This window comes from Nerophis lumbriciformis, linkage group LG04, assembly GCF_033978685.3.
Source record: "Nerophis lumbriciformis linkage group LG04, RoL_Nlum_v2.1, whole genome shotgun sequence".
In the NCBI taxonomy this organism is placed as follows: domain Eukaryota; kingdom Metazoa; phylum Chordata; class Actinopteri; order Syngnathiformes; family Syngnathidae; genus Nerophis; species Nerophis lumbriciformis.
The window spans coordinates 50,096,700-50,168,788 of NC_084551.2; the positions used below are offsets into that span (position 1 = coordinate 50,096,700).

Below are 72,089 nucleotides of genomic sequence, written 5' to 3' on the forward strand. Positions count from 1 at the left end.
TTTGAAGTGTTCTGTAACCAAAGGCGATGGCTGTTTACGACCCAGGTCTCTTAGAAACAGCTGTCGCCATGTAATCAGGGAAAGTCCAAATAAAAGAGGTGGCGTACAATCTTTCGCCAGAGCGTGCTGGAGACTGTACAAGAGTACAGCCCAGACGTTTTCTCCTCAATTGAGCCAAATTTAATTCTGTCTATGTTTAATTCTTTGCTTCTTGTTTTGTTTAATAGATGTCACCAGTGTTTGAACCTGACATTGGGAACCATTGTTCGATCATAACAACAACATGACTGCACATTTGATTTACTCTGGGACTGCTTTTGTGCATGCACTTCCTGCGAGTACGTGTGTGAGACAACTGTGAGGGATAAGCATGAAGGCCAAACTAATTCCTTAGGCTGACGAGCAATTTTTATTTGATATATTTAGTAATTGCGAAAAATATATACATTTAAACATGTACGTTAGGTCAGGAAAAAAACATAGAGGCTATTTCATCCCTACAAGCCTGTTTCGCAGGTTTTCCTGCTCTTCGGGGTATATTTGACACCCCTAAAAAAAAAATCCCCTGAAGAGCAGGGAATCCTGTGAAACAGGCTATCAATGCAACTAATGAGAGTACTCTATTTAGTCCAAAAAGCCCTCTAAAAAAACATTCAAAAGTCGCCAACAATACTTCATTTATAGCTCGTGACCTGAATATTATTAGTATTAGGGATATTGTTATTATAATTGTTAACGCAGAAAATGTATTTTTAGTGGTGTTGTGATCACTAGCTTATCCTGCTATATTGACATATTGAGTTAGTGAGCTGCTGCATCGCCTCTGAGTTGGTGAAAGTCAATTCTAGATTATAAATCATGCCTTTCACATGGATAGTAGAAGGTTGTGGAAATAAACTGATAAACTTAGACCCAGAGTCGGTGAGAAAGACACGAAAAACTTTTTTGTTTTACCTGTTGGTAGATTAAGATGAATTCTTCATCTAGACGGGAAGATATAAACAGCCCATCAGTCGGCATCCCAGTGAGAGCAGACGTTGTACAGTAAGTGATTGTTTTATTATGTTCGTAGACTGTTTATCTTGTTTAGCACTAAGGCTGCATATGTTTATAACTCGGCTTCTAAAACTTGTAGATCATCCTCCTTATATTCAGGCTCAAAAAAAAATTCTGGATCATCATTTGTCCTCAAGTAGTCTTTGTTGACTGCCACAGTGCAAAAAGTCAGTGTTCAAAAACAAGAAAAAATTATACAAAAATTAGAGGTATTTTATTTGAACTAAGCAAAATTAACTGCCAAAAGAACTAGAAAATTTGGCTCGTCAAGACTTCCCAAAACAAGTAAAATTAGCTAACCTCAATGAACCCAAAAATACCTTAAAATAAGTATATTCCCACTAATAACAAGTGCACATTTCTTGGTAGAAAAAAAAATTGCTCAATATGTTGAAAAATATTCTAAAATTATGTAAATGCTAGTGCCATTATCTTGACATAATGGTATGCGTTCGGCATTACATTTCTTTAAACCAGCAAACTTATACTAAAAACTGATTTATTGTTCTTAATGGAAAGGCAACAAGGCAACCACTTGTTACTCTCGGGGTCTCCTAGCTGCTCAGGCAAATCATACTGTCTAAAAATGCATTTTTACGTCGATAACATGACATCATCGCGCCAAGTGCGTGCTCTTTCAGTCAATTAGTGCGCATATATACAGCCCTGCCAAAAAAAAATTTATTGTAATTTTGAGGAATTTATCTGAATGTGCATGAACTATTTCTGTTCAAAATTCTTTGAAATGTCACATGTTAAATGTTTAAATATTAACTGTCAGTTTACTGTATGTACTGTGCCAACTGTACTACTATATGAGTACGTATTTTCTATTGTTTCATTGAAAATAAAACAGCAAAGTCCATTTGGCTGTCATCTGTTTTAATTATGAGACACAATTGTGTCAAAAATCATGATTTTTTTTTTCATGCTTGAAATAAGAAATTATTACTTTAAAAAAGTAGTTTTATACTTGTGAGTGTTGATGACACAGCTTTGCAACACTTGATATTCTCGTTTCAAGCATGTTTTACTCAATATAGGTCATCAAATCTCAGCAACAAGCTGTAATATCTGACTGAGATCATTTAGGACCAAAACCCGTAAAACAAGTAAAAGACTAAGATAAAATCTGCTTAGTGAGAAGAATTATCTTATTAGACAAAAAATAAGCAAATATCACCCTTATTTGAGATATTTAATCTTACTTAGATTTCAGTTTTTGTAGTGCATGATTAGTGATGTTGTTGTTATCGAGGGGAAAAGCGAACGTTGTGACGCATCTGTGAAATTAATACGCTGTTGTATAGGGATGTCCGATAATGGCTTTTTGCCGATATTCACATATTGTCCAACTCTTTAATTACCGATACCGATATCAACCGATACTGATATATACAGTCGTGGAATTAACAAATTATTATGCCTAATTTGGACAACCAGGTATGGTGAAGATAAGGTCCTTTAAAAAAAAATAATAATAATAATAAGATAAATAAATTAAAAACATTTTCTTGAATAAAAAATAAAGTAAAACAATATATAAAGAGTTACATAGAAACTAGTAATTAATGAAAATGAGTAAAATTAACTGTTAAAGGTTAGTACTATTAGTGGACCAGCAGCACGCACAATCATGTGTGCTTACGGACTGTATCCCTGTATTGATATATATTGATATATAATGTAGGAACCAGAATATTAATAACAGAAAGAAACAACAATTTTGTGTGAATGAGTGTGAATGGGGGAGGGAGTTTTTTTGGGTTGGTGCACTAATTGTAATTGTATCTTGTGTTTTTTATGTTGATTTAATTATTTTTTTTAAATAAATAAATATACCGATAATAAAAAAAAACTATACCAATAATTTCCGATATTACATTTTAAAGCATTTATCAGTCGATAATATCGGACATCTATATTTAAAATGGCTAAAATACATAAATATTACATGTTATTATGAATGTGCCTGTTACTACATTACATATATACTTAGTGTGTAAATAAAACTCTGACGGCTGTCTTGGGATGTTTTTTTAGAGCACCTTATAGGCGGAATAGAGCAACTCCCATTCGGTGTATTGTTAGCTGACTTTTGCTAAGGTTCATTTGTGATTTAGAATGCATAAAAAAGAAAAACATATGCGTGCTTGTTCCACAGAAGGGTTGTGAATGATAGACAAAATAACAAAAGAAGTGCAGTTCCCTTTTGTCATGGATAACTAGCACTACTAATGGCAAAATAATTTCACCCATGTTTGTTTTGTAATGTTTTGACGTAGTTCTCCATATTAAACGAACAGTAGTTACTTGCATGTTAGCATTTTAGACAGAAATGCTAAATTGTTTAGGCTTAAGTGGATGACTCACTACAGTTAGCATTGTTACAAAGCCAACAACTTTTACATGCCACGTTCATTCTAAATGGTGAAGAAGATAATATTGAGCATGAAAATCTTTGAAGAATATGGAATTATTAAATTGTAAGGGCTTACCTCCTCAAATACTGGCAAAAGTTTCACTGTGGATTCCCTGGCCTAAACATTTCATTACTTCCGGTTAGGCACAGCATGTTGATTATAGGGGTGTTGGAGAAGTTAGATTAACTGTAAACACGTTTGTTTGTTTTTGTCATATTTGTACCCTTCTCTTTATGTGATGGTGAATGTGTTACGATTTGTAAACAAGTTGGGGTTTTAGTGATATTAATTGATGTGTATGTTACCTAGATTTCATGTTCCTATTTAAATGTCCCCCTGTAATAATGGTACAGTCCAGTAGCGTCATGAGCATGCAGTGTTTAAAGAAACAATCACTAGTATCAGTTATATGATAAAATGTACATCAGAATATTACACAATATTACTTTATTGCTGGGAATTATTCAGAAACATTGGCTATATATATATTTTATATATTTTTTTATTTTTTTATTTTTTTTTATTAATAATGGCTAGTGATTGGCTAGTTAAAATTTTCCCTCACCTACAAATGTGTAGCATTTTAACAATATAGAAAATGAAATCACAAATAATGAGTAAGAATAAAGTGCATTTATGGATATAAAAAAGTATAAATATCACTACAACAAAAATATTGGCTATATGTATATATATATATTATTTAATTTTAATTTTTTTTTAATAGTGGCTAGTGAGTGACAAGTTGAACTTTTCCCTCACTTAAAAATGTGTAGCATTTTAACAATATAGAAAATAAAATCACAAATAATGAGTAAGAATAAAGTGCATTTATGGATATAAAAAAGTATAAATATCACTACAACAAAAATATTGGCTACATATATATATATATATATATATATATATATATATATATATATATATACATATATATATTTGTTGTTGTTTTTTTCTATTATTTATTTATTTATTTTTATTTTTTTTTTAATTGTGGTCAATGAGTGACTAGTTTAAATGTTCCCTCAAAATATTGGCTATATAAACATAAATATATATATATATATATATTTTTTTTTTTTTTTTTGATAGTGGCTAGTGAGTAACTAGTTAAAATGTTCCCTCACCTAAACATGTGTAGCATTTTAACAATATAGAAAATAAAATCACAAATAATGAGTAAGAATAAAGTGCATTTATGGATTTAAAAAAGTATAAATATCACTACAACAAAAATATTGTCTATATATATATATATATATATATATATATATATATATATATATATATATATATATATATATATATATATATATATATATATAAATATATATATTTGTGTATATATATATATATATATTTTTGTTTTCTATTTTCTTTTTTTTCTTCTTTTTTTCTTTTTTAATAGTGGCTAGTGAGTGACTAGTTCAAATTTTCCCTCACCTAAAAATGTGTAGCATTTTAAAAATATAGAAAACAAAATCACAAGCAAATAATGAGTAAGAATAAAGTGCATTAATGGATATAAAAAGTATAAATATTACTACAACAAAAAGATTGGCTACATAAACATAAATATATATCTACAGTATATATTTTTATTTTTATTTTTATTTTTATTTTTATTTTTATTTTTTATTTTTTTTAATAATGGTTAGTGAGTAACTAGTTAAAATTTTCCCTTACCTAAAAATGTGTAGCATTTTAACGGTATAGAAAATAAAATCACAAATAATGAGTAAGAATAAAGTGCATTTATGGATATAAAAAATATAAATATCACTACAACAAAATATTGGCTTTATGTATATATATATTATTTTATTTTTATTTTATTTTTTCTATTTTATTATTTATTTTTTGATAGTGGCTAGTGAGTGACTAGTTGAAACTTTCCCTCGCCTAAAAATGTGTAGCATTTTAACAATATAATATATATTGATATATAATGTAGGAACCATGCAGAATATTAATAACAGAAAGAAACAACCCTTTTGTGTGAATGAGTGTAAATGGGGGAGGGAGGTTTTTGGGGTTGGTGCACTAATTGTAAGTGTATCTTGTTAGGGATGTCCGATAATAGCTTTTTGCCGATATCCGATATTCCGATATTGACCAAACCCTTAATTACCTATACCGATATCAACCGGTACCGATATCAACCGATACCAGTATATACAGTTGTGGAATTATAAATTAAATGATACCGTAAATGGGTTGTACTTGTATAGCGCTTTTCTACCTTCAAGGTACTCAAAGCGCTTTGACACTACTTCCACATTTACCCATTCACACACACATTCACACACTGATGGAGGGAGCTGCCATGGAAGGCGCTACCAGCACCCATCAGGAGCAAGGGTGAAGTGTCTTGCTCAGGACACAACGGACATGACGAGGTTGGTACTAGGTGGGGATTGAACCAGGGACCCTCGGGTCGCGCACGGCCATTCTTCCACTGCGCCACGCCGTGGAAGTGTAAATGGGTTAGTGCACTAATTGTAAGTGTACCTTGTGTTTTTTAAGTTGATTTAATTAAAAACAAAAACAAAAAAAAAACAACAACAACAAAAACAACAAAAACACGATACCGTTAATAAAAAACCGATACCGATATTATCGGACATCTCTATATCTTGTGTTTTTTTATGTTGATTTAATAAAAATAATATATATATATATATATATAAATAAACGATACCGATCATTTCCGATATTACATTTTAAAGCATTTATCGGACATCCCTATTTTTTAATGAATACTTAGGCCTACTATGTTATGCTCCTGATGGCTGCTGGTTAGCGCCTTGCATGGCAGCTCCCTCCATCAGTGTGTGAATGTGTGTGTGAATGGGTAAATGTGGAAGTAGTGTCAAAGCGCTTTGAGTACCTTGAAGGTAGAAAAGCGCTATACAAGTACAACCCATTTATCATTTATCATTTATTTATATCAATGTTTGTCATCACGGTTTTCTGTGGTGGTACTTGGTATAAAAAAAACAAAAAAATACAAGTTTCAGAACGACTGTTTCAGTCTGATTTGGAAAGGTTTGTTTGTTGTTCTTTTGCTGATTTTTTTAAACAGGCGGTAAAAAAAATAGATGGATGGAATTTATGTGGATTTTTGCGTGAAAAAATTTGTATTTTAAGAGTCAACCCCAGCTCCTTAACGGACAATACCAAGAGCTTCTTGACCATGACGTCATTTTTCTTACCCCCACGTGCCCACCTCCACATGTCCGAGCAAGGCGGCTTTTGATTGGCTGCTGAGGCGGGACGGCGTCACGTGGAAGCCAAGTCCGCTGATTGGCGGACGGAGTGGAGTCAAAAGCAGGAGAAGTTGGAGCCAAGCTGGCTAAAGACGCGCCACCTCAGACACGCAGCGTGGAAAAGTCACCCCGGGACTTTTTCTTCTTCTTCTTCTTGCTCCGTGGAAGAGTTCCCCCCGCCATGCACGCGCTGTGGACTTGCTGAAGTTCCACGTCAAGCAGGAGCGCGCCTCTCCACGGGGGGCGTGGGGGGGGTGATCGGCATCGTTTCTGCCAAAGTAGGAGAATATTTTGTCTTTTTTTTTTTTTTAGAACTTTTTTTTTTTTTTTTTTTTTTTTCTGGTTCTTCAGCGACATGGAGTACACTTCCTCCCCGAAGCCGCAGCTGTCCTCCCGGGCCAACGCCTTCTCCATCGCCGCGCTCATGTCCAGCGGGAAGCCGAGCCGGGAGAAGGAGGCCGAGGAGAGCACCATCAAGCCCCTCGGTACTAATACTTCCTTCCGCACATTAAACATGGAACATTTATATAATATAGTTATTTTGAAGAGGGAAAATCTAACTGCCGAATAAATTAAATGTTTTTTTTAATTGACTTTTTAAAATTACTTTGTAGTAATAATTTCACAAAATTATACAATATGACATTGCCCCATTTATTTAATTATTTTTATTTATTTCAGAAATAAACACTAATTATAGTGAATGTCATATAAGGAAAAACAATAATAAAAGGAAATTAAAAATAAATAAATACTGGAAGGACTAAAAAATATATAGATAATAAATATATGTATAATCTTATGTAAATATACAGATTGATAATTTATTGTTTAATTCGTGTGCTTTATTGTTGATGGATATAATGTAAATATGCAATGATATTATAATATTACATTTTTAGTGAGTAAATAAGAGTGTGATAAAGTTAGTTGATGATATAAACTTATTTCTAAGTCCAAAAACTCTTAATTTTTTATTATCATTAATTTGTTTTTATTGTAAAAAAAAAAAAGTAAAAAATTGCTATCAATCTGTAGTATGGTTAGTGAAGTGAAGTGTGAAGTGAATTATATTTATATAGCGCTTTTCTCTAGTGACTCAAAGCGCTTTTACATAGTGAAACCCAATATCTAAGTTGCATTCAAACCAGTGTGGGTGACACTGGGAGAAAGGTGGGTAAAGCGTCTTGCCCAAGGACACAACGGACTAGGATGGCGGAAGCGGAGATCGAACCTGGAACCCTCAAGTTGCTGGCACGGCCACTCTACCAAACGAGCTATACCGCCCCAAACATATACCTAACATATACCCACCCATATACCCACCTACTCCCACAGAGACAAATAATTAGTAAATCCAGAATTAAAATGAACAACACGGACATGAATGTAACAATAAAATCATGCGATATTCGATCTTTTTAGGGAATGTATTAAATGAGTGAATACGAGTGTGATAAATAAAATTAGTAGATACAATCAACTTATTTTTAAGTCCAAAAACTCTTGATTCTTTATTTAGTTAAATCAGTAATTTGTTTTATTGTAAAAAAAAAAACAATTAAAAAAAAACTTGCTATCAATCTGTAGCACAGTTCCTAACATATACCCACCTACTCCCACAGAGACAAATAATTAGTAAATCCAGAATTAAAATGAACAACACGAACATGAATGTAACAATAAAATCATGCTGTATTCGATCTTTTTAGGGAATGTATTTAGTGAGTAAATAAGAGTGTGATAAATAAAATTACTAGATACAATCAACTTATTTTTAAGTCCAAAAACTCTTGATTCTTTATTTACTTAAATTATTCATTTGATTTTATTGTAAAAAACAAACAAACATGCTATCGATCTGTAACGTATTTCCTAACATGTACCCACCTACTCCCACAGAGACAAATAATAAGTAAATCCAGGATTTAAATGAAAAACACGAACCTAATTAACACAAATGTAACAGTATGATCATGCTGTATGTGATCTTTTTAGGGAATATATTTAGTGAGTAAATAAGAGTGTGATAAATAAAATTAGCAGATAAAATCAACTTATTTGTAAGTCCAAAAACTCTTGACTTTTTTATTAATTTAAATTATTCTTTTTTTTTTTGTGGGGGGGAAAAAGACCAATGTTGTCAATCTGTAACATATTCCCAAATTTATAATGTATAATTACCCCCCTACTCCCACAGAGACACATAAAACACAAACAAAATTAACATGAATGTAACAATATGATCATATACAGTATATTACATCTTTTTAGGGAATATATTTAGTGAGTAAATAGGACTGTGAGAAATATAATTAGCCAAAAACATCTACTTATTTCCAAGTTGGAAAAACTCCTGATTTTTGATTTATTAAATGTATTAATGTTTTTTTATAGCAGGAAAAAAAAAAAAAGTTATAAATCGGTAACAAATTTCCTAACATATAATATATAATTACCCGCCTATATACTACCACGGAGAAAAAATAATAACAGAAATATCATAATTCCAGGATCAAAATGAACAACAAGAACAAAATTAACATGAGTGAAAAATACAACGATCACATATATTACATCTTTTAGGGAATATATTTATTGAGTAAATAAGAGTGTGATAAATATAATTAGTCAACATCATCAATTTACTTCTAGGGCGAAAAACTCTGGAATTTTTTATTTATTTGAATTATTAATTTATTTTCATTGTGGGGAAAAAAAAGACAGACGTTATAATATATATATTATGTAGAATGTCTACCCACCTCCACCCACAGAGACAAATAACAGCAGAATCACGGAATTAACATGAGAGAATAATACAATTATTATATATTACATCTTTTCCGGGAATATATTAATTGAGTAAATCAGAGTGTGATGAATGTAATTAGTCGATGTAACAATTGTACAAGATTTATTAAAATTACGGAATTAATTAATTAAATTTATTAATTCACTTTCATTGTGGGGAAAAAAGACCGAAGTTATAATATATGTATTATATATAATATATAATTACCCACCTCCACCCACAGAGACAAAGAGCAACAGAATCATGGAATTAACATGAGAGAAAAATAAAATTATTATATATTCCATCTTTTAAGGGAATATATTAATTGAGTAAACCAGAGTGTGATATGTGTAAAAGTAGTCGATGTAAGAATTTTACATAATTTATTACAATTACATAATTTTATTTATTTCATTTATTAGTTCACTTTCATTGTGGGGAAAAAAAGACCAAAGTTATAATATATATATATATATATATATATATATATATATATATATATATATATATATATATATATATATATATATTATACATAATATATAATTACCCACCTCCACCCACAGAGACAAATAACAACAGAATCATGGAATTAACATGAGAGAAAAATACAATTATAATATATTTCATCTTTTTAAGGAACATATTAATTGAGTAAATCAGAGTGTGATGAATGTAATTAGTCGATGTAACAATTTTACATAATTTATTACAATTACGTAATTTTATTTATTTCATTTATTAATTCACTTTCATTGTGGGGGAAAAAAGACCTACGTTTTCATATATATATATATATATATATATATATATAAATATATATATATATATATATATATATATATATATATATATATATATATATATATATATATATATATATAAATAATTACCCACCTCCACCCACACAGACAAATAACAACAGAATCATGGAATTAACACGAGAGAATAATACAATTATTACATGTTACATCTTTTTAGGGAATATATTTATTGAGTATATCAGAGTGTGATGATTAGTCATCTAACAATTTTACATAATTTATTAAAAATACGTAATTGTATTTATTTCATTTATTAATTCACTTTCATTATGGGGAAAACATATTCCCTAACTTATAATGTATAATTACCCACCTCTACCCACAGAGACAAATAATAACATATTTATTTTAATTCTAGGATTAAAATGAACAACACAAACGCAATTACCATCAATTAATTATAATCAATTAATCAAGTATTTCTTAGCAAAGTAAGAGTGTGTAAAAAAAAAAATAATAATAATAATACCTGTTGCGCATGGGTCCATCAGAACAGTTCGTGGAGAAGTCGTCCTGCAACCAACCGCCACTCGCCGACCTCCCGTCGTCGCTGGACGTGCACGGAGAGTTCGCGGGGAGCGTGCCCGCGGCGTGCACGGAGCCCCTCATCCCCACCAGCCCGGGCGTCCCCAGCGAGGAGATGGCCAAGATCTCCTGCAGCCTGGAGACCAAAGACCTGTGGGACAAGTTCCACGAGCTGGGCACCGAGATGATCATCACCAAGTCCGGAAGGTAGAGAACACGCAGATAAATAACGCTGTAAAAAAAAAAAAAAGACAAAAAAAGATTTTTAATTTCAAAAAAGGGCAGCTCGGTTGCCACAATTTTACTGTTTTCTTTTTCGTTTTACATTAATTTAATGTGAAAACCTTCAAGTAATTTAACGTGCTGCCGTTTTTTTAAGGAGTAAAAGGGGCGTCAAACTTGTTTTCATCGAGGGCCTCATGACAATATTACACAATGTCCCAAGCATTTCATTATTATATTTTTTAACGTACAAATTGATGGATAACTTGCTTGGAAAAATTAAGTGACATGCATTTATTTTTAGTATTTTTCTTAAAAAGAATATTAATCACATTTATTTTTTTTTCATAATCAGATAAAATTGAAATATTACATTTATGTCATTGAATAGAAACATGCAATTTTCTGTCAGAATATATATATATACATATATATATAAAATAATTATTTTTTATGAACTTATTTTTAAGTGATTTGTTGTGTATTTATTTAGTATACCAATGTACAACATTTAGAAATGTACTGTATTCGCAAAAATAGCATTTTTTGAAGGGACAGAAAAACAAAAATTAATTTTAACGATATCAGTTCATCATATTAGCAAATGAATTTCCTAACATATTGATTATTTTTGCACAATTTGTAAACAGTTGCTTTATTCTCCTTATTTCCCCAGTTAGTTATTGGTTCTCTTACAATTTATATTTTGTTATAAGTTTGAATTCCTTGACATATTTTATTGATAGACATTTATGGTGCTCATTTTATGAAGTAGTGTCAACTTTTTCTCTTCATAATAATAATAATAATAAACATGTATGTTGCTCATATTATGAGGTAGTGTCAACTTTTTTCGTCATAATAGTAATAATAATAATAATAACAATAATAATAATAATTATTATTATATTATATAATAATATTATTATTATTATTATAAAATGAACTTTTTTCTTCATAATAGTAATAATAATAGTAAGTATTATTATTATTGTTATAATATTATTATACAATAATATTCTAATAATATAATTATTATTATAAAGTGAGCATCATTTTATGAAGTAGTGTCAACTTTTTTTCTTCATAATAATAATAATGATTATGTATGTTGCTCATATTATAAGCTAGTGTCAACTTTTTTCGTCATAATAGTAATAATAATAACAATAATAATAATAATTATTATTATATAATATAATATTATTATTATTATTATAAAATGAACTTTTTTCTTCATAATAGTAATAATAATAATAAGTATTATTATTATTGTTATAATATTATTATAAAATAATATTCTAATAATATAATTATTATTATAAAGTGAGCATCATTTTATGAAGTAGTGTCAACTTTTTTTCTTCATAATAATAATAATGATTATGTATGTTGCTCATATTATAAGGTAGTGTCAACTTTTTTTGTCATAATAGTAATAATAATAATAATAACAATAATAATAATAATTATTATTATATAATATAATAATATTATTATTATTATTATAAAATGAACTTTTTTCTTCATAATAGTAATAATAATAAGTATTATTATTATTGTTATAATATTATTATAAAATAATATTCTAATAATATAATTATTATTATAAAGTGAGCATCATTTTATGAAGTAGTGTCAACTTTTTTTCTTCATAATAATAATAATAATGATTATGTATGTTGCTCATATTATAAGGTAGTGTCAACTTTTTTCGTCATAATAGTAATAATAATAATAATAACAATAATAATAATAATTATTATTATATAATATAATAATATTATTATTATTATTATAAAATGAACTTTTTTCTTCATAATAGTAATAATAATAATAAGTATTATTATTGTTGTTATAATATTATTATAAAATAATATTCTAATAATATAATTATTATTATAAAGTGAGCATCATTTTATGAAGTAGTGTCAACTTTTTTTCTTCATAATAATAATAATAAACATGTATGTTGCTCATATTATGAGGTAGTGTCAACTTTTTTCGTCATAATAGTAATAATAATAATAATAACAACAATAATAATAATTATTATTATTATTATTATATATAATATTATTATTATTATTATAAAATGAACTTTTTTCTTCATAATAGTAATAATTATTATTATTATTGTTATATTATTATAAAGTAATATTCTAATAATATAATTATTATTATAAAGTGAGTATCATTTTATGAAGTAGTGTCAACTTTTTTCTTCATAATAATAATAATAATAATAATAATATAGGCTAATATTCATAATTCAAATTGTAATTGTATTTATTTATTTAGGCGGATGTTCCCGACCATCCGTGTGTCGTTCTCCGGGGTGGACCAGGACTCCAAGTACATAGTCCTGATGGACATAGTCCCGGTGGACAACAAGCGCTATCGCTATGCTTATCACCGCTCATCGTGGCTGGTGGCCGGCAAGGCGGACCCCCCTCTGCCTGCCAGGTCAGTATTTATGTTGTTTCCATATGCACTCTGTATTAATTATAATTACTGGAAGTTTGCTGGGACATGTGACGTTCAATGACCATAAAAAATATAGGAAATCACAGTACTAAACTTAGAATAATAAAATTTGCTAAATAAAGAGTCACATTACATAATGTGTAAATGTAATAAATTAGATAAGATGACATTAAAATAAAATTACATTGAAATAAGAACAGCAGTAATTTACCTCTGTTACACACTTAAAAAATGCTGGGTTATTTTGATAACCCAAATGTGGGTTATATTTTGGAGTTATTTTTCTGAATAGCAATCCATTTTTGGGGGGTTATAAAGGTATTATTTTAACAAAATTTCTGGGTTTTCAAAACGATGAACCATTTTTGGGTTGTTTTTCAACGAGTAACGCATTTTTGGGCATAGACTTTTTTTATTATTATTAAAAAGTTACTTTTTTCTTAAAGGGAATTTTATTATGGATTAATCTCATTAACATTATTTACAATCACACATCTTATGTGCAGTAAAAATTTTAACTATTTTGCGCAACCCAATAGTCGGGTTGTGAATAACCCAACATTGTAGTGAGCATAACTCAGCTTTTGTGTTAAATAAATTCAACCCAATAGTTGGGTTATGAATCAACCAACATTGAGTTAGCATAACGCAACTTTTGGGTTAAATAATTCAACGCAAAAGCTGGGTTGGAAAAAAATGTACCCAAAAATGTTGAGTTAAAATAACTCAAATAAGGGGCTCGTCCTTTTTTGAACCAGCAGTTGGGTTAAAATTGGGTTATTTTTTCAACCCAACATTTTTTAGTGCGCGGTAATAATAAAATGTATGTTAATGTTTTAAGGGACATTTCATTAAACGAAAGAAACGTGAAATTTAAATAGTTAAATATTTTGCTCATCAATTTATATAATTAATATACGAATTATTATCAACTTGATAACAAATGAAAATATAATAAGCTTATACACAGTATGATGTAATAATTCGTTTAAAAATAAAAACTTGATTGACCCAAAAGCTGTCAAACATCAAATTATTATTAACATTTTTAATAAACAAGAAGTTAAAATCGTAAAAATCTGAATTATTTGACCGCTTTAAATATATTTTGTATTCCTAAAGTAGCGAAGAGACATAAGAAAACGAGAAGTTGTAACATCTGCGCGCTGATTGGCCACAGAGTCGGGAGGCCCGTCAGCCAATCAGAGGCGAGCGCCTGACGCCGCGCTTCCGGGTTGTGTTTCCCTGCAGGTTGTACGTTGAAATAGTTAAATATTTTGCTTATCAATTAATATTTTATTATCAACTTGATAACAAATTAAAATATAATAAGTACATACACAGTATACTGTATTATGTAATAATTAGTTAAAAAATACAAATTAAAATAAAAAAAATACCTAATTGAATCAAAAGCTGTCAAACATTAAATTATTGGTAACATTTTTAATGAACAAGACGTTAAAATCGTAAAAGTCTGAATTATTTGACCGCTTTAAATATATTTTGTATTCCTAAAGTAGCGAAGAGACGAGAAGTTGTGACATGTGCGCGCTGATTGGTCACAGAGTCGGGAGGCCCGTCAGCCAATCAGAGGCAAGCGCCTGACGCCGCGCTTTCGGGTTGTGTGTGCCTGCAGGTTGTACGTTCATCCAGACTCGCCTTTCAGCGGAGAGCAGCTGATGAAGCAAATGGTTTCCTTCGAGAAAGTCAAGCTGACCAACAACGAACTGGACCAGCATGGTCACGTGAGTCATGATTTATTTTGACAAAATAAAATGACTATACATTTTTTTTTTTATGAATCATTTGAATTAAAAGCAAAACGTTTGGATCCAAAATTTCCAGCTGTCATATGCAGAGTGGAATAAAAGTGTTTTTTTTTTTAAACCAGGATTGAACACCTAGATCCTAAAATATATATTTTTTCATTTATTTAAAAAGCATTGGGGGGAAAGGCCCCAGAAGCGTAAAGATGTGTGAAAATAATGAGTTTCAAAATAAAATATTGACTAAATAAATGTGTTCAAAATAAGATAAATACAATTTTCTGTTCAGGAAAAAATATATATAAAATGATGTTTTCAAAAATAATATCAAATGATGCGTTCAGGAATGAAATATTTAAAAAGATGTGTTCAAAATAAAATGGATAAAATGATGCATTCAGAAACACAATGTGTTTAGAAATGTGTGCAGGAATAAAACATATGCAATTATGTTTTCGAAAAAGTACAATAAACACAATTACAGTATGTATTAATGAATAAAGTACACAAAATGTGTTTAAAAATGTAAAAAAAAAAAACATTTATTCGGAACTAAAATAAAAAATAATGCATTCAGAAATACAATTAACAAAATGTGTTTAAAATAAATAAATAAATGTGTTTGAAAATAAAAGACAATTATGTGTTCAGAAATAAAATGTATAGAAAAATGTGTTTTAAAAACAATACATAAAATGTTGTGTGCAGGAATAAAATATATGAAATTATGTTTCCGAAAAGTAAAATAAATACAATTACAGAACGCATTAATGAATAAAGTACATAAAATGTGTTTAAAAAAAAAAAAAAACATTTATTCAGAACTAAAATAAAAAATGATGCATTCAGAAATACAATTACAAAATGTGTTTCAAATAAATGAATAAATGTGTTTGAAAATAAAAGACAATTGTGTTCAGAAATAAAATGTATGGAAAAATATGTTTTTTTAAAAATTACATAAAATGTTGTGTGCAGGAATAAAATATATAAAATGATGTTTTCCAACATGTCTTGTGTTTCAAAATAAAATAAAAGTATGCATTCAGAAATATAATTAACAAAATGTGTTTGAAAATAAAATAAAATAAAGTGTTCGAAAATAAAATGTATAGAAAAATATGCTTTAAAAAAATACATACAATGTTGTGTGCAGGAATAAAATATATAAAAGTATGTTTTCCAACAGTAAAATAAATACAATTACAGTATGCATGAATGAATAAAGTACATAAAATGTGTTTAAAAATTAAATAACATTTATTCAAAACTAAAATTAAAAAAAATAATGCATTCAGAAATACAATTAACAAAATATGTTTAAAATAATGTGTTTTAAAATAAAATAAAATAATGCGTTCAGAAATACAAATAACAAAATGTGTTTGAAAATAAAATAAAATCAAGTGTTCAAAAAAAAAGATGTATAGAAAAATATGTTTAAAAGAAATACATTAAATGTTGTGTGCAGGAATAAAATATATAAAAGTATGTTTTCCAAAAGTAAAATAAATACAATTAAAGTATGCCTTAATGAATAAAGTACATAAAATGGGTTCAAAAATTAATACAAATGTATTCAAAACTAAAATAAAAAAATAATGCATTGAAAAATACAATTAACAAAATGTGTTTAAAATAAACAAATGTTATAAAACAACAAAATAAAGTTATGTCTTAAGAAATAAAATGTATAAAAAAAGCATGCTTAAGAAAATACATAAAATGTTGTGTGCAGGAATAAAATATACAAAATTATGTTTTCAAAAAGTAAACCTGAATAAAATGACAGTAAACATGAATTAATAAAGTAAATAAAATGTGTTTAAAAAAAAAAATGTATTCAAAAGTAAAATAAATAAAATTAAATGTTGAGGAATAAAATGTATTAAATGATGTGTTTAAAACAAAATGATGTGTTCAGGAATAATATGAATAAAATGTGTTTAAAAATTAAACAAAAAGTTCAAAAATAAAATAAGTAATAATTTGTTTGTTTTTTAAAATAACTCAAAAAATGTGTTTGAAAATAAAATCAAATGTGTTCAAAATAGTTAAAATAAAATGATGAATAAAAAAAATGCGTCCAAAAAAAAAAGGAAATGTGCTTAAAAATAAAACCAGTAAAAGGATGTATTGCAAATAAAACTAAGAAAATGTGTTCAAAAACCAAATAAAAGGAGGTGTTTAAAGTCAGTGAAATAAAAATGATGCGTTCAAGTGTCACTGAAAGGTTGTACTCGTGCAGATCATCTTGAACTCCATGCACAAATACCAACCTCGTGTTCACATCATCAAGAAGAAGGAGCACACGGCCTCGCTGCTCAACTTCAAGTCCGAGGAATTCCGCACCTTCGTCTTCGTGGAGACCGTCTTCACCGCCGTCACCGCCTACCAGAACCAGCTGGTGAGTCGCGCACACATGAGAATGTCGGTAATAACCAGGTTATATAACAACTCGCTACTTTTACTAGTAACAAGTCGTCAAATTCATTACTTTTATCTACATGACAATGCCGTTTCCGATATTTGTTTTACTCATGAACGCGACAAATAAACTTGCCATCAAATAGGAGGAGGCAACATCACACAGCAAACAACATGTAAACACGCACTTATACACACCACATCAATGATTGCAATCCAAACAATACCCCGAGAAGATAACACAGCCATCAAAACACACTCTTTATTAACGAGCGCTAAAAGAGTCCGATAAAAGGGTTCAACAGAGCCGCCGTCACTGCCGCTGCTAAGCCAACAAACACAGCTGAGCTAACGCGCCACACATCACTGCTTTTTAAATGCCCCCCCACACACACCATAAATTGATTAACGTGGATTAACTTAAACAAGTTGAAAAACTTATCCGGGTGTTACCATTTAGTGGTCAATTGTACGGAATGTGTACTGTACTGTGCAATCTACTAATACAAGTCTCAATCAATCAATCCAAACACCCCGCTCTCATGAAACGTCTCTCAACTACACATGCCAGATATTTCAAGTTTTTTTATTCAAGTGACACATTGACTTTACCTAGTAATTAATAACATTGATTAAATAGTCATTCCATTAGCAATTTAATTATATTTCTTGGTAAAGTAACGAGTAACGTTTACTTTTTTTTTTTTAAGTCATTTTCTGTACACTGTATGACCCGAAACCAATGGCCTGTTAGCTCTGTATTATATACAAACGCTTCTCAACGCGGAGTCTGGAGTTTTTAGTCACATGTGTCCAAAACATTACAAAAAATATTTTGTTTGTGTTTCAAAACACACAAACATCAGCACAAAGTAGTCCTAAAAATAGGCGTGTGTGTTCCCCAAAATGAACCGCTTCATGCATTTTCCGTTGTGTTGATTTGTGTGTTTGTGTGCGTTTGTGTTAGATCACCAAGCTGAAGATTGACAGCAATCCTTTCGCCAAAGGGTTCCGGGATTCGTCGCGGCTGACCGACATGGAGAGGTACAAAGAATTCTGGGACCTGCAGTGTGTGTGTTTACTTTTTAGTGTGTGTGTGTTTGCATTTTAATGTGTGTGTTTGTGTGCTTTTAACAGATTTTGTGTTTACTCATTTCTTTCTATGCCTTGTTTTCCTCCCTTGCGAATAACGAAATAGTGTGTTGGGATATAGCGTGTGTGTGTGTGTGTGTGTGTGTGTGTGTGTGTGTGTGTGTTCATGTATTTCTACCCTTCTTGAGACATCAACAAGGAAAAGTAGCTTCCATATGAGGAGGTGTGAACAAGTTAGGACATAAATCATGGTCCCAATACAGAAAAGCATTGCATCTAATAGAGAGCCAAATACTAGAGTCCGTGAACATTGCTCCAAAGTCAGGATTTTTTTGTTGATTTAATGTGCATACAAAAGTAAACATTGACGGGTGCAAAGGCAGCAATATATGATAAAACAAGACAGCAGCTAAAGAAGGACTTCCCTATTCATCCCCGAAAAACCCCGCCAGGTGAACAGCTGATTTTACGACTTCCGGTGCTGACGTAAGACAACCCACGTCCCATATGTGACCATAGGATGAACAAATACACTACGCTACTAAGACTATAGTGGCCATTAACAGTTAGCTTCTACAGCTGGGTTGCCCAAAGTGTGGCACAGGGGCCATCTGTGGTCCGTGACTCCTTTGCCATCGGCCTTAAGCACATTACAAAACACAAAAAATAGAGATCTCATTTGCACCCCTGGTGGTGAAATCTATCAAAATGAGGGTGGTCCCAAAAAGGAGGGATTTTTCAAATTGACTGTGTGTCGGTTTTAAAAGTTCTCCCCCTCTGGCCAACATATAAAATAAGTGTGTGTAAGAAATATAAATGCGCCCCCTTTGGCCAAAGTTAATAAAAAAAAAAAATAAAAAAAAATGTTTATAGAGACATACTGTAATAACTAGAAGTAAATAAAAAAACACAATGTGTCAACTTTTTTTAAAATAAAATTGGGAACAATTTCTCATATTCTCTCTGTTCCTGTAATGTTGCAATATTTTCTCCTAAAATTATTACTTAATGTAAAATTATGAATTTTTAATGCAAAATGGTGACATGTCATGTAAAATGCCGATTTGTATCACAATACTGTATAATGCATATGTTCCTTGACTGCACTTAAATGTAGAATATATGTAGAATATATTTATATTATTTATATATTATATATCTAATATATTATATAGAGATGTTATTATCGGCCGATAAATGCGTTAAAATGTAATATCGGAAATGATCGGTATCGTTTATTTTTTTATCGGTATCGTTTTTTTTAAATGTTTTTTTTAAATTATTAAATCAACATAAAAAACACAAGATACACTTAAAATTAGTGCACCAACCCAACAAAACTTCCTCCCCCATTTACACTCATTCACACAAAAGGGTTGTTTCTTTCTGTTATTAATATTCTGGTTCCTACATTATATATCAATATATATCAATACAGTCTGCAAGGGATACAGTCCGTAAGCACACATGATTGTGCGTGCTGCTGGTCCACTAATAGTACTAACCTTTAACAGTTAATTTTACTCATTTTCATTAATTACTAGTTTCTATGTAACTGTTTTTATATTGTTTTTTATTCAATAATTTTTTTTTAAATTTAATTATCTTATTTTATTGTATTATTTGTTTTTAAAAGTACCTTATCTTCACCATACCTGGTTGTCCAAATTAGGCATAATAATGTGTTAATTCCACGTCTGCATATATCGGTTGATATCGGTATCGGTTGATATCGGTATCGGTAATTAAAGAGTTGGACAATATCGGAATATCGGATATCGGTAAAAAGCCATTGTCGGACATCCCTAATATTATATATATTATATTATTTATTATTATTATTGTCTATTGTGAGCGAACTGTGGTGCTGAATTTCCCCCAGGGATCAATAAAGTACTTTCTATTCTATTCTATTCTAATATTGCCAATTTTTTTGTTGTTCTTGTAAAATAGTGACAAGTAAAATTCAGATTATTATTATACAATTTTACAGTTTTCTTATAAAATTGTGACTTTTGTTGAGTAAAATTCCAACTTTTATCATAATATTGCACAAATGTTCAGTTTTTCATGTAACATTTTGACTTGCGTTGAGTAAAATGACGACTTTTATTATAATACTGCCAACATTCTAAGTTTTTCTTGTGAAATTCCAACTCATTTTTCACAACAAGCTTTTTTATATTTGCATAGTATGTATATATTATTAATGTTGTAAATACACATCTTTATATATCTAGAAAGGCTGGTCCTAAAGAGGTAGGCATTTTTGGGAGGTCTCAAGAAGGTAACAAATACAAGAATCTGTGTGTGTGTGTTCTTGTATTTCTACCATTCTTGAGACATCAACAAGGAAAAGTAGCTTCCATATGAGGAGGTGTGAACAAGTTAGGACATAAATCATGGTCCCAATACAGAAAACCGTTGCATCTAATAGAGAACGTCTCATTTGCACCCCTGGTGGTGAAATCTATCAAAATGAGGGTGGTCCCAAAAAGGAGGGATTTTTCAAATTGACTGTGTGTCGATTTTAAAAGTGCTCCCCCTCTGGTCAACATATGAAATAACAAGTGTGTGTATGAAATTGAAATGTGCCCTCTTTGGCTAAAATTAATAAAAAACATTTTTTTTAAAATAAATATGTATATAGAGACATACTGTAATAACCTGAAGTAAAATTCACATTATTATTACAATATTGCCAACATTTTACAGTTTCTTATAAATTTGTGACTTTTGTCGAGTAAAATTACGACTCTTCATAAAATTGCCAAGATTTTAAGCTTTTCTTGTAAAATTGCGACTGTTATTGAGTAAAATTCCCACTTTTATCATAATATTGCACAAATGTTCAGTTTTTCTTGTAACATTTTGACTTGCGTTGAGTAAAATGACGACTTTTATTATAATACTGCCAACATTCTAAGTTTTTCTTGTGAAATTCCAACTCATTTTTCACAACAAGCTTTTTTCTATTTGCATAGTATGTATATATTATTAATGTTGTAAATACACATCTTTATATATCTAGAAAGGCTGGCCTAAAGAGGGAGGCATTTTTGGGAGGTCTCAAGAAGGTAACAAATACAAGAATGTGTATGTGTGTTCTTGTATTTTTACCCTTCTTGAGACATCAACAAGGAAAAGTAGCTTCCATATGAGGAGGTGTGAACAAGTTAGGACATAAATCATGGTCCCAATACAGAAAAGCATTGCATCTAATAGAGAATGTCTCATTTGTGAAATCTATCAACATGAGGGTGGTCCCAAAAAGGAGGGATTTTTCAAATTGACTGTGTGTCGATTTTAAAAGTGCTCCCCCTCTGGTCAACATATGAAATAACAAGTGTGTGTATGAAATTGAAATGTGCCCCCTTTGGCTAAAATTAATAAAAACATTTTTTTTTAAATAAATATGTATATAGAGACATACTGTAATAACCTGAAGTAAAATTCACATTATTATTATAATATTGCCAACATTTTACAGTTTCTTATAAATTTGTGACTTTTGTCGAGTAAAATTACGACTCTTCATAAAATTGCCAAGATTTTAAGCTTTTCTTGTAAAATTGCGACTGTTATTGAGTAAAATTCCCACTTTTATCATAATATTGCACAAATGTTCAGTTTTTCTTGTAACATTTTGACTTGCGTTGAGTAAAATGACGACTTTTATTATAATACTGCCAACATTCTAAGTTTTTCTTGTGAAATTCCAACTCATTTTTCACAACAAGCTTTTTTCTATTTGCATAGTATGTATATATTATTAATGTTGTAAATACACATCTTTATATATCTAGAAAGGCTGGCCTAAAGAGGGAGGCATTTTTGGGAGGTCTCAAGAAGGTAACAAATACAAGAATGTGTATGTGTGTTCTTGTATTTTTACCCTTCTTGAGACATCAACAAGGAAAAGTAGCTTCCATATGAGGAGGTGTGAACAAGTTAGGACATAAATCATGGTCCCAATACAGAAAAGCATTGCATCTAATAGAGAATGTCTCATTTGTGAAATCTATCAACATGAGGGTGGTCCCAAAAAGGAGGGATTTTTCAAATTGACTGTGTGTCGGTTTTAAAAGTGCTCCCCCTCTGGTCAACATATGAAATAACAAGTGTGTGTAAGAAATTGAAATGCGCACCCTTTGGCCAAAAATAATAAAACAAATAAAATACATATGTGTATATAGAGACATACTGTAATAACTTGAAGTAAAATTCACATTATTATTATAATATTGCCAAAATTTTACAGTTTTCTTATAAAATTGTGACTTTTGTCGAGTAAAATTACGACTCTTCTCATAAAATTGCCAAGATTTTAAGCTTTTCTTGTAAAATTGCGACTGTTATTGAGTAAAATTCCAACTTTTATCATAATATTGCACAAATGTTCCGTTTTTCTTGTAACATTTTGACTTGCGTTGAGTAAAAGTACGACTTTTATTATAATACTGCCAAAATTCTAAGTTTTTCTTGTGAAATTCCAACAAATTTTTCACAACAAGCTTTTTTATATTTGCATAGTATGTATATATTATTAATGTTGTAAATACACATCTTTATATATCTAGAAAGGCTGGTCCTAAAGAGGTAGGCATTTTTCGGAGGTCTCAAGAAGGTAACAAATACAAGAATGTGTGTGTGTGCGTGTGTGTGTGTGTGTGTGTGTGTGTGTGTGTTGTATTTCTACCCTTCTTGAGACATCAACAAGGAAAAGTAGCTTCCATACGAGGAGGTGTGAACAAGTTAGGACATAAATCATGGTCCCAATACAGAAAACCATTGTATCTAATAGAGAATGTCTCATTTGCACCCCTGGTGGTGGAAATCTATCAAAATGAGGGTGGTCTTAAAAAGGAGGGATATTTCAAATTGACTGTGTGTCGCTTTTAAAAGTGCTCCCCCTCTGGTCAACATATGAAATAACAAGTGTGTGTAAAAATTTGAAGTGAAATAAATATGTATGTAGGGACATACTGTAATAACTTGAAGTAAATAAAAAAACTAAACATTTATTTGAAAAAATTAACTAAAAGCAGTCTTTTTCTCACAATGTGTCAACTTTTTTTTAAATAAAATTGGGAACAGTTTCTCATATTTTTTCTGTTCCTGTAATTGACTGTGTGTCGGTTTTAAAAATGCTCCCCCTCTGGTCAACATATGAAATAACAAGTGTGTGTAAGAAATGCACCCCCTTTGGCCAAAATGAATTACAATAAATAAATAAATAAATAAATATATATAGAGAGACATACTGTAATAACAAAGTAAAATTCACATTATTATTATAATATTGCCAAAATGTTAAAGTTTTCTTATAAAATTGTGACTTTTGTCGAGTAAAATTATGACTCTTTTCATAAAATTGCGACTGTTATTGAGTAAAATTCCAACTTTTTTCATAATACTGCACAAATGTTCAGTTTTTCTTGTAACATTTTGACTTGCGTTGAGTAAAATTACGACTTTTATTATAATACTGCCTAACATTCTAAGTTTTTCTTGTGAAATTGTGACCTTTTTCTTGTGAAATCCCAACTCATTTTTCACAACAAGCTTTTTCATATTTGCATAGCATGTATATATTATTAATGTTGTAAATACAATTTGTTATATACCGTATTTTTCGGACTATAAATCGCAGTTTTTTTTCATGCGACTTATACTCAGGCGCGACTTATGTGTGAAATGATTAACACATTAGCGTAAAATATCAAATAATATTATTTATCTCATTCACGTAAGAGACTAGACGTATAAGATTTCATGGGATTTAGCGATTAGGAGTGACAGATTGTTTGGTAAACGTATAGCATGTTCTATATGTTATAGTTATTTGAATGACTCTTACCATAATATGTTACGTTAACATACCAGGCACGTTCTCAGTTGGTTATTTATGCCTCATATAACGTACACTTATTCAGCCTGTTGTTCACTATTCTTTATTTATTTTAAATTGCCTTTCAAATGTCTATTCTTAGTGTTGGCTTTTATCAAATAAATTCCCCCAAAAAATGCGACTTATACTCCAGTGTGACTTATATATGTTTTTTTTCCTTCTTTATTATGCATTTTCGGCCGGTGCGATTTATACTCCGGTGCGACTTATACTCCGAAAAATACGGTATCTAGAAAGGCTGGTCCTAAAGAGGGAGGCATTTTTCTCAGGCCTCAAGAAGGTAAAGTGGCCTAGTGGTTCAAACCCCCAGCCGAGTCATACCAAAGACTATAAAAAATGGGAGCCATTACCTCCCTGCTTGGCACTCAGCATCAAGGGTTGGAATTGGGGGTTAAATCACCAAAAATGATTCCTGGGCGCAGCCACCGCTGCTGCTCACTGCTCCCCTCACCTCCTAGGGGGGTGAAAACGGGGATGGGTCAAATGCAGAAGACACATTTCACCACACCTAGTGTGTGTGTGACAATCATTGGTACTTTAACTTAACTTAACAAATACAAGGGGCCGTGCACACACACACACAACACACACACACACACACACACACACACACACACACACACACACACACACACACACACACACACACACACACACACACACACACACACACACACACAGAAAGAGAGACAGATTCTCATCATTTCTGATTACGGCACTAAAGCCAAAATCAAACCAACTGCTCGTTTCCTTCAATCCTGCATCGTGAAGCGCGCACACACACACACACACACACACACACACACACACACACACACACACACACACACACACACACACACACACACACACACACACACAGAAAGAGAGACAGATTCTCATCATTCCTGATTACCGCACTAAAGCCAAAATCAAACCAACTGCTCGTTTCCTTCAACCCTGCATCGTGAAGCACACACACACACACACACACACACACACACACACACACACACACACACACACACACACACACACACACACACACACACACGCACACACACTGTTTGAAGGCTGTGAATTAGACCCGATCAATCGATCTTTGGGGAGCAGCACAAATCGCATTAGTCTGGAGTCGCCTGCTGCACTCAAACACACTTTAATCCAATTGGCTGCACTGAGTGATTGAAGCCAACAGGCCCCGCCCACCCGCTCCCACGCCTGCAGTGCATTGTGGGACTTAGTGTACCAAAGGGGTGGGACAGTGACACACACACACACATTTGGTCTGCTGACAGATATTGCACTTTCCTAACCTGATTGGGGGGCTAATGTGGACCATGGCTGTCATGATGCTGAACACACACACACACACACACACACACACACACACACACACACACACACACACACACACAATTTGTGTCACTGTGTTTTGACAAGACTTGACAAGGGTTGTACGGTATAGCGGTATACTCAAGAATCATATTCGGTGCTGCACCGCCTCTAAAAAGTACCGGTCATTGCTGGTTTACGAGCTGAGGAGCATGTTCGGCAGCGCACAATCACCGAGTACTTACAAGCAGACACAGTGTGGAGACAGAAAAGGGAAAATGGACGCATTTTGGCTTAAAAACTAACGATAAAGGTGAAGTTATAACACTGAAACGCCCTCAGGAAGAAGTGCTTTAAGTCCATACGCAGTCTGCAGTGTTGTAGCTACTTCTAAATCACTAATCCTGGTCTCCATGGCGACAAATAAAGTAAGTTTCTTACAAGTATCATTATCACTGCAGGACCAGGAATAGCTGAACATGCTTCACTACACACCGTAGCTCACCGCCGTCAAAATGTAAACAAACGCCATTGGTGGATCTACACCTGACATCCACTGTAATGATACCAAGTACAGGAGCGTATCTAGTCCATACTACTATGATTATATCGATATTTTTTACCGACACAAAATCTTTTTTCCTTTTTAAAATGTATATTATGTTTATAAACTCAGGAAATACGTCCCTGGACACATGAGGACTTTGAATATGACCAATGTATGATCCTGTAACGACTTGGTATCGGATTGATACCCAAATGTGTGGTATCATCCAAAACTAATGTAAAATATCAAACAACAGAAGAATAAGTGATTATTACATTTGAACAGAAGTGTAGATAGAACATGTTAAAACAGAAAGTAAACAAATTTCATACTTGCCAACCTTGAGACCTCCGATTTCGGGGGGTGGGTGTGGGGGGCGTGGTTAAGAGGGGAGGAGTATATTTACAGCTAGAATTCACCAAGTCAAGTATTTCATATATATATATATATATATATATATATATATATATATATATATATATATATATATATATATATATATATATATATATATAAGAAATACTTGACTTTCAGTGAATTCTAGCTATAAATATATATATATATATATATATATATATATATATATATATATAAGAAATACTTGACTTTCAGTGAATTCTAGCTATAAATATATATATATATATATATATATATATATATATATATATATATATATATATATATACACACAGGTAAAAGCCAGTAAATTAGAATATTTTGAAAAACTTGATTTATTTCAGTAATTGCATTCAAAAGGTGTAACTTGTACATTATATTTATTCATTGCACACAGACTGATGCATTCAAATGTTTATTTCATTTAATTTTGATGATTTGAAGTGGCAACAAATGAAAATCCAAAATTCCGTGTGTCACAAAATTAGAATATTACTTAAGGCTAATACAAAAAAGGGATTTTTAGAAATGTTGGCCAACTGAAAAGTATGAAAATGAAAAATATGAGCATGTACAATACTCAATACTTGGTTGGAGCTCCTTTTGCCTCAATTACTGCGTTAATGCGGCGTGGCATGGAGTCGATGAGTTTCTGGCACTGCTCAGGTGTTATGAGAGCCCAGGTTGCTCTGATAGTGGCCTTCAACTCTTCTGCGTTTTTGGGTCTGGCATTCTGCATCTTCCTTTTCACAATACCCCACAGATTTTCTATGGGGCTAAGGTCAGGGGAGTTGGCGGGCCAATTTAGAACAGAAATACCATGGTCCGTAAACCAGGCACGGGTAGATTTTGCGCTGTGTGCAGGCGCCAAGTCCTGTTGGAACTTGAAATCTCCATCTCCATAGAGCAGGTCAGCAGCAGGAAGCATGAAGTGCTCTAAAACTTGCTGGTAGACGGCTGCGTTGACCCTGGATCTCAGGAAACAGAGTGGACCGACACCAGCAGATGACATGGCACCCCAAACCATCACCCAACCATGCAAATTTTGCATTTCCTTTGGAAATCGAGGTCCCAGAGTCTGGAGGAAGACAGGAGAGGCACAGGATCCACGTTGCCTGAAGTCTAGTGTAAAGTTTCCACCATCAGTGATGGTTTGGGGTGCCATGTCATCTGCTGGTGTCGGTCCACCCTGTTTCCTGAGATCCAGGGTCAACTTTTCAGTTGGCCAACATTTCTAAAAATCCCTTTTTTGTATTAGCCTTAATATTCTAATTTTGTGACACACGGAATTTTGGATTTTCATTTGTTGCCACTTCAAATCATCAAAATTAAATGAAATAAACATTTGAATGCATCAGTCTGTGTGCAATGAATAAATATAATGTACAAGTTACACCTTTTGAATGCAATTACTGAAATAAATCAAGTTTTTCAAAATATTCTAATTTACTGGCTTTTAACTGTATATATATATATATATATAAGAGAAATACTTGAATTTCAGTGTTCATTTATTTACACATATACACACACATAACACTCATCTACTCATTGTTGAGTTAAGGGTTGAATTGTCCATCCTTGTTCTATTCTCTGTCACTATTTTTCGAACCATGCTGAACACCCTCTCTGATGATGCATTGCTGTGTGGCCCGCACAAAAGTGCATTCATCAAATGCACTAGATGGCAGTATTGTCCTGTTTAAGAGTGTCACAACATTGCTGTTTACGGCAGACGGACTGCTTTACGGTAGACGAAAACGTGACTGCTGTTGTTGTGTGTTGTTGCCGCGCTGGGAGGACGTTAATGAAACTGCCTAACAATAAACCCACATAAGAAAGCCAAGAACTCGCCCTCCATCATTCTACAGTTATAATGATTGGGAAGGCACGTTGTTTATATTGTGGGGAGGGTGCGTGGCCTCCAGCTCCGCCTGAATTTTGGGAGATTTTCGGGAGAAAATTTGTCCCGGGAGGTTTTCGGGAGAGGCGCTGAATTTAGGGAGTCTCCCAGAAAATCCGGGAGGGTTGGCATTTATGAAATGTTAACAACGCGGAACGCTCTCCCTGACCACCTGAGGGCACCACAGACTGTGGATGCTTTTAAAAAAAGGCTTTAAAGCCCTTCTTTTCAAAAAAGCCTTTTTTTAGATATATGCATACTAATTATAGCTATTTGGCGATTCTAGTTTTTATTTTTATTTATTATCTTTTTATTTTTTTAAATTATTTTTTTAATACACTGTAAATAAATAAATGATAAATGGGTTGTACTTGTATAGCGCTTTTCTACCTTCAAGGTACTCAAAGCGCTTTGACACTACTTCCACATTTACCCATTCACACACACATTCACACACTGATGGCGGGAGCTGCCATGCAAGGCGCTAACCAGCAGCCATCAGGAGCAAGGGTGAAGTGTCTTGCTCAGGACACAACGGACATGACGAGGTTGGTTCTAGGTGGGGATTGAACCAGGGACCCTCGGGTCGCGCACGGCCACTCTCCCACTGCGCCACGCCGTCCCTTGAGATTGTTTACTCAATATATAATGCTTTTTACAAATAAAATCTATTATTATTATTAACAATAAATGAACAAGTACATTATTAATACATTTGTACAGCTTGTCCTTTCTAATATTGACAAAATAATAGGTGTATAAATGACACAATATGTTACTGCATATGTCAGCAGACTAAATTAGGAGCCTTTCTTTGTTTACTTACTACTAAAAGACAAGTTGTCTTGTATGTTCACTATTTTATTTAAGTACAAACTTGCAATAAGAAACATGTTTAATGTACCCTAAGATTTTTAGTTAAAATAAAGCCAATAATGCAATTTTTTGTGGTCCCCTTTATTTAGAAAAGTAGCGAAAAGTATCCAAATATATTTTGGTACCGGTACCTTTCATAAATAATCCATTTTTAAAAGACGTTTTAGCGAACAAGCTTTTCTAACCTGTTTTGAAAATGTTTCATTGTGTGAATGTGCTCTACCTTCCACATTTTTCACCCGATTCAAACCGTTCCAACTTCAAACTGTTCAGCCTATTCGGGAATCGCGGGCTTTTCCTTGACAAATTCCCAAAAATTACCAGATTTCCCAGAATTCCAGGTTTTCCGGGACATTTTTCCCATTCAAAATGAATTGGCCATTTTTCAAACTTTCACCGTTTCCACATTTTTCAAGCCATTCAAACCATTCCACCTTCAACACATTACACTCATCCTGGAAATTTAAACTATAATTTTTCCAAATTAAATTTTTTTCCAGGAATTCCCAGAATTCCCGTTTTTTAAAACCCTTTTTTCCGTCCACATTTTTCAACCCACTTCAACCGTTCCAGCATCCAAACATTCCTCTTAATCAAAACAAAAAATGAAGTTGTTTTTCGAGCTGGAAAAATTATTAGTTTTCCCGAAATTCCAGGAATTCCGTAATACCATTTCTCAATTAAAATTAGTTACTACTTCAACATTTCTCAACCGATTTAAAAAATCTAACACCAACCATTTCAACTCATTCAGACCATTCAAGTTTTTTTTCACCATTTTCAAAAAAATTCCTGCTTTTCCCGAAATTCCAAAATTTTTGGGACATTCAATGGGACATTCTTCAAAGTTCCACAACTCCCACATTTTTCACCCGATTCAAACCGTTCCAACTTCAAACTGTTCGACCTATTCGGGAATCGCAAGCTTTTCCTTGACAAATTCTAAAAATTACCAGATTTCCCAGAATTTCAGGTTTTCCGGGACATTTTTCCCATTCAAAATGAATTGGCCATTTTTCAAACTTCCACCGTTTCCACATTTTTCAACCCATTCCACCTTCAACGCATTGGAAATTCAAACTATCATTTTTCCAAGTTCAAAAGAATTCCAGAAATTCCCGTTTTTTCAAACCTTTTTTTGACCCTCTTGTCCTTCTACATTTTTCAACCCACTTCAACTGTTCCACCGTCCAACATTCCTCTTAATCAGGACAAAAACGAAGTTGTTTTCCACCTTCAACATATTCCACTCATCTTGGACATTCATTTTTCTAAGTCCCAAAAAATTCCAGGAATTTTCAGGATTCTCGTTTTTTCGAACCTTTTTTTCTGGCGACTACTCCTTCCACATTCTTCAACCCACTTCAACAGTTCCAGTGTCCAATCATTCTTCTTAATTAGGACAAATAACAAAGTTGTTTTTCGAACTGTAAAAAAAATCCCGGTTTTCCAGGAATTCCCTAATACCATTTCTCAATTAAAAATAGTTACTACTTCAACATTTCTCAACCGATTTAAAAATTCCAACACCAACCATTTCAACTCATTCAGACCATTCAAGTTTTTTTCACCATTTTCAAAAAAATTCCTGCTTTTCCCGAAATTCCCCAATTTTTGGGAAATTCCCATTGAAATCAATGGAACATTCTTCAAAGTTCCACAACTCCCACATTTTTCACCCGATACAAACCGTTCCAACTTCAAACTGTTCAGCCTATTTGGGAATCGCGGGCTTTCCCTTGACAAATTCTAAAAATTACCAGATTTCCCAGAATTACAGGTTTTCCGGGACATTTTTCCCATTCAAAATGAATCGTCCATTTTTCAAACTTCCACCGTTTCCACATTTTTCAACCCATTCCACTATCAACGCATTCAACTCATCTTGAACATTCAAACTATAATTTTTCCAAGTTCAAAAAAATTCCAGAAATTACCGTTTTTTTCAAACCCTTTTTTGACCCTTTTTTCTGGCGACTACTCCTTCCACATTTTTCAACCCACTTCAGCCGTTCCACCGTCAAAACATTCCTCTTAATCAGGACAAAAAACAAAGTTGTTGTTCGAACTAGAAAAATTCCAGATTTTCCCGAAATTCCAGGAAATCCTTAATACTTAATCCTTAATAATTAAAAATGTTATTACTTCAAAATGTATCCAAAATTCCAACACCAACCATTTCAACTCATTCAGACCATTAAACTTTCTTTTTTTTTTACCTTCCATCCATTTCCTACCGCTTGCCCCTTTAAAAAAAAATCAAGAAAACAAAATCCCACTTTTCCCAGATTTTGGGGAAATTCCCATTGAAATCAATGGGACATTCTTCAAAGTTCCACAACTCCCACATTTTTCACCCGATTCAAATCGTTCCAACTTCAAACTGTTCAGCCTATTCAGGAATCACAGGTTTTCCCTTGACAAATTCCAAAAATTCCCAGATTTCCCGGAATTCCAGGTTTTTCACATTCCAAAATGGATTGGCCATTTTTCAAACTTTTCACCATTTCCACATTTTTCAACCCATTCAAACCATTCCACCTTCAACATATTCCACTCATCTTGGACATTCATTTTTCTAAGTTCAAAAAAATTCCAGGAATTCTCAGGATTCCCGTTTTTTCGAACCTTTTTTTCTGGCGACTACTCCTTCCACATTTTTCAACCCACTTCAACCGTTCCAGCGTCCAATCATTCCTCTTAATTAGGACAAATAACAAAGTTGTTTTTCGAACTGTAAAAAAATCCCGGTTTTCCCGAAATTCCAGGAATTCCCTGATACCATTTCTCAATTAAAAATGTTACTACTTCAACATTTCTCGGCCGATTAGAAAAATTGCAACACCAATCATTTCAACTCATTTAGACCATTCACGTTTTTTGTTTTTTTTACCATTTTCAAAAAAATTCCCGCTTTTCCCGAAATTCCCAATTTTTTGGGAAATTCCCATTGAAATCAATGGGACATTCTTCAAAGTTCCACAACTCCCACATTTTTCACCTGATTCAAACCGTTCCAACTTCAAACTGTTCAGTCTAATCAGGAATCGCAGGTTTTCCCTTGCCAAATTCAAAGAATTCCCAGATTTCCCAGATTTCCAGGTTTTTCCTATTCAAAATTGATTGGCCATTTCTCAAACTTTTCACCATTTCCACATTTTTCAACCCATTCAAACCATTCCACCTTCAACATATTCCACTCATCTTGGACATTCATTTTTCTAAGTTCAAAAAAATTCCAGGAATTCCCACAATTCCCATTTTTTCAAACCCTTTTTTCTGGCGACTACTCCTTCCACACACACACACAAAATTGCGCTTTTCCCGAAATTCCCCAATTTTTGGGAAAATTTCAATGGGACATTCTTCAAAGTTCCACAACTCCCACATTTTTCACCCGATTCAAATCGTTCCAACTTCAAACTGTTCAGCCTATTCAGGAATCCAGGTTTTCCCTTGACAAATTCCAAAAATTCCCAGATTTCCCAGAATTCCAGGTTTTTCACATTCCAAAATGGATTGGCCATTTTTCTAACTTTTCACATTTCCACATTTTTCAACCCATTCTTTCAACCACCTTCAACATATTCCACTCATCTTGGACATTCATTTTCTAAGTTCAAAAAAATTCCAGGAATTTTCAGGATTCCCGTTTTTTTAAACCCTTTTTTCTGGCGACTACTCCTTCCACATTTTTAACCCACTTCAACCGTTCCAGCGTCCAAACATTCTTCTTAATTAGGACAAAAAACAAAGTTGTTTTTCGAGCTGGAAAAATTATGTTTTCCCGTAATTCCAGGAATTCCTTAATACCCTTTCTCAATTAAACTAGTTACTACTTCAACATTTCTCAACCGATTTAAAAATTCCAACGCCATCCTTTTAACTCATTCAGACCATTCAAGTTTTTTTTTACCTTCCATGCATCCATCCATTTCTTACCGTTTGCCCCTTTAAAAAAAAAAAAATCGCGTTTTTCCCGAAATTCCCCAATTTTTGGGAAATTCCCATTGAAATCAATGGGACATTCTTCAAAGTTCCACAACTCCCACATTTTTTACCTGATTCAAACCGTTCCAACTTCAAACTGTTCAGTCTAATCGTGAATCGCAGGTTTTCCCTTGCCAAATTCCAAAAATTCCCAGATTTCCCAGAATTCCAGGTTTTTTCCCATTCAAAATGAATTAGCCATTTTTCAACCCATTCAAACCATTCCACCTTCAACATATTCCACTCATCTTGGACATTCATTTTTCTAAGTTCAAAAAAATTCCAGGAATTCCCAGAATTCCCGTTTTTTCAGGCGACTACTCCTTCCACATTTTTCAACCCACTTCAACCGTTCCACCATCCAAACATTCCCTAATACCATTTCTCAATTAAAAATGTTACTACTTCAACATTTCTCGGCCGATTTGAAAAATTGCAACACCAATCATTTCAACTCATTTAGACCATTCACATTTTTGTTTTTTTTTACCATTTTCAAAAAAATTCCCGCTTTTCCCGAAATTCCCAAATTTTTGGGAAATTTCGATTGAAATCAATGGGACATTCCTCAAAGTTCCACAACTCTCACATTTTTTTATCTGATTCAAACTGTTCCAACTTCAAAATATTCAGCCTGTTTGGGAATTGTGTGCTCTGCTTCAACAATTATAAAATAAAAACAAAAATTCCAGGTTTTCAGTTCAACTTCAGCCTTGGAGCATTCACACGCAATCAGGAATTAACTCATCTAGTTATAATTACTACAGCAAATAATACTTTCTGAATGGAATCGTCACCCACCCCCCTCGCACAAATGTCCTCATATTTGACTGCTTAAGCTGCATTATTGTAGTAAAGATCAAAAGACAACGTCATGTTATTTCACCGAGAAACACATTTGAACATTTAGGTGCCAACATATTCAATGTGGCCAAAATGTTGTGTTCGTTTAGGTTGGTAGGTAGAAATGACCTTTTGGTTCTTTGAAACTGTAAATATGTTCACATTTTCTTCAGGAATAGAAGTCATTTTAAAATGCAAAAAAAAACAATCGAAGTTGTAAATATTTATTATTAATTAATAAAAAATGTTTAGCACGTTAATGCATCGTTTGCAACTAAAAGATCGAAAGAAGATTTCAACTAGAGATCGGCAAACACAAGATACACTTACAATTAGTGCATCAACCCAAAAAACCTCCCTCCCCCCACAAAAGGGTTGTTTCTTTCTGTTATTAATATTCTGGTTCCTACATTATATATCAATATATATCAATACAGTCTGCAAGGGATACAGTCCGTAAGCACACATGATTGTGCGTGCTGCTGGTCCACTAATAGTACTAACCTTTAACACTTAATTTTACTCATTTTCATTAATTACTAGTTTCTATGTAACTGTTTTTATATTGTTTTACTTTCTTTTTTATTCAATAATTTTTTTTAAATTTATTTATCTTATTTTATTATTATTTTTTAAAAGTACCTTATCTTCACCATACCTGGTTGTCCAAATTAGGCATAATAATGTCTTAATTCCACGACTGTATATATCGGTATCGGTAATTAAAGAGTTGGGCAATATCGGCAAAAAGCCATTATCGGACATCCCTAATTTCAACCAATAAAAAGAATCAAGAAGAATAACTACTCAAAACTACACTTTAGGAACATTGGCACCCCCTGGTGGACGTATGGAGCAATTACACGTCGGCTGTCACAAACCAATAAGAGTTTGTTGATAATTTACAGTAGAAAATGTGGTTTATATGCAGGTGTGCTAATGCAACTATCAACATAATAATAGTAATAGTAGAGCAATAGAATAAATGATTAGGTGGTTATAAAAGTATTAGTAACAACTTATAATATTCAAGATGAACGTGTTGGAAAAAAGACAAGGAGATTTATTTCCGGGTGTTTCTCTTGGACTCGTGCTGCAGGGAAAGTGTTGAGAATCTCATCCACAAGCACTCGTACGCCCGCTCGCCCATCAGGACCTACGCCGGCGAGGACGACGGCCTGGGAGACGACGGTCACACGCCTCATGGCAGAGGTGAGCCTTCAATGTGAGGAGGATGAAGATGGTGATGTAAGGATGAAGATGAAGATAGTAATGGGATGTTTGTGAAGATGATGACGATGGTGGTGGGAAGGATGATGATGAGGAGAATGGTGATGATGAGGATGAAGAGGTCGAGGGTGGTGAGGATGAAGAAGATGGTGAGAATAATGAAGATGAAGCTAGGGATGTGAGGATGATGATGAGGGTGATGAAGATGGTGATGTAAGGATGAAGATGAAGATAGTAATGGGATGTTTGTGAAGATGATGATAGTGATGATGACGATAATGATGGTGAAGATGACACCGATGGTGGTGAAGATGATGAGGATGAGTATACCAACGATCTTATGATGAAGATGATGATAGTGAGGATGTGACAATGGTGATGATAATGATGATGACAAATATAATTAGGATGATGATGATGAAGAATGAATATGTTTAGGATGATGATGATGAAGAATATGTTTAAGATGATGAACATGATTATGTTTAGGATGATGATGAAGATGGATATGTTTAGGTTAATTATGATGAAGATCATTATGTTTAGGATGATGATGATGATTATGATTATGTTTAGGATGATGAAGATGATTATGTTTAGGATGATGATGATGAATATTTTTAGGATGATGATGAAGATGAATATGTTAAGGATGATGGTGATGAAGATGATTATGTTTAGGATGATGGTGATGAAGATGAATATGTTTAGGATGACGATGATGATTGTTTAGGATAATGATGATGATGAAGAAGATTAATATGTTTAGGATGATGATGAAGAAGATTAATATGTTTAGGATGATGATGAAAAAGATTAATATGTTTAGGATGATGATGATGAAGAAGATTAATGTTTAGGATGATGATGATGATGATGAAGAAGATTAATGTGTTTAGGATGATGATGAAGATGAATATGTTTAGGATGACAATGATGATTGTTTAGGATAATGATGATGATGAAGACGATTAATATGTTTAGGATGATGATGATGATGAAGAAGATTAATATGTTTAGGATGATGATGAAGAAGATTAATATGTTTAGAATGATGATGATGATGAAGAAGATTAATGTGTTTAGGATGATGATGAAGATGAATATGTTTAGGATGACAATGATGATTGTTTAGGATAATGATGATGATGAAGAAGATTAATATGTTTAGGATGATGATGATGAAGAAGATTAATATGTTTAGGATGATGATGATGAAGAAGATTAATATGTTTAGGATGATGATGAAAAAGATTAATATGTTTAGGATGATGATGATGAAGAAGATTAATATGTTTAGGATGATGATGAAGAAGATTAATGTGTTTAGGATGATGATGAAGATGAATATGTTTAGGATGACAATGATGATTGTTTAGGATAATGATGATGATGAAGACGATTAATATGTTTAGGATGATGATGATGAAGAAGATTAATATGTTTAGGATGATGATGAAGAAGATTAATATCTTTAGGATGATGATGATGATGAAGAAGATTAATGTGTTTAGGATGATGATGAAGATGAATATGTTTAGGATGACAATGATGATTGTTTAGGATAATGATGATGATGAAGAAGATTAATATGTTTAGGATGATGATGATGATGAAGAAGATTAATATGTTTAGGATGATGATGATGATGAAGAAGATTAATATGTTTAGGATGATGATGATGATGAAGAAGATTAATATGTTTAGGATGATGATGAAGATGAATATGTTTAGGATGACGATGATGATTGTTTAGGATGATGATGATGATGAAGAAGATTAATATGTTTAAGATGATGATGATGAAGAAGATTAATATGTTTAGGATGATGATGATGAAGATTAATATGTTTAGGATGACAATGATTGTTTAGGATGATGATGATGATGAAGAAGATTAATATGTTTAGGATGATGATGAAGATGAATATGTTTAGGTTGATGATGATTGTTTAGGATGATGATGAAGAAGGTTAATATGTTTATGATGATGATGAAGAAGATTAATATGTTTATGATGATGATGAAGACGATTAATATGTTTAGGATGATGATGAAGAAGATTAATATGTTTAGGATGATGATGAAGATGAATATGTTTAGGTTGATGATGATTGTTTAGGATGATGATGATGATGATGAAGAAGATTAATATGTTTATGATGATGATGAAGAAGATTAATATGTTTATGATGATGATGAAGAAGATTAATATGTTTAGGATGATGATGAAGAAGATTAATATGTTTAGGATGATGATGATGAAGAAGATTAATATGTTTAGGATGATGATGATGATGATGATGAAGAAGATTAATGTGTTGAGGATGATGATGAAGATGAATATGTTTAGGATGACAATGATGATTGTTTAGGATAATGATGATGATGAAGAAGATTAATATGTTTAGGATGATGATGAAGAAGATTAATATGTTTAGGATGATGATGATGAAGAAGATTAATATGTTTAGGATGATGATGATGATGAAGAAGATTAATATGTTTAGGATGATGATGAAGATGAATATGTTTAGGATGACGATGATGATTGTTTAGGATGATGATGATGAAGATTAATATGTTTAGGATGATGATGATGATGAAGAAGATTAATATGTTTAGGATGATGATGAAGATGAATATGTTTAGGATGACGATGATGATTGTTTAGGATGATGATGATGAAGAAGATTAATATGTTTAGGATGATGATGAAGATGAATATGTTTAGGATGACGATGATGATTGTTTAGGATGATGATGATGAAGAAGATTAATATGTTTAGGATGATGATGATGAAGATTAATGTTTAGGATGATGATGAAGATGAATATGTTTAGAATGACGATGATTGTTTAGGATGATGATGAAGAAGATTAATATGTTTAGGATGATGATGAAGATGAATATGTTTAGGTTGATGATGATTGTTTAGGATGATGATGAAGAAGATTAATATGTTTATGATGATGATGAAGAAGATTAGTATGTTTAGGATGACGATGATGATTGTTTAGGATGATGATGATGATGAAGAAGATTAATATGTTTAGGATGATGATGAATATTATTTTCAGGATGGTGATGAAAATGATGAATAAAATGATTATGTTTAGGATGATGAAGATGATTATGTTTAGGATGATGAAGACTATTTACATGTTTAGGATGATGATGAAGATGACGTTGATGATGAAGATGATTATGTTTAGGATGATGACGAAGATGATTTATATGTTTAGGATGATAATGAAGATGATGGCGATGATAATGTTTAGGATGATGGTGATACGTTTAGGATGATGATGATGAAGAAGATGATTATGTTTAGGATGATGATGATGATGAAGATTTATATGTTTAGGATGATGATGAAGATGATGATGATTATGTTTAGGATGATGATGATGATGAAGATTTATATGTTTAGGATGACGATGAAGATGATGTTGATGATTATGTTTAGGATGATGATGATGATGATGATGATGAAGATGTATATGTTTAGGATGATGATGATGATGAAGATGTATATGTTTAGGATGATGATGAAGATGATGATTATGTTTAGGATGATGATGATGGTGAAGAAGATGATGTTGATGATTATGTTAAGGATGATGATGAAGATGATGTTGATTATGTTTAGGATGATGATGATGATGATGAAGATGTATATGTTTAGGATGATGATGAAGATGATGATTATGATTAGGATGATGATGATGAAGAAGATTTATATGTTTAGGATGATGATGAAGATGATGTCGATTGATAATGTTTAGGATGATGGTGATGATGACGATGATTATGTTTAGGATGATGATGAAGAAGATGAAAATTGTTAGGATGATGATGAAGATGATTATGTTTAGGATGATGATGATGACAATGATGAAGATAATGACGTTAATGATGATGACATCATGCGTCATGTGACGACAGGTTCAGTGTTCAGCGCGTCAGACAATCTGTCTCTGAGTTCCTGGGTCGCCGGCACCACTTCGGGCTTCTCTGGCTTCCAACACGCCCCCCAGTCCTTGTCCGCCTCCCTGCCACACCCCATCCAGGGCTCCCTGCCGCCCTACGGCCGCCTGGGCCTGCCCCTCACCCCCATGCAGGGCAGCGGGCCGTCCTTCCCGTCCTTCCACATGCCTCGCTACCATCACTACTTCCAGCAGGGACCCTACGCCGCCATCCAGGGCCTACGCCACTCCTCCACCGTCATGACGCCCTTCGTATGACTCCGCCCCCTCACGCCGTCCCCGTGTAAATATTCCCACTAAAGACACTTGAAACAACGTCCTGACAAAGTATCGGTGAAGTTGTCATCTTTCCTGAGGCTGACAAGACGGCCGACTGGACCTCGAACCTCAAACGCATCGTTGACTCGCACGATGTCAACACTTTGCCAAAGCGAGGAGACGACGCTTTGCCGCCTTTTGGACAAATTCTTCAACGACACAGGAAGTGAAGGCGTACAAAGATGGCGGTGCGGCATTCGCTCGCTATAAAGAGCTAAACAAACATTAGCATGCATGCTAACGGAAGTAGAAAAGCTCAAAATCCATCCATCCAGCCATCCATCTTCTTCCGCTTATCCGAGGTCGGGTCGCGGGGGCAGCAGCCTAAGCAGAGAAGCCCAGACTTCCCTCTCCCCAGCCACTTCGTCCAGCTCCTCCCGGGGGATCCTGAGGCCAGCAGGGAGACATGATCTACCCAACGTGTCCTGGGTCTTCCCCGTGGCCTCCTACCGGTCGGACGTGCCCTGAACACCTCCCTAGGGAGGCGTTCGGGTGGCATCCTGACCAGATGCCCGAACCACCTCATCTGGCTCCTCTCCATGTGGCTTTACTTTGAGCTCCTCCCGGAAGACCCTATCTCTAAGGGAGAGACCCGCCACCCGGAGGAGGAAACTCATTTCGGCCGCTTGTACCCGTGATCTTGTCCTTTCGGTCATAACCCAAAGCTCATGACCATAGGTGAGGATGGGAACGTAGATCGACCGGTAAATTGAGAGCTTTGCCTTCCGGCTCAGCTCCTTCTTCACCACAACGGATCGATACAGCGTCCGCATTACTGAAGACGCCGCACCGATCCGCCTGTCGACCACGATCTCACTCGTAAATAAGACTCCGAGGTACTTGAACTCCTCAATCTTTTTTTTTTTTTACGTTGATGCTTCAAAACAACAAACTTAGCTTCCTGCCCGGTTAGCATTTTTGCTAGCGGTAGCTCAAGCTAACAGGCCAAACTCATCGTTTACAATTAGCTGGTTTAGCGAGCTAGTTCTAACGTCACATAGAAACAGAAGGATGCCGTGTAGCATGTTGGAGAATTAGCTCAGAATGAGAGAAGTTTCCGGTCATTTGTCTGTTGTTGCGCTTGCCCAGTATTCCCTCTCAGGGAATTAAAGTCACTGGTCAATCCCAAGTTCTTTCAGATGACATATATGCAGAGTAAGAAGGACCATCAAGACAGAATAGGAATATTATCAATATTATTATATTTTACTGAAGCTTCAGGAGACCAGCCCACACCAATACATTCATACCGGCTTCTCGAATTGGTCTAACTAGGGCTGCAACAACTAATTGATTAAATCGATTAAAAAAATAGTTGCCGATTAATTTAGTCATCGATTCGTTGGATCTATGCTATGCGCATGCGCAGAGGCTACTTTTTTAAAATTTATTTTATTAAATAAACCTTTATTTATAAACCGCAACATTTACAAACAGCTGAGAAACAATAATCAAAATAAGTATGGTGCCAGTATGCTGTCCCCCCCTCCCCCCCCAAAAAAATACTTTAAAGGATAGAAATGTCGTTAGTCTCTTTTATCCCATTATTAATCGAAGTAATAATCGCCAGATTAATCGAATATCAAATTAGTTGTTAGTTGCAGCCCTAGATCTAACATTCAAATGGAAGAGACAACTTCTTGCATACAATGAAAGCCCCCACCTTCTCCAGAGAGGAATACAGACTCATTGTTCTCCTACAGATAAGATATAAGGGAGTACTCCAACTCCTTAATTGCAAGCCTTCAAGGTAACACACAGTTAAGAGTTTGAAAAAAGATGCTAGCAAGCTAACATTTGGCAAGGTCTCTTTAATGTTCATTCCTAAAGCATCCGTTGACACTTTTTAGCGTGATCTTTGGGCTCAAGTGTTTAAAAACAAAAAGTTCCTTCCTATTCTTTCATGTTTGGGTTTCTGTCAAAGAGAAATGTTGACTTCTCCTGGAAACATTCAGATGGTAGCCATTGAACCTCCTTTGTCTTCGTCTCTCTCATCAAACTGGAGACTTCAAAGAAGGACTCGTCACACGCAGCCAAGCCTCGACAGTATTTGGACTCAAGACTCCCGCATTCTGTATTTTACTAGCGCACGTTTACTTTGAAGAAAGTAGTAAGTGTTTGAACGTGTACATAAAGACACTTCAGGAAGTCAAACTGAATATTTATTGTTTCTATGAATGTAAAATGTACAAAATGACGCCGCTTTATTGACATGTTTTTTTTTTTACCTTGTAATCTGAGCACCAAACAGGGCTGTGTTGTTTAGTTGATTTTATTTAAGTGCAATATATTTATTATGTTCTCTGAAAATAATGCAACACGTTACTTGTCAAACCTGAGAAATATACTGTATATCACCACCCAAACAATGACCTGTTTTCTTATTTAATCATGTTTTTGTCCATGATGATTCGCAGAAGAATGAACCACAACTTCTTATTAAATATACCTATTGTACTAGAACATATATTTATTTTCACAGGTTTCTCTGTTCTTCCCCTGAAGAGCAGGGAAACCTGCGAAACAGGCTTGTAGGGATGAAATAGCCTCTGTGTTTTTTCCTAACCTAACGTATATACACATATATATACACATATATATATACACACATGTATATATACACATTTTTATATATATATATATATATATATATATATATATATATATATATATATATATATATATTAGACATGCGCGGTTTGCGGGCACAACCGCGGAGTCCGCGGATTATCCGCGGATCGGGCGGATGAAATTTAAAAAAATAAGATTTTATCCGCGTGCGGGTCGGGTCGGGCGGATCAATTAGATTTTTTTTTTTTTTTTTTTTTTTTTTTTTGCGGGTGGCAGTTAAACCAATTCGGAAATATATACACATAGTTAAATGTTACCCACATACGAAAAACGAGCAGGCACCTGCTGCATATGCCACAACAGAAGAAGAAAAAAGAAAAGAGATGGACACTTTTACGGAGCGGAGAAGGGACGCCTCGCCGGTGTCCGGGACCGAGGCCCCTTCCCCCGAGAGGGCCCCACCGGGAGCCGTAGCTGAGGCGATCCGCGAGAAGGGCCCGACGCACGTCCAGGGTCACTACCGCGCCCACCGCACCGACCCCGCCTCGTCCGCCTTCGCCGCGGCCGGCGTCACGCGCAGCAGGTAAGCAGCTTACCTGCCCGCCACCCCCCGAAATTCACATTTCTATCACAATTATCATACTGTAAACATGGTAAGCTAACTTCATTCAAATTAATAGTCCTGTCAATAGCATGGAATTACAATTCAAATGTAGTTTTTTTGTAAGCCTTTCAAAAGAATTCAAAATATGAAAAATTCATGAAAATTAATTTAAGCCATCAGACACTTTGAAAAGTGGCACATCACATCTCTAATGTAATCATTTTAACTTTTCAACAGAAATAGCACTGCAAAAATATTAAGGACATACTTCTGTATTTTGGTAGTTATGCTGTCAACATTTAACAAGATTTCTTCAACTTGGACTTGAAAGCATAAATAGTATAAACACTTTTAACAGTATGTCGTGCTGTGAAATACAGCCGACAGGATTGCGCACCACACAGGAAGCAAGGCTAAAGTGCATGCAGGTGCAGGAGAAGAAAGGACTTCTTTCATTTAAGGTTTGTGATAAACCATCAAACTCATTCGTTAAAAGGACTCTATAGTAATATAAAGCGAATTTTTCTGGACATTATCATGCAAGAAAAGTTTATTTTTGGGACCGCGATCACCGCGTAATGATTTTTAAAGGTTGCATTACAAACATGTAACTGTCCCATATGATCAGCCAGTGCGATTGGAAGTCCATGCTCAATTATTGCCTCCGTAAATAAAACTTCGGCATTTATCACATCCAAAGAATCTGTTTGGGCGACGAAAAACGTTGAAAGTTTTCCACTTGTATCGCTAGCAACGGCATTAGACTTGTGTTTTTTTGTCCCAAAGTGGTCTTTTACATCGCTAATTCCTCCGTGTCCGATCGAAAAATCTTGTCTGCACAAGGTGCAATTCGCGTAGTTTTCACCCTTTTTTTTTTAAATTAAAGAAAAAACGTATTTTTTATCACTGCACCCGTAACCCGGAATAGGTTGATGAAAACCGTACGAATTACGGGAAAACCGGAGTAGTTGGCAGGTGCCTCACTAATGCCTTGCATCGTCTATATTAGATATACCGGGCGGGTGCGGGCGGATGCAGTTCTGATCAAATGTTAGATCGGGTGGATTGCGGATGGTTGACGACTTTCTGATGCGGTTGCGGATGAAATATTTGCCTATCCGCGCATCTCTAATATATATATATATATATATATACATATACACATATATACATACACATACATATATATACTGTATATATATACATATACATATATACATACATATGTGTGTATATATAATATATATATATATATACATATATAAATACATGTGTATATATATATATATATATATATATATATATATATATATATATATATATATATATATATATATATATATTTATATATATATATAAATATATATATATATATATATATATATGTATGTGTGGGGAAAAAAATCACAAGACTATTTCATCTCTACAGGCCTGTTTCATGAGGGGGGGTACCCTCAATCATCAGAAAATCTCCTGATGATTGAGGGTACCCCCCCTCATGAAACAGGCCTGTAGAGATGAAATAGTCTTGTGATTTTTTTTCCCACACATACATATATTGCGCTCTACTACGGTATCGAGCACTATTTTTTGGATAACCTTATTAAGACATATAAATATATATGTATATATATATACACACATATATATTCCCACCTCCGGAGGAACTTTGAACATGTCACGAGAGAGGTGCTGGACATTGAGTCCGAGTGGACCAGGTTCCGCACCTCTATTGTCGAGGCGGCTGATTGGAGCTGTGGACGCAAGATAGTTGGTGCCTGTCGTGGCGGTAATTTTAGAACCCGCTGGTGCTCACCGGCGGTGAGGGATGCCGTCAAGCTGAAGAAAGAGTCTATCGGGTTCTTTTGGCTCATAGGACTCCTGAGGCAGCGGACAGGTACCGACAGTCCAAGCGGTTTGCGGCTTAAGCGGTCGCGGAGGCAAAAACTCGGACATGGGAGAAGTTCGGGGAACCTATGGAAAACGACTTCCGGACGACTTCGAAACGATACTGGACCACCATCCGCCGCCTCAGGAAGGTGAAGCAGTGCACTGTCAACACCGTGTATAGTGAGGATGGTGTTCTGCTGACCTCAACTGCGGATGTTGTACATCGGTGGAGGGAATACTTCGAAGACCTCCTCAATCCCACCAACACGTCTTCCTATGAGGAAGCAGTGCCTGGGGAATCTGTGGTGGGCTCTCCTATTTCTGGGGTAGTTAAAAAGCTCCTCGGCACCAAGGCACCGAGGTTGGATGAGATCCGCCCAGAGTTCCTTAAGGCTCTGGAAGCTGTGGGGCTGTCTTGGTTGACAAGGCTCTGCAACATTGCATGGACATTTGGGGCGGTACCTCTGGATTGGCAGACCGGGGTGGTGGTTCCTCTCTTTAAGAAGGGGAACCGGAGGATGAGTTCCAACTATCGTGGGATCACACTCCTCAGGCTTCCCGGTAAGGTCTATTCAGGTGTACTGGAGAGGAGGCTACGCCGGATAGTCAAACCTCGGATTCAGGAGGAACAGTGTGGTTTTTGTCCTGGTCGTGGAACTGTGGACCAGCTCTACTCTCGGCAGGGTCCTTGAGGGTGCATGGGAGTTTGCCCAACCGGTCTACATGTGCTTTGTGGACTTGGAGAAGGCATTCGACCGTGTCCCTTGGGAAGTCCTGTGGGGAGTGCTCAGAGAGTATGGGGTATCGGACAGTCTGATTGTTGCGGTCCGCTCCCTGTAAGATCAGTGTCAAAGTTTGGTCCGCATTGCCGGTAGTAAGTCGGTTACGTTTCCAGTGAGGGTTGGACTCCGCCAAGGCTGCCCTTTGTCACCGATTCTGTTCATAACTTTTATGGACAGAATTTCTTGGCGTAGTCAGGGCTTTGAGGAGATCCGGTTTGGTGGCTGCAGGATTAGGTCTCTGCTTTTTGCAGATGATGTGGTTCTGATGGCTTCATCTGGCCAGGATATTCAGCTCTCACTGGATCGGTTCGCAGCAGAGTGTGAAGCGACTGGGATGAGGATCAGCACCTCCAAGTCCGAGTCCATGGTTCTCGCCCGGAAAAGGGTGGAGTGCCATCTCCGGGTTGGGGAGGAGACCCTGCCCCAAGTGGAGGAGTTCAAGTACCTCGGAGTCTTGTTCACGAGTGAGGGAAGAGTGGATCATGAGATCGACAGGCGGATTGGTGCGGCGTCCTCAGTAATGCGGACACTGTATCGATCTGTTGTTGTGAAGAAGGAGCTGAGCCGGAAGGCAAAGCTCTCAATATACCGGTCGATCTACGTTCCCATCCTCACCTATGGTCATGAGCTTTGGGTTATGACCGAAAAGACAAGATCACGGGTACAAGCGGCCGAAATGAGTTTCCTCCGCCGGGTGGCAGGGCTCTCCCTTAGAGATAGGGTGAGAAGCTCTGTCATCCGGGAGGAGCTCAAAGTAAAGCCGCTGCTCCTCCACATCGAGAGGAGCCAGATGAGGTGGTTCGGACATCTGGTCAGGATGCCACCCGAACGCCTCCCTAGGGAGGTGTTTAGGGCACGTCCGACCGGTAGGAGGCCGCGGGGAAGACCCAGGACACGTTGGGAAGACTATGTCTCCCGGCTGGCCTGGGAACGCCTCGGGGTCCCACAGGAAGAGCTGGACGAAGTGGCTGGGGAGAGGGAAGTCTGGGCTTCCCTGCTTAGGCTGCTGCCCCCGCGACCCGACCTCGGATAAGCGGAAGAAGATGGATGGATGGATGAAAAAAAAAAAAAAGGGGTTTTCTACTTGCGATTCGTTTTTGTACTTGCAGAAAATTGATTTTGAACTTGCAATGAAGAAAATTGTTGTTATACTTGAAAATATTTTTTTAATCGAAGAAAATTGTTTTTATACTTGAAAATTGTTTTTTAAGTCAAGAAAATTGTTTTATACCTGAAAATCGTTTTTAATTAGAGGAAATAGTTTTTTAACTCAATATTTTTGTACTTGCAGAAAATTGTTTTTATACTTGAAAATCATTTTTTAATCGGAGAAAATTGTTTTTATACTTGAAAATCGTTTTTTAATTCAAGAAAATTGTTTTACACCTGAAAATCGTTTTTAATTAAAGGAAATAGTTTTTTAACTCAATATTTTTGTACTTGTAGAACATTTTGATTGATTGAAACTTTTATTAGTAGATTGCACAGTACAGTACATATTCCGTACAATTGATCACTAAATGGTAACACCCCAATACGTTTTTTAACTTGTTTAAGTCGGGGTCCACGTTCATCAATTGATGGTTTATACTTGCAAATAGTTATTTTTAATAAACGGAAAAACATTTAATACTTGTCAGTAGAGATGTCCGATAATATCGGACAGCCGATATTATCGGCCGATAAATGCTTTAAAATGTAATATCGGAAATGATCAGTATCGGTTTCAAAAAGTAAAATGTATGACTTTTTTAAAACGCCGCTGTGTACACGGACGTAGGGAGAAGTACAGAGCGCCAATAAACCTTAAAGGCACTGCCTTTGCGTGCCGGCCCAATCATATAATATCTATGGCTTTTCACACACACAAGTGAATGCAAAGCATACTTGGTCAATAGCCATACAGGTCACACTGAGGGTGGCCGTATAAACAACTTCAACACTGTTACAAATATGCGCCACACTGTGAACCCACACCAAACAAGAATAACAAACATTTCGGGAGAACATCCGCACTGTAATACAACATAAACACAACAGAACAAATACCCAGAACCCCTTGCAGCAATAACGCTACAATATACACCCCCCCACCTGAATGTGAATCATACTTTAAGGTAATAATGTTTTATAATCATGCTGTATGAAAATGTCATCCTAAGGAACACTAAACCAGATTTTGTTTTTGGAAAAATATATGAGTTTTAACTAAGGATGGATACCATACAGAATCACAGTACTATTAATGCTAGGATAACAAATGTTTCACTTTTCAAGAAAATCTATTTTCTCTTTTAGCAATATTTGAAACACGTAAACAAAGTAACCCAAATGTCCCTGTTGTGGGATCAATAAAGGATTATCTTATTTTACTTTAAACCACAGAAATAAAATACAAACTCATTACCATATTTTTCGGACTATAAGTCGCAGTTTTTTTCATAGTTATAGCTTGCGACTTATACTCAGGAGCGACTTCTGTGTGAAATTATTAACACATTACCGTAAAATATCAAATAATATTATTTATCTCATTCACGTAAGAGACTAGACGTATAAGATTTCATGGGATTTAGCGATTAGGAGTGACAGATTGTTTGGTAAACGTATAGCATGTTCTATATGTTATAGTTATTTGAATGACTCTTACCATAATATGTTACGTTAACATACCAGACACGTTCTCAGTTGGTTATTCATGCCTCATATAACGTCATACTTGCCAACCTTGAGACCTCCGATTTCGGGAGGTGGGGGGTGGGGGCGTGGTCGGGGTGGGGTGGGGGCGTGGCTAAGAGGGGAGGAGTATATTTACACATATATATATATATATATATATATATATATATATATATATATATATATATATATATATAAGAAATACTTGACTTTCAGTGAATTCTAGCTATAAACAGTATATATTTATTTTATTATATATATATATCTATATATATATATATATCTCTCTCTCTCTCTATATATATATATATATATATATATATATATATATATATATATATATATATATATATATATATATATATATATATATATATATATATATATATATTTATATGTATATATATATATATATACACAATATATATATATATATAAATAAAATAAATACTTGAATTTCAGTGTTCATTTATTGACACATATACACACACATAACACTCATCTACTCATTGTTGAGTTAAGGGTTGAATTGTCCATCCCTGTTCTATTCTCTGTCACTATTTTTCTAACCATGCTGAACACCCTTTCGCTGGTACCCAGAAAGGTTTCGAGTACCACCAAAAAAACTGAATCTCTGAAGACAGTATAAAAATCTGTGTTAAATGTGTACAAACACTGTTTGTATAATAAGCATGTTATTGTTTACAAATGAGGGTTAAGAGTTCAGTCCTAAAAAAAAAAAAAAAGAATGTGGCTTAAGTACAGTTTTTTAATTGAGCTGCTGCATTTTTTGGTTGGGTTGTTTATTTATTTTGAGTAACTTCTATACATTTCTAAAAGGGGAGGAATGTAATCGAGTGATCTATGTTTGTCTGTTGCCATCTCCTGGTGAATGTTGGCTATAGCGTACTGGGGTTACTTTTTGGTTGGCCAACGATTTACGTGGTGTTGCGCACCTGACGTCACTCAGGTCCGCATGGAGCTGGAGGGGGCGTGGCTTCCAGCTCCGCCTGAATTTCGGGAGATTTTCGGGAGAAAATTTGTCCCGGGAGGTTTTCGGGAGAGGCGCTGAATTTCGGGAGTCTCCCGGAAAATCCGGGAGGGTTGGCAAGTATGTATAACGTATACTTATTCAGCCTGTTGTTCACTATTCTTTATTTATTTGAAATTGCCTTTCAAATGTCTATTCTTGGCGTTGGCTTTTATCAAATAAAAGTCCCCAAAAAATGCGACTTATATATGTTTTTTTCCTTCTTTATTATGCATTTTCGGCCGGTGCGACTTATACTCCGGTGCGACTTATACTCCGAAAAAATACGGTACTCATCTTCAGAATGGATCTGACTATCATTTAAAAAGGTTTCCCTTTAGGGGACCTGTTTTTTTGTCCCCATACCGTCAGAGGTCCCCTTAAGGTGAGTGTGTAAACAGAGCGATGTCCCCATTACGTAGGCATTGCCAGAACACACACACACACACACACACACACACACACACACACACACACACACACACACACACACAGTCTATCAGCAAAGCATCACCCGCCACCGCAGACAAGCTAGCAGCAAGCGGGTCGATGGTCTTGAGGAAGAAGGAAGAATCTTCCGCCCTGATAAGAAAATAAATAAACAAATAAATAACTTCCTGTGATTGGATTAGAGGGCGGGGGAAGGGCATCGCCGTCCGCCATGACGCATGGCCAAGCTAATTGCGGCTAGCAGCCGCGCGCCACAGTGCATTGTGGGACGTCATTTACACAGCAGCGTGGTCCCCCGCCGACGTCCTAATTCCTATCCGTTTTGCATTTTGGCCCCCTTTTCCCCTTCGCCCAGGCTTTTAGCGGCCGCCCGCCGGGGTTGGGGCGACGGCCATGTTGCTAACCGTATGCTAATAGGTTAAGAGCAGGCGGCGTGATGGATGCGGTGTCTGCGGGCGGATGCCGAGTGCTGTGGGGACGGGCAAGGACACGTTTGGGACGCTGATAGAAGCAGAAAGCAGCGCTCAGAAATATTGACATTTATGACCTAGTTTTTGCCAATATGATTATTTACTAGGGATGTCCGATAATGTCTTTTTGCCGATATCTGATATTGTCCAACTCTTAATTACCGATATATGCAGTTGTGGAATTAACACATTATTATGCCTAATTTGGACAACCAGATATGGTGAAGATAAGGTCCTTCTTTTAATAATTAATAAAATAAAATAATATAAATAAATTAAAAACATTTTCTTGAATAAAAAAGAAAGTAAAACAATATAAAAACAGTTCCATAGAAACTAGTAATTAATGAAAATGAGTAAAATGAACTGTTAAAGGTTAGTACTATTAGTGGACCAGCAGCACGCACAATCATGTGTGCTTACGGACTGTATCCCTTGCAGACTGTATTGATATATATTGATATATAATGTAGGAACCAGAATATTAATAACAGGAAGAAACAACCCTTTTGTGTGAATGAGTGTGAATGGGGAAGGAAGGTTTTTTCGGTTGGTGTACTAATTGTAAGTGTATCTTGTGTTTTTTATGTTGATTTAATTTATAAAAAAACAAAAAAACAAAAACGATACCGATAAAAAAAAAAAACGATACTGATAATGTCCGATATTACATTTTAACGCATTTATCGGCCGATAATATATTTAGTTGAAATCTTCTTTCAATCTTTTAATTGCAACTGATGCATTAACGTGCTAAAAATTTTTTTTTATTAATTAATAATAAATATTTACAACTTCGATTGTTTTTTTGCTTTTTAAAATGACTGCTATTCCTGTAGAAAATGTGAACATATTTACAGTTTCAAAGGACCAAAGGGTAATTTCTACCTACCAACCTAAAACCAAGGGAGGTTTTTTTGGGGTTGGTGCACTAATTGTAAGTGTATGTTGTGTTTTTTATGTTGATTTAATTAAAAAAAAGAAAAAAAGAAAAAAAAAAGCGATACCGATAATAAGAAAAGCGATACCGATAATTTCCGATATTACATTTTAACGCATTTATCGGCCGATAATATCGGCAGGCCGATATTATCGAACATCTTTAGTTGAAATCTTCTTTCAATCTTTTATTTGCAAACGATGCATTAACGTGCTAAATTTTTTTAATTAATTAATAATAAATATTTACAACTTCGATTGTTTTTTTGCTTTTTAAAATGACTTCTATTCCTGAAGAAAATGTGAACATATTTACAGTTTCAAAGGACCAAAGGGTCATTTCTACCTACCAACCTAACCAAGGGAGGTTTTTTTGGGTTGGTGCACTAATTGTAAGTGTATGTTGTGTTTTTTATGTTGATTTAATTAAAAAAAAAAAAAAAAAGCGATACCGATAATAAGAAAAGCGATACCGATAATTTCCAATATTACATTTTAAAGCATGTATCGGCCGATAATATCGGCATGCCGATATCATCGGACATCTCTGTTATTTACATTGTCAAGGTCTACATTATTGTGCTAAGCTTTGCCACACTGCAAAAACTGAAATCTAAGTAAGATTAAATATCTCAAATAAGGGTGATATTTGCTTATTTTCTGTCTAATAAGATCATTCTTCTCACAAAGCAGATTTTATGGGATATTATGGGAATAATTTTTTTGGTGATTTAACCCCCAATTCCAACCTTTGATGGTAAGTGCCAAGCAGGGAGGTAATGGGTCCTATTTTTATAGTCTTTGGTATGACTCGGCCGGGGTTTGAACTCACAACCTACCGATCTCAGGGCGGACACTCTAACCCAGTGGTTCTTAACCTGGGTTCGATTGAACCCTAGGGGTTCCGTGAGTCGGGCTCAGGGGTTCGGCGGAGGTCAACTCACACATGAAAAGTTCACCTTTCATAAACCAGCTTCCTTTTTGTTTTTTATTTATATTTATTCTGGGTGTATATTTACTATCTGCCTATGTTGAGAAGAAAGTGATGTACTAATTATTTTCCATTTGTGACTGTACCTTTAACTTACTGTATGTAGGACCTGCGGGGGTTGTGTGTATGAGGTATTTGTTGGGTTGCTGTTCTTGGAAGTAGGTGGGAAAAAAAGGGGAAAATGTGACTAATGTTTTTTATGTTGATTTAATTTATAAAAAAAAACAAAAACAAAAACGATACCGATAAAAAAAAAAAAACGATACTGATAATGTCCGATATTACATTTTAACGCATTTATCGGCCGATAATATATTTAGTTGAAATCTTCTTTCAATCTTTTAATTGCAACTGATGCATTAACGTGCTAAAAAATTTTTTTATTAATTAATAATAAATATTTACAACTTCGATTGTTTTTTTGCTTTTTAAAATGACTGCTATTCCTGTAGAAAATGTGAACATATTTACAGTTTCAAAGGACCAAAGGGTAATTTCTACCTACCAACCTAACCAAGGGAGGTTTTTTTTGGGTTGGTGCACTAATTGTAAGTGTATGTTGTGTTTTTTATGTTGATTTAATTAAAAAAAAGAAAAAAAGAAAAAAAAAAGCGATACCGATAATAAGAAAAGCGAGACAGGTATATTGTAATACCTGTCAAATTTAATAAAAACATTTATATATATATATAAAAAAAAAAAAAACACACCCGACTCATCGTGTAAATAAAAACTTCTCCCTATCGGCGTGTTACGGATACGACAACAGCAGAAGTCAGACTGATTTGCAGGTGTGTAATTTGTTGTGAGTTTATGCACTGTGTTGGTTTTGTTGTTTGAACAAGGTGATGTTCATGCACGGTTCATTTTGTGCACCAGTAAAAAAACATGGTAACACTTTAGTATGGGGAACATAGTCATCATTAAATAGTTGCTTATTAACATGCAAATTAGTAACATATTGGCTCTTAACTAGTCATTATTAAGTACTTATTAATGCCTTATTATAGCCCTAACCCTCTAACCCTAACCAAATAACTCTAAATTAAGTCTTTGTTACTTAGAATATGTTCCCCATACTAAAGTGTTACAAAAACATAACTTTGTCTTGAATTTGAAATTTTTTTATTTTTTATTTTTTTTCACTAAAGAAGGGTTCGGTGAATGCGCATATGAAACTGGTGGGGTTCGGTACCTCCAACAAGGTTAAGAACCACTGTGTTAGAGTGTTTTACCGTATTTTTCGGAGTATAAGTCGCACCGGAGTATAAGTCGCACCTGCCGAAAATGCATTATAAAGAAGGAAAAAAACATATAAGTCGCACTGGAGCCCGGCCAAACTATGATAAAAACTGTGACTTATAGTCCGAAAAATACGGTACTTGTTTTAAGTGTTTTGGTCCTAAATGATCTCAGTAAGATATTACAGCTTGTTGCTGAGATTTGATGGCCTATATTGAGTAAAACATGCTTGAAACTATCTTTGTCCAAATGTCCAAAACACACCCAGCAATGGTGCACAGGAAGGCGGGGAAGAAGAGGGGAAAAGGTGGCCAAAATAGTCAAAAGTCCCAATTTTGTCCAAAATACCTACCCAGGTTCGAGTCCCACAAGTCCCGTCGCCGGCCGCACAAGTCCTGGGATTCAAAAAATGTCCAAAACGCACCCAGCAAAGTCCCACGGGAAGTGGGGGAGAAAAGTAAGAAAAGTCGTCAAAAGTCCCCAAAAATTTTCAAAATACCTACCCAGGTTCGAGTCCCACAAGTCCCGCCGCGCAAGTCCCGGGATGCCCAAAATGTCCATAACACACCCAGGTTCGAGTCCCACATGGAGTGCCACAAGTCTTAAGACTTGTGGCACTCGAACCAGGGTGTGATTTTTGAAAATTTTACCGACTTTTCTCACTTTTCTCCCCGCCTTCTCGTGGGACTTTGCTGGGGGCGGTGGTATAAAATTTGGAAAAGTCGGCAAAAGTCCCCAAAATTTTCTAAATAAACATTTGGCGGGACTTGTGGGACTCGAACCTGGGTAGGTATTTTGAACATTTTTGGGACTTCAGCCGAGTCCCTCCCCGTGGGACTCGGCTGGGTGTGTTATGGACATTTTGGGCATCCCGGGACTTGCGCGGCCATACATAAGATTTTATGTTACAGTGTTTTACTTGTTTTAAGGGTTTTGGTCCTAAATGATCTCAGTAAGATATTACAGCTTGTTGCTGAGATTTGATGACCTATATTGAGTAAAACATGCTTGAAACTATTTTTGTCCAAATGTCCAAAACACACCCAGCAATGGTGCACAGGAAGGCGGGCAAGAAGAGGGGAAAAGGTGGCCAAAAGTCCCAATTTTGTCCAAAATACCTACCCAGGTTCAAGTCCCACAAGTCCCGTCGCCGGCCGCAAAAGTCCCGGGATGCAAAAAATGTCCAAAACGCACCCAGCAAAGTCCCACAGGAAGTGGGGGAGAAAAGTGAGAAAAGTCGTCAAAAGTCCTCAAAAATGTTCAAAATACCTACCCAGGTTCGAGTCCCACAAGTACCGCCGCGCAAGTCCCGGGATGCCCAAAATGTCCATAACACACCCAGGTTCGAGTCCTACATGGAGTGCCACAAGTCTTAAGACTTGTGGCACTCGAACCAGGGTGTGATTTTTGAACATTTTACCGACTTTTCTCACTTTTCTCCCCGCCTTCCCGTGGGACTTTGCTGGGCGCGTTTTGGACATTTTGGGCATCCCGGCCGGCGGCGGGGCTTGTGGAACTCGAACCTGGGTAGGTATTTTGAACATTTTTGGGACTCCAGCCGAGTCCCTCCCCGTGGGACTCGGCTGGGTGTGTTATGGACATTTTGGGCATCCCGGGACTTGCGCAGCCATGTTTTAAGTGTTTTGGTCCTAAATGATCTCAGTAAGATATTACAGCTTGTTGCTGTATTGTTTTTGGAAACTGTGGACATCATGTCCTCCGGACCAAAGAGGAAAAGAACCATCCGGATTGTTATATGCACAAAGTTGAAAAGCCAGCATCTGTGATGGTATGGGGGTGTATTAGTGCCCAAGACATGGGTAACTTACACATCTGTGAAGGCGCCATTAATGCTGAAAGGTACATACAGGTTTTGGAGCAACATATGTTGCCATCCAAGCAACGTTACCATGGACGCCCCTGCTTATTTCAGCAAGACAACGCCAAGCCACGTGTTACATCAACGTGGCTTCATAGTAAAAGAGTGCGGGTACTAGACTGGCCTGCCTGTAGTCCAGACCTTTCTCCCATTGAAAATGTGTGGCGCATTATGAAGCCTAAAATACCACAACGGAGACCCTCGGACTGTTGAACAACTTAAGCTGTACATCAAGCAAGAATGGGAAAGAATTCCACCTGAGAAGCTTCAAAAATGTGTCTCCTCAGTTCCCAAACGTTTACTGAGTGTTGTTAAAAGGAAAGGCCATGTAACACAGTGGTGAACATGCCCTTTCCCAACTACTTTGGCATGTGTTGCAGCCATGAAATTCTAAGTTAATTATTATTTGCAAAAAAAAAAAAAAGTTTATGAGTTTGAACATCAAATATCTTGTCTTTGCAGTGCATTCAATTGAATATGGGTTAAAAAGGATTTGCAAATCATTGTATTCCGTTTATATTTACATCTAACACAATTTCCCAAATCATATGGAAACGGGTTTGTAATTATTTGCCATATTCTAATTATTGTTTTTCCATATTCTTACTAATTATTTGCCATATTCTTATTCATGATTTTCCATATTCTTATTCATGATTAGCCCTATTCTTACTAATTATTTGCCATATTCTTACTAATGACTTGCTTTTATTTTATTAATGATTTGCCATATTCTTACTCATCATATTGCCATATTCTTAGTAATGATTTACCATTATTTTATTAATGATTTGCCACCACAGTTGTCAAAAACTCGACTCATTCGTTTGTGCTGCTTTGTGTTGCAAACAGTTTTTGTCTAACTATCATAGATTTTATGTTGTTAATGTTGTATAGCTTGTATGTTATTAATGTTTAATGATTCATAACCAGCCCCACAAAACGTTAATAACAAACACTATGACTGTTAAACCAAAAATATTTGCAGCACAAACGTTCGGACCAAGTTTGGGGAGATTTTGACATAGTTGGGGGCTGGTTATGAATCATAACACGTTTAAACATAAAAACCATGAAACATTAGTAAAATAAAAACTATAACAGACACAAAAAAAAAGAACAAAACCAGCACAAACAACTGGTTTGGGGAGACTTTGACAAGGTGGGAGCTTCTTATGAATAATAACATGTTAATAACATAAAAACTATAATAGATTAAAAAAAAACATTGCAGCACAAATGTTGCACAAACGAATGAGACAAGTTTGTTGATATTATGACATTGTTAAGAGGGCTAGTTATGAATAATAACACATAAATTACACTTTAATAACATTAAAACTAGAGATGTCCGATATTATCGGCCGATAAATGCTTTAAAATGTAATATCGGAAATAATCGGTATCGGTTTCAAAAAGTAAAATTAATGACTTTTTAAAACGCTGCTGTACGGAGTGGTACATATCCGGTAAACATGGACGTAGGGCATACATGCCAACCCTCACGATTTTCCCGGAAGACTTCTGAATTTCAGTGCCCCTCCCGAAAATCTCCCGGGGCAACCACTCTCCCGAATTTCTCCCGATTTCCACCAGGACAACAATATTGGGGGCGTGCCTTAAAGGCACTGCCTTTAGCGTTCTCTACAACCTGTCGTCGCGTCCACTTTTCCTCTATACCAGGGGTTGGCAACCCAAAATGTTGAAAGAGCCATATTGGATCAAAAATACAAAAACAAATCTGTCTGGAGCCGCAAAAAATTAAAAGCCATATTACATACAGATAGTGTGTCATGAGATATAAATTGAATTAAGAGGACTTAAAGGAAACTAAATGAGCTCAAATATAGCTACAAACGAGGCATAATGATGCAATATGTACATATAGCTAGCCTAAATAGCATGTTAGCATCGATTAGATTGCAGTGACCAAATATGTCCGATTAGCACTCCACACAAGTCAATAACATCAACTCACCTTTGTGCATTCATGCACAACCTTAAAAGTTTGGTGGACAAAATGAGACAGAAAAAGAAGTGGCATAAAACACGTCCTAGAAAGTCGGAGAAAGTTATACATGAAAACAAACTAAGGTGAGTTCAAGGACCGCCAAAATTAGTAGGACAAAACGGTGCTCGCCAAATACTCGAATCAGTGAAGCATGTTTAATATAAACAGTGTGCTTTGTAACAATTAGGGAGGTTTGTGTCATGTTTGTCCTCCTACAGAAACCATATCAAAACAAAAAAAAATTTCCCTCTCATCTTTTTCCATTTTTCATACATTTTTTAAAAAGCTCCAGAGAGCCACAAGGGCGGCGGGTTGCCGACCCCTGCTCTATACGAACAGCGTGCTGGCCCAGTCACACAATATGTGCGCCATTTACACACACATAAGTCAATGCAAGGCATACTTGATCAATAGCCATACATGTCACACTGAGGGTGGCCGTATAAACAACTTCAACACTGTTACAAATATGCGCCACACTGTGAACCCACACCAAACAAGAATGACAAACACATTTCGGGAGAACATCCGCACCGTAACACAACATAAACACAACAGAACAAATACCCAGAACCCCTTGCAGCACTATCTCTTCCGGGACGCTACAATATACACCCCCCGCCACCCCCCAACCTCAACCTCCTCATGCTCTCAGAGAGCATGTCCCAAATTCCAACCTGCTGTTTTGAGGCATGTTAAAAAAAAAAAATGCACTTTCTGACTTCAATAATAAATATGGCATTGCCATGTTGGCATTTTTTTCCATAACTTGAGTTGATTTATTTTGGAAAACCTTGTTACATTGTTTAATGCATCACAACAAAATTAGGCATAATAATGTGTTAATTCCACGACTGTATATATCGGTATCGGTTGATATCGGAATCGGTAATTAAGAGTTGGACAATATCGGCAAAAAAGCCATTATCGGACATCTCTAATTAAAACCATAAAACAATAACAAAAACTGTAATATGTTATAGACAAAACCAGTTAAAAACCTACTGTTTTTTTGTGTGTGTTGGGTCACTCTCTCTCTCTCACACACACATACACACGCACACGCACACGCACACGCACACACACACACACACAGTTGCAACTAATAAAGTGTGGTGTAAAGATAAGCATGTGTGATAGCAGAGAAAGAGGCTGAACAACAACAACTTATTAGGATGATGAAATGTCACAAACACTCTCAGACAAATCTTTTTAGATAAGGAAGGGATTTTAGGGGGGGGGGGTCCTAACCTGATTGGATGGACGTCTTGATGTGGGGGGTTGGGGGGTGCTTTAACCCAATCAAGCGGTGGTCGAGTCCATGTCATGCATAATTAATACGCAGAAATCCATACTGATCAAATTTGGGCCTTTCGGACGACTCCTCTGAAGTGTATCCTGTCACATGACCTGGCGGTGACGCGCTCGTTGTGACGTCACAGGCCGCCGGGCGGGGGCGGGGCTTAGAAAGTGCGGTTATAACAACGTCGTTGTTTATGTTTTACCGTAGAGCTACCTCCTAACTCTTTTCACCACCCCAGAAAACACTTGGTACCACCATAATGACCAACATTAAACACAGTAGCGTAATAGGCCTAAACACTAATTAACAACAAGGCAGAGGTTTTATTTAACAAATGTATAATTCCTATCTTTGGCCACATACAGTTTGAATATAGGAAAATTAAACACTGTAGTTTAACCAAGTGATTCTTTGGCGTACCAGTTTGAAAAAAAATCGCTGCTATAGATTTTATCGTCCGGTTTGTACTTTTTGACACAACCATGGGGTCCATCCTGTGACCTCTGCTTCCCAAAGCGGAATATTCTATTGTGTTCAATTACAAACCCCGTTTCCATATGAGTTGGGAAATTGTGTTAGATGTAAATATAAACGGAATACATTGATTTGCAAATCATTTCCAACCCATATTCAGTTGAATATGCTACAAAGACAACATATTTGGTGTTCAAACTGATAAACATTTTTTTTTTTTTGCAAATAATCATTAACTGTAGAATTTGATGCCAGCAACACGTGACAAAGAAGTTGGGAAAGGTGGCAATAAATACTGATAAAGTTGAGGAATGCTCATCAAACACTTATTTGGTGAACAGGCAAATTGGGAACAGGTGGGTGCCATGATTGGGTATAAAAGTAGATTCCATGAAATGCTCAGTCATTCACAAACAAGGATGGGGCGAGGGTCACCACTTTGTCAACAAATGCGTGAGCAAATTGTTGAACAGTTTAAGAAAAACCTTTCTCAACCAGCTATTGCAAGGAATTTAGGGATTTCACCATCTACGGTCCGTAATATCATCAAAGGGTTCAGAGAATCTGGAGAAATCACTGCACGTAAGCAGCTAAGTCCGTGACCTTCGATCCCTCAGGCTGTACTGCATCAACAAGCGACATCAGTGTGTAAAGGATATCACCACATGGGCTCAAGAACACTTCAGAAACCCACTGTCAGTAACTACAGTTGGTCGCTACATCTGTAAGTGCAAGTTAAAACTCTCCTATGCAAGGCGAAAACCGTTTATCAACAACACCCAGAAACGCCGTCGGCTTCGCTGGGCCTGAGCTCATCTAAGATGGACTGATAAAAAGTGGAAAAGTGTTCTGTGGTCTGACGAGTCCACATTTCAAATTGTTTTTGGAAACTGGACGTCGTGTCCTCCAGACCAAAGAGGAAAAGAACCATCCGGATTGTTCTAGGCGCAAAGTGTAAAAGCCAGCATCTGTGATGGTATGGGGGTGTATTAGTGCCCAAGACATGGGTAACTTACACATCTGTGAAGGCACCATTAATGCTGAAAGGTACATACAGGTTTTGGAGCAACATATGTTGCCATCCAAGCAACGTTACCATGGACGCCCCTGCTTATTTCAGCAAGACAATGCCAAGCCACGTGTTACATCAACGTGGCTTCCTAGTAAAAGAGTGCGGGTACTAGACTGGCCTGCCTTTTGTCCAGACCTGTCTCCCATTGAAAATGTGTGGCACATTATGAAGCCTAAAATACCACAACGGAGACCCCCGGACTGTTGAACAACTTAAGCTGTACATCAAGCAAGAATGGGAAAGAATTCCACCTGAGAAGCTTAAAAAATGTGTCTCCTCAGTTCCCAAAAGTTTACTGAGTGTTGTTAAAAGGAAAGGCCATGTAACACAGTGGTGAACATGCCCTTTCCCAACTACTTTGGCACGTGTTGCAGCCATGAAATTCTAAGTTAATTATTATTTGCAAAAAAAAATAAAGTTTATGAGTTTGAACATCAAATATGTTGGCTTTGTAGTGCATTCAATTGAATATGAGTTGAAAATGATTTGCAAATCATTGTATTCTGTTTATATTTACATCTAACACAATTCCTCAACTCATATGGAAACAGGGTTTGTATTAGTGACGGAGCAGGAAAGGGCTGGAAATAGGTTTGCAGGAATATTCCACGCAAATCGCCTTTTTTATTTACTATTTGGGGTTTTACAAAACTAGTTTTAGGTTGTCAAGCGGTTCTCTCGTGTCTATAGCAGATAAGCGAAAAAAAAAAAAGGATAAATAAACTTCCTTTCAACAATCGTCCCCTGCAGTGAATTCGGTAAGATCGGACCAAAACATCCGGTCTTACTAGCTAGCTCGAGATGGAAATAACTTTGTTTTTCCAACCATGGGAAGGAAGAAAGTGCGTGTGAAGGACAGTGCTGAGAAATGGATAATACTCATTGAATTCAAGAAATAAATCATCAAAAGCATAAGAGAGCACTTAGCTGGCGGGCTATCTTAATGTGAAGTTGGAGCGTAACACTGCTAGTCTGCACCACACTGAAGCAGAATTAGTCCAGGCACTTTAAGAGGATATTCAAACGGCGGACATTTATCCATGAAAGTATGGAGAAGCTGCAGATAAGTGCGTTGGATAGAGCTGGAAGAAGATATCGTAGAAGTCCACTCTCTAAGGTATTGTGATGACTGCACATTATTATCACATTACTTCATAAAACTACTGTAGCGGTTTGTTATTCTGCCCTCGCTACTTGCCTCCAGATAGTCAACAGCATGAAAGAACAGAAGCCCCAGAAGTTGTCGAGAGTTGATGTTCCTTCTTTTTGAGTTTCTTTCTAGTTTTATTTGACTATTTCTTTTCTTCTTCGGTCGAATGTGTAAGACTGACAATATAAACATGAAATAAACATTATAAAATGATGTCCAGTGTGCATTTTACATAAATCAAATAGTTTAGTATTTAGTAGAGGAAAATTCAATTTAAAACTTCTGTATGCTCGTACAACACTTAAAACTAGGGATGTCCGATAATATTGGACTGCCGATATTGTCGGCCGATAAATACTTTAAAATGTAATATCGGAAATTATCGGTATCGGTTTCAAAATTATCAGTATCGGTTTCAAAAAGTAAAATTTATGACTTTTTAAAACGCCGCTGTGTACACGGACGTAGGGAGAAGTACAGAGCGCCAATAAACCTTAAAGGCACTGCCTTTGCGTGCCGGCCCAATCACATAATATCTACGGCTTTTCACACACACAAGTGAATGCAAAGCATACTTGGTCAACAGCCATACAGGTCACACTGAGGGTGGCCGTATAAACAACTTTAACACTGTTACAAATATGCGCCACACTATGAACCCACACCAAACAAGAATGACAAACACATTTCGGGAGAACATCCGCACCGTAACACAACAAAACAAATACACAGAACCCCTTGCAGCACTAACTCTTCCGCCCGCTACAATATACACCCCCCGCTACCCCTTACCCTAAACCCCGCCCCCCCAACCTCCTCATGCTCTCTCAGGGAGAGCATGTCCCAAATTCCAAGGTGCTGTTTTGAGGCGTGTTAAAAAAAAAAAAGCGCTTTGTGACTTCAATAATAAATATGGCAGTGCCATGTTGGCATTTTTTACCATAACTTGAGTTGATTTATTTTGGAAAAACTTGTTACATTGTTTAATGCATCCAGCGGGGCATCACAACAAAATTAGGCATAATAATGTGTTAATTCCACAACTGTATATATCGGTTGATATCGGAATCGGTAATTAAGAGTTGGACAATATCGGAATATCGGCAAAAAAGCCATTATCGGACATCTCTACTTAAAACCTTTAGCATATCAGTATGTGGAATTAAATTATGGAACGGATTAAGCAAAGAAATCAAATAAAGCACCGATATGGTTCAGTTTAAGACTGTTCAAACTACAAGTGTTCACAAAGTACACAGAACAATAATTATGAACATCTTGGACCTTTTTTTTCTTTTCTTTTATGTATTTCATATTTGTTTCCTTACTATAGTATATTATTCATTTATGATTTATTTATTCACTGTTCTGTTACAAAGAACAAGTAAATGGGATAAAATTGCTATGGAATAAAAAGGTGGAGGATTAAATAAAATCTGCTTCTTCCTACTCCTTTTCGGACGTGCTGTAATGAAACAACTGGAAATATGCGATGCATTACATTGTATCGTGTGCATGTTCGAAATAAGCTGAACTAGTGTTAAAACATTCACAAAATAAACAACAAGAAACATTGCAAACAAATGAATGTGACTTAACGCCAACAAACCTGAGGTGTAGCGAATGTCGCCCTCTTTTGGTCAAATTTAGCACTACAAGTCCGGACAAGCGTTGGTCGTCAGGTGTTGCTCAGCCACAAAACAAGGCGAATACAAAGAACATTAACGAGTCAGAGATTTTAATCCGAAACAAACAAAATATTTATATACACAATAACTACTTACAAAGACTTGACCAAGTTTCCGTGTCGGCACTTTACACTGCCTCCTTGTTGCTGCTCGTGTGTCCGTCGCTGAAAAGGTCCGACTGGGAACAATGATTCGAGCACTCGCTCGGGGCTGAACATTTGGGGCACATTTTATTTTATTGTTTTCCACACAATATTTATGATTTAAACGTTTGTTTTTCTTTTTGAAATTAATGTTAATTAATTAACTTATTGAATGGATTTTAACCCCCCTCCTCCCCCAAATATGCCTAACATATCGGAATGTAATGAGGAAATACTGGCATTTTTAAACTAATATAATCATATACTTAGTCACCTAAAACAAACACTTGTGTCTGTAAATATATATAAAATCTGTTTTTAGCATGTTTTTAAAAACAGAAATATACAAAATGGCCTCCCCACATACTTGACTTTTCAGGAAGTGGCTTTTAGAAAGGGTACTTTACACCATAGACATCTTATAAGTAAACGCAGCATTGGCTGCTGTGACGCGAGAAATTTGGCCGCCATCTTGAAGTGGTGATGAGGAGCCTAAACTGATAGTTGACATGTAGAAAACAAAGATGGTGTTCAGCCTTTTCCTGCTCAAATGAGCGAACTGTTGAAAATAGGAATCGGGGGGGGGGATTACTTTTCACAAGTAAGATTTAACATTAACGTACTATTGGTTGTATTTTGTGAAAAGAATATTACCAGAGTTGAGAAGGAACAACGATCTTCAATAGTACTGAAATCGTAGCCGCTAGCAAACACGAGTATGACCATAATAGAATTGCTTGTCAATGAAATTAATTAAATTTTAAAAATGTCAAAGTTGAAATAAATGATGAAGATAAAGATTGTAAAAAGCCAACAGGGGTAAAAGTTAGGACCACAGTCCAGATTGTGTGGTTTTATTCTGAATCCAGTGAAACAGATTGGTGGTTTTAGCTGATATAAAGACTTTCAGGTGTTTGTATATGTTTATGTTTAAGTATTTGGCAGACGCTTTTATCCAAAGCGACATACATTAAAAATACATATAAAACAATCACTGCAAACATGATCATTTAAGGGAAGAATGTAATAAAAAATATCAATACAAAGTGTCAAGACAGAATAAACTCTCTGCTGCTGCAGCAACAGAGATACAGTCTAAGATATATAGATATCTAATTTATTCATACATTGTTTATGTAGGATATACACATGTATATATCACATAATCATATTGTTTCTTCAATTTCAAAATAGCTGACCGTTGTTTCCCCCTTCTCTGGCATTATATTCCCAGTTTTGATCTCGGACGTCTGGTCACTTATAGCCAGTGTTGGGACTAACGCGTTACAAAGTAACACGTTAGTTTCGGCAGTAACTAGTAATCTAACGTGCTATTTTTTATATTCAGTAACTCAGTTACCGTTACTACATGATGCGTTACTGCGCAGCGCTGCAATAAAACACACTCAGATCTTGTTTCTAGCCGATACTACATAAAAAATAACGTAAAATAACGCAGTATCGGCTAGAAACAGAAGATCTGAGTGTGTTTTATTGCAGCGCTGCGGTGTCTTCCTTCTGTGTCACAAGGAAAAGAAGAGGCGTGCTTTGTGTGGGTGGGGGCGGGGGTGAGGGGGGGCTGCCAGACCGTAGTTGGGGGGCGCAGGGGAGACGTTCCTCCAGGGCCTGTGTACTTCGGGGCTAACAACCTTCACTTTACCCGGAAATGGGTCTTTACAGCTGAGGGTGAATGACGAGGCCGGCGGTTTGTTGCAACTTTGTGACTTTATTGGACGCAGCCATCCACCAAGCTAGAGCATCTGCACTCACTGTCGCCAGTCCCTCACCTCTCTCGCCCACTCACTCACCTCACATGCTGTCATATCTTAAAGGGCCACACACACACACACACACACACACACACACACACACACACACACACACACACACACACACACACACACACACACACACACACACACACGCTACTCTCATAACAACTAACAAGACATCATGGTGAAGCCAGAAGTCGAGTTTCTTAACATGGAGACATTCGCAATACTTCTTTTGTCGAGCACAAAGAAAATAACATTTTAGTTAAATGTAAGTTGTGTCTTGGATCAAAGATCCTATCTACTTAAAAGTTAAAGTTAAAGTGCCATTATGTTGCAGCTATTTAAAATAGTTTTGTCAATTTGTTCTGGCCTGAATTAAATTGGCCCTTTGAAACATCTTTGTCTTTGTGTGTTGTATGTAGACCACATTGCTTTCTGAGTTCAGTGATGTCAAGTTGATCAACAGATTGTATTATTCTCCAGTGCAATAACAGTACTGAAATGAAGGCTAAAGGGTCATTAATGGGAGCCTTAAAAAAAAAGGAAGGAAAAAACAAGTACGTTTTTGGTTTAAGTAACTGAGTTAGTAACTGAGTTACTTTTGAAATAAAGTAACTAGTAACTGTAACTAGTTACTGGTTTTCAATAACTAACCCAACACTGCTTATAGCATATAAGAATATTCTATTACTGTTAAGCAAACTATGAATAATAAAACACACCAAAACATGTGTCCTTTATCATAGCTACACGTATGACAAAAAAAACACGTGTAAATCAGTGGTATTCAGTGAGGTAAGATGAATTAAATGCGCTGACAGTTCATTGCTCCTGCCAAATTAATTGCACAGAGTGGAGCGGATCACCACTCCAAGATGGCGGCCCCGCGTCTCGTCAGCGCCAGTAGACAGTAGCGGTCGATGCTGCACCTACTTATATGGTTTACACATCCCTGATCTAAAATATTACAAGGTCTCAAAATGAAAATAGAATATACTTAAAATATAAACAAAGTTGAGTTAATTAATAAAACAATTAAATAATACTCTTATGAATTTATTTGAAAAACTGGTATTGGCGGTATCGGTATTTCGGTATCGATCTGCACATCACTACCGATTAAACTTGTATCCAAGGTACCAAAGTGTACACGTTTTATCTGTACAGACCACGTGCATCCTGGACAAGAGGTCCAAACGTTTTCCACCAAGGGCCGCACACTGAAAAATCTAAATATGCGGGAGGCATTTTTGTTTTTTTATTTTCAAAACCAATACAATATAGATTTTTTTAAACCTTTAGGGTTCCTCTCAGGTTTGTTCCCAAGGACCTGGAATTGGGTCTGTTATTAAAAAAAATTTAAATAGCATGTTCTTTGTTGTTGTTTTTACGCTAAATCTAAATTTAATATGTTATTTTAACATCTTTTTTGTTTGTTTAAGCCTTTTTTTGTCAACACCCTGTTTTTTGTGGCAAAAACACAAAGTATGAAGTATTTTCCCCCAGGTGGAATATTTCATGTGAAGTAATTGGAGCCTTAAATAGGTCAATCATTCATTACATTGTTTTTCATTCATTATTATTTTTTAGCCAATGACCAGTTTAAAAAAAATATATAATTGAACATTCCACTAAAATTCTTAGGGATCCAAAAGGGTGCCACTCATAAGTGTTAAATATAAATCACACATTTTTTATTTTACTTAAGTCTCTAGATCAACTTAAAGATCTAGTTACTTAAGTTATTTTTGATATTTTGTGTTGTTTTATGCTCTTTTTGTCAAAGATTTTTTTATGGCAAAAACAAAATATAAAATATTAGTCCTTCAAAATATATGTGAAGTAATGTCAATAATTCATAACATTGATTTTAAGTTAGAGATGTCCGATAATGGCTTTTTTGCTGATATTCCGATATTGTCCAACTCTTAATTACCGATTCCGATATCAATCGATATCGATATATGCAGTCGTGGAATTAACACATTATTATGCCTAATTTTGTTGTGATGCCCCGCTGGATGCATTAAACAATGTAACAAGCTTTTCCAAAATAAATCAACTCAAGTTATGGAAAAAAAATGCCAACATGGCACTGCCATATTTATTATTGAAGTCACAAAGTGCATTATTTTTTTTAACATGCCTCAAAACAGCAGCTTGGAATTTGGGACATGCTCTCCCTGAGAGAGCATGAGGAGGTTGAGGTGGGCGGGGTTGAGGGGGAGGACGTGGGGGGCATGGGGAGTAGCGGGGTTTGTATATTGTAGCGTCCCGGAAGAGTTAGTGCTGCAAGGGATTCTGGGTATTTGTTCTGTTGTGTTTATGTTGTGTTACGGTGCGGATGTTCTCCCGAAATGTGTTTGTCATTCTTGTTTGGTGTGGGTTCACAGTGTGGTGCATATTTGTAACAGTGTTAAGGTTGTTTATACGGCCACCCTCAGTGAGACCTGTATGGCTGTTGCATGTGTGTGAAAAGCCGTAGATATTATGTGACTGGGCTGCCACGCAAAGGCAGTGCCTTTAAGGTTTATTGGCGCTCTGTACTTCTCCCTACGTCCGTGTACACAGCGGCGTTTTAAAATGTCATAAATTTTACTTTTTGAAACCGATACCGATAATTTCTGATATTACATTTTAAAGCATTTATCGGCTGATAATATCGGCAGTCCGATATTATCGGACATCCCTATTTTAAGTCCTTATTTTTTAGCAATAACAACTTTAAAGAAAAAAAACAGCCTACATGACAGCTTTGTGTTAAGTTAAAATAGCAACCTTTTCTTGTTATATTTCACCTGTTTGCACTTTTAAAAAAATGCTATTTTTAGAATGTACCCCCGCGCTGCAAATTTTTTTTTGTGTATCAATTTTATTTTATTTGAGCGTACGCACATTTTTAGTAGGAAATCTACACAACTGAGGCCCCTGCCATTTATAAATGCACATTTCTTATGTGACTTGAGGGCCACCCTGTGGTTTCTTAACATGACCATGCTGCCACCTGCAGGACACAAGATGACTTACAGGAAGAAAGAGTTTTATTCCAAAAAATGTACATTTGAGAATGATTTACTTACATGAGAATATAGATTAGCATTAAATAGCAAACTTGATGCACAGTTTGTCATCACTGACATCGCTTTCTATTCTTTCTTCATCCTGCTTTAAAGTTTGACATGGAAGACAATCCCTCACCATTTGAGCGTTCTAATGTTTACTTTTGACTGCTGTGATTAAAACATACGTTGGTTTAGCATTAGGTGGTTGAGGCGTCGTGTGAAGGACTAACCAGGGGCGAGGAGGAGGGAGGGGGCATGTCTAGTTGGCCGCTTGTGCTCGTCCTTCGGGGATGAGCGAGGTAATGAAGCCGCTGATGAAGGAGCATGCGGTGGCGAGCAAGCTGGGCTCTGGGAGGACGAGGGCAGCCTGGGTCGGGTCCTCCTGTACTCCTTCCTCCGAGCTGTCGTCATCTTCCGCGCCGTCGTCCATCAGACGCTCCTAGAGGACACACACATGACAACACGTTCCAGGGGTCTCATGTATTAAGCTTGCTGATGCACAAAAACCTTTAAATATCCCATTCTAATCTTTGATTGCTTGACAAGAGAAGCAAATATCAAATATTTCTGAATGGTTTAAAATGAATAAACTAAATCATTTAATGATTTCTTAGTACGAAAACCAAAATTCATAATAAATAAGTGGTGAAATTATTTACTGATGGCGTCAAAATTAGTTTGGTGTCTCAAACCAATTTTTGAAAGTAATTGTTGATGAAAAATGAACTTGGAAACAACATACCGAACTTGTCTGTAGCGAGTTATACCCTTTAAAATCGTTTTTAATAATATTTATTTTATATTGGTTTTATATGTATTTATTTTTTGTTTTTATTCAGTCATTGGTGGAGCTAAGGATACTATTTTAATATTGTTTTTGATATTGTTGTGCAGCACTTTGGAAACATTTTGTTGTTTAAATGTGCTATATACAGTAAATAAAGTGGATTGGATTGAATTGAGATAAAGTTTGTTGTTTTATTGATCGTTCTTGTATGTTTACATTATACTATTGTTAAATTGATCCACAATACATGTTTTGCAATGGTATTGAACCTTATTTAAAAAAAAAACTATAATCTTATTTATCTTATAGGCAATCATACATTACTTAACTATTTATCAAAACTTTCATTATTGTTTATGTATATATTTAATAATTATTTCCTTATTGTATATTCATTTATTTGTTCACTGTAAGTTTGTTAATTTATTGGTCGTTCTTGTATGTTTACATTATACTATAGTTAAATTGATCCACATTACATGTTTTGCAATGGTATTGAACCTTATTTAAAAAAATATATATAATCTTATTTATCTTATAGGCAATCATAAATTACTTAACTATTTATCAAAACTTTCACTATTGTTTATGTATATATTTAATAATTATTTCCTTATTGTATATTCATTTATTTGTTCACTGTAGGTTTGTTAATTTATTGGTCGTTCTTGTATGTTTACATTATACTATAGTTAAATTGATCCACATTACATGTTTTGCAATGGTATTGAACCTTATTTAAAAAAAAAACTATAATCTTATTTATCTTATAGGCAATCATAAATTACTTAACTATTTATCAAAACTTTCATTATTGTTTATGTATGTATTTAATAATTATTTCCTTATTGTATACTCATTTATTTGTTCACTGTAAGTTGGTTAATTTAGTGGTCATTCTTGTATGTTTACATTATACTATAGTTTAATTTATCCACATTACATGTTTTGCAATGGTATTGAACCTTATTTAAAAACATTTATAATATTATTCATCTCATAGGCGAACCATAAATTACTTAACAATTTATCAAAACTTTCATTATTTTTTATTTATATATTTAATAATTATTTCCTTATTGTTTATTCATTTATTTGTTCACTGTTGAGATACAGTAGGGAATGGATTGGGGTTGCTCTATTTATAAAAAAATAAAACAGTCTGAATTTGTCTTTATTTTTAAGTTATCATGCCATGATTTTACAAATGTGCCCCCATTTGGAATACATTTTCCTTCATGTGGCCCCTGAGCTAGAATGAGTTTGACACCCCACCCCAACCCGTATATTAATTTATGTATGCAGTCATTTTGCCATCTATTGTTGTCATAGCAAACAGCAAAACTAAATCAGGCAGGCAGCAGCTCCCGATTGCGGTACATAGGCACCGGAGACCGGGGAGGAATGTCCTGACTTTGTGTCACAGACGGATGTTACCACAAGAAGCTCTCCTGAGTTGTAATAATAAATTGAGTAAATCAAACAAAAGTCGAAGTCTGTCGTCTACTTTTTCATAGCGCTAGCATGTTTGAATGCAAAAGATCCAAATATTACATAATTTTCACATGAAACTCTAATCTGGCTGTTAGCAGGCTAATGCATGAACACATTTTGTTGTAAATTACACAAATTATATTTATTTTTGGGGTAATCAGAGTCACCCACTGTAATGAGTTTTACGTACAGTACAGGCCAAAAGTTTGGACACACCTTCTCATTTCAATGCGTTTTCTGTATTTTCATGACTAAACCTATAATTGTAGATTGTCACTGAAGGTATCGAAACTATGACACCTGTGAAATGAAAACTATTTCAGGTGACTACCTATTAAAGCTCATCGAGGGAATGCCAAGAGTGTGCAAAGCAGTAATCAGAGCAAAGGGTGGCTATTTTGAAAAAACTGGAATATAAAAACAGGTTAAGCCATGGGTGTCAAACTCTGGCCCGCGGGCCAAATTTGGCCCGCCGTGTAATTTCACTTGGCCCTTGAGGCGATATCAAATTAACACTAAAGCTGGCCCGCCGATTATATATTGCGGCGGTGCCGCGGTAACACCGCATTCACCGCTAATTCTAACACTTGCCAACCCTCCCGGGAGTCTTCCTAACTTCAGCGTTGACGATGCGTTGACAGCGTTCAACGTGACGACAGCTCGTGGAGGACGATAAACGCAGTGCTTTTAAGGCACGCCCCCAAGACTGTGGTCCGGGTGGACTACGAGATATAATGACTGATGAACACCTTCGTTCGACAATGAAGGTTGCCTCAGCTCAAAGCCTGAGCCCCGACATTAATGAACTAGCATCCAAGAAAAGATGGCAGGTATCTGGCTTGGGCACATCAGATTAGATCAGAGTGTTGCAAACTGAGCAGTTTAAAGTCCTGAATGGTTGTATTATTCATTGTTATTTTATTTTCAAATTTATTAGCCTGTGGAAAAAGTTAATGTTGATATTTACCTCAGAAGGCTGCAAATAGAAAAGAGGCATTCAATTTTTATTTAAACTGTATTTAATATGCCATTGATATATTTTTATTATTATTATTTGAAACTCGATTTTGCATGTCACTATAAAGTTATATAAGCCTTGCTTGTTCAATATTCAATGCAAAACTTGTTTGGGTCCCTATTAAAAGGTTAATTTGTTCAACCTTGGCCCGTATTTGAGGCGGTATTTGAGTTTGACACCCCTGGGTTAAGCTATTTCACCTTTTTTTTGTTACGTACATAACTCCACATAAGTTAAAAAGTTAAAGTACCAATGATTGACACACACACACTAGGTGTGGTGAAATTATTCTCTGCATTTGACCTATCACCCTTGATCACCCACTGGGAGGTGAGGGGAGCAGTGGGCAGCAGCGGTGGACGCGCCCGGGAATAAT

At 35.3% G+C, this 72,089-nt stretch overlaps 2 protein-coding genes across 4 annotated transcripts in view; one reads left to right on the top strand and one right to left on the bottom strand.

Annotated features, from left to right (window-relative positions):
• The first annotated feature begins 7,103 nt into the window (after positions 1–7,103).
• Positions 7,104–42,541, top strand: tbx20 (T-box transcription factor 20). 2 transcript variants are annotated; one of them, XM_061945907.2, is made up of 8 exons: positions 7,104–7,233; positions 10,861–11,101; positions 13,418–13,582; positions 15,243–15,351; positions 17,621–17,779; positions 18,767–18,873; positions 35,771–35,883; positions 39,851–42,541. In XM_061945907.2, the coding sequence occupies exons 1-8, from the start codon at positions 7,104–7,106 to the stop codon at positions 40,147–40,149; spliced, it is 1,323 nt and encodes a 440-aa protein (XP_061801891.1). In that variant the 3' UTR covers positions 40,150–42,541. The 2 variants fall into 2 exon arrangements, with proteins under 2 accessions (XP_061801891.1, XP_061801883.1); XM_061945899.2 differs by having other exon boundaries at positions 18,767–18,843.
• A 25,834-nt stretch (positions 42,542–68,375) lies between these two features.
• Positions 68,376–72,089, bottom strand: part of herpud2 (HERPUD family member 2) — a 55,628-nt gene continuing 51,914 nt past the window's right edge. For both annotated transcript variants that reach the window (XM_061956730.2, XM_061956722.2), the window contains exon 9: positions 68,376–68,853. In XM_061956730.2, coding sequence (XP_061812714.1) covers positions 68,674–68,853 — 180 coding nt within the window. In that variant the 3' untranslated portion in view covers positions 68,376–68,673. The remainder of the gene's footprint in view (positions 68,854–72,089) is intronic.

What these genes read in the sequence shown, in the direction of transcription:
- tbx20 (XM_061945907.2), top strand. Translation starts at nt 7,104, where the DNA reads ATGGAGTACACTTCCTCCCCGAAGCCGCAGCTGTCCTCCCGGGCCAAC. An exon ending in GACCCCCCTCTGCCTGCCAG is followed by an intron (nt 13,583 to 15,242) that starts GTCAGTATTTAT and finishes GTGTGCCTGCAG; the next exon opens with GTTGTACGTTCATCCAGACT. An exon ending in TCACACGCCTCATGGCAGAG is followed by an intron (nt 35,884 to 39,850) that starts GTGAGCCTTCAA and finishes ATGTGACGACAG; the next exon opens with GTTCAGTGTTCAGCGCGTCA.